The following is a 72,089-nucleotide window of genomic DNA, read 5'->3' as shown; positions in this document are numbered from 1 at the left end:
CCAATGCCAAAGCCAACGCCTTCAACACACGAACCTCCAATGCCAAATCTCACTCCAAAGAGATCTTTGCCATTTTTTATGAGCTCATCTACCCCCCTAATACACCGGACGAAATAATCAAAGACGAAGCCTGGTGCACCAGCATTCAAGCTGCCATGCTACACAAAATTGACCTTCTCCAAATGAAAATCAAAGACCACTGCAAAGCACTACCTAAACAGACAGGAACTAAACCTACCAACACCCCACCCACCTCGTCCAAGCCCACCATACCTGACTTCTCCTTCAGAGACATCACTGAATCAGAAGTTATTAACATACAAAAAATTCTCAAACCCTCCCCCTTGTAAAGGCGATATTTGCCCACCAAAACTTGTCAAAGACTGCGCAGACTGCTTTGTGCCGCTCTTCACGGCATTCATCAACGCGTCCTTTAAAACAGGCATCATCCCAGCCAACCTCAAAGAGGCTTGGGTCCGGCCTCTCCTAAAATACCTACTCTCGACCCCCTACAACCTAACAACTACAGACTAATAACCACAGTGCCATTCCTGCTGAAACTACTGGACAAAGCCGCACACTGCCAAATCCAACATTTTCTGGAAACTCACTCCATCCTCAGAACTAGGCAGTCAGGCTTCCGGAAAGGACATGGCACAGAAACAGCCCTAGTAGATCTGAAGAGTCAGATCTCCCAAATCATGGACAAAAGCAAGCCTGCTCTCCTGCTCCTTTTAGATCTCTCAGCCACCTTCGATCTGGTTGATCACAAGACTCTCACTTCACATCTCACACACTCAGCCAACTTCTCCAAAGAAGCAGCCCTCTGGATCACTTCCTTCCTAGAGGGTAGAGCCATGAAAGTCTTCTCGGACATCGCCAACACCACACCCATGACAATCCACTGCGGGGTCCCTCAAGGATCCTGCACTGCACCCACACTCTATAACTTGTTCACCAAGCCCCTCTTTGACAAACTTGACTCATACAGCATCACATACACGAACTACGCGGACGACACACAAGTACCCCTACCACTCACAGGATCATACAACGAAGATGCCAAGGAACTCCACACAATCTACTCCGTCATCAAGGCATGGATGGCAGTTAATGGCCTCTGCCTCAATGGTGACAAAACTGAAATCATGATATTAGGTTAGCAGAACACCCTAGACAAACTTGACAAACTGTACGCCAACTTCTCCATTGACAACTCCATTATCCCTGTATCCACAGCTGTAAATACACTGGGAGTATACCTTGGCTCTTCACTATCTATGACTAGACAAGTCAGCGCTATCACTTCCGCATCTGCACACACCACCAAACTCATAAACGCCATCAAACCCTACCTCTCTAAACCCAACTGCCTCTCTATAGCGAGGGCAACCATTGGAGCCAAGTTGGACTACTGCAATGCACTCCTAGCAGGCACATCAGTCAAAAACATAAACAGACTACAGGTCACGCAGAACAATGCTCTCTGGGCCGCTCTTAGCATCCCAAGAAGAGAGCATATCACCCAAGCCAGGCACTCAGCCCAATGGCTCCCGGTCAAATTACGGATCACTCTCAAAATCCTCACCCTCACTCATAAATGCCTCTCTCTCTCGGCCCCGTCCTATCTATCTGAAACCATCCTCAAACCCTCCTCCTCCCGTCCCACCAGGACACAATACTCCAACCTAATCTGCAACCCATGCATTAGAAAAGCCAAAGCCGGAGGTTTAAGTTTCCCCTACATTGCAGCCAAGACATGGAACGCTCTCCCTGCAGACATTAGAGCGGAAAACTCACTCCCTATTTTTCGCAGGAAACTGAAAACCTCGGTCCTTGCAAAATAAGTAGGAAACTCTCAGAAATCCTGTAAATATACTGCATCATTAATGTATACATGTCTATTGTAAATTCTGTATTGTATGTAATTACTGTATCCTATGTAACCAAGATACTGTCTGTAACAAGCGCCACGATGCCCCCGGGCTGGCATGCGCTCTACAAATCTGAATAAATAAATAAATACATTATATGTACATATGGTTATACCCACAGGGCTGATAAAATAAAGCTTCCGTGGAGTGGCTGGCACAGAGTAGACATTGCTCTACCAATGAACCTGCGTGGGAAAAAAACAGACAAGAGAGACAGTCTCAATTAAAATGCACTCATTTATTTCTGGTTGTGCAGTCCATTGAAAATCAGCTTGAACATGAGGTGGGAGTGGTAGAGGAATGTACACTTGATGAGCTGCTTGAACTCCTGCATTAGAGAGCTCAGTGGTCTGATGTGAATGGGTGTGAGAGATAAGGTGGAGCCTAACGTGTGCTCTCATGTGCTGGGGATGGGGTCTACTGAGAATGGCAGCCTCAAATAGAGAAGTGACTTGGTCATGAAGGCTGCTTATCATAAGGGAAGTCGAAAGGGTTGGCTTTGCAAATTGGTGAAGCTGAGCAATCTTTGGTTGTTATAAATGACTCACATATGTTGTCGGCTCAGGCTTTAACCCAAGAACATGCCCAATGCCCTGTCATGGAGCTGTCTTTTCATGAGATGGAGGCCTGTATGATAGCGACACTCCCCTCTCCTGAAAAATGCACAGAAAAACGCGAGGAACCGCTTTATGAAGTCTTTAGGACTCATAAAACACATAAAAGGAAGACTAGGCTTACTAAAATGCGAACTTCAAAAAAAATCAAAAAAACAAAATATGGCAAAAAAAGGAAAACAAATCATGCAAAGAAATTAATTGCCCAATTGACCATTACAGGCCATAATTCACACAAAAAAGACAAAAACTCTAGTAACTTGAAAAGAGAATCCTTAGAACTCTAAGCCCCCTCGACTAAACAATGTAATGGCCATAATAAGAGTGATGTGTCCATGCGTTCAGAGGTCGATGAGGAAGCGCTAATGAATATATCTACATACCCAATGCCACCAGACCATATAGACATTGAGCTTGAGAATGGTCGGACACAGGACTCCGAAGAGGTTAGAACTCATAAGACTCCCTATACATTAGATGATCTGCAAATTAACATCCCATCGGAATAGAATGAGAGACAGTCCTTACAATAGAGGAAAAATACAAAAGAATGTTTACGGTAAAAAAAAATAAACCAATTGCAAAATGCTCTGATACTGAAAAAGGCATGCGATCCGCTCAGTTAAAAATGTGAGGCCTATTGTGAGTGAATATGTTAAATTGCCATCCCAATGACCCATTTCCAAATCAAACTACATTAATGACCACCTTTCATTTCCAAACTTGCAATGTATAAGATCATGCATTATTGGAAATGTGTGATTTCAAAAATCTAGTAATCTGGACACAGTTATTCTAACTACACCCTCAATGTTCATTAAATATCTAATATGGAAAGCAAGACACACATTGAGCGAAGTAGGCTTTCATGTGGAGCTGGCTCAACAATCGTTGCCTCAGAACGAGATGTATACATATTCTTCTCCATAAAAAAAATACAAACTAGACAATATTCACATAAATTGTACAGAAGATTCTAGTAGGATAGCTAGAACTGTACATTTTAAATGAGAATATGAAGAAGAGAACCAGTCAAACTGGACGTGGCTGAAAAAGGCAAGAGATGAATTTCCCTATGAAAATATGTACTAATGCCGAAGACAAGACTCTATAACCACCATTAAGATGGTGTGTTAGAAAACTCGGAGTCACAGGCACTTGTGAAATGCTGGTAATGCCACCAAGTTGGCAAATGTTAAAATTATTGCATAAGAAGAAACTTGGCTGTTGAAAGAACCTATTTTGCCAGGTTATGAAGTCACTTGGGTACCAGCCGTCTATCATGGAAAGGGCAGGCCGTAGGCTGGATTGTTAACTGCGGTCAAATTAGACATGAATGGCAATTTATACACATGGGCCTCTCCCCATCCGTGTGTGCAACTGACAAAGATAGTATTCTGGGATCATGACAATGCTGACATATCACAAATAGAGATTCTGAACTTATTTAAGAATCTGGCAATGTTGAACGGTAAATATTTTTGGGAATTAGTTGCTGAGATGCTCCACTTAATGGCATTAGAAGGAAACACACATAACTCTTATAGCGGGTGACCTAAACCTGAAGTGTATAGGCATAGTAAAAAAATAATTGGCAAATAGAGCAAAGCTATGGCTGGCCCTTATAAAATCTAGAAACTTTAAAATACTAAATGGTTCATTGGCGAAAGATACACCACAACATTATACCTGGTCCAGAAATCAGTTAGGTGCAACTCTGGACTATGTATTTGCATTGGAAAAAGCCCTAGCCACAGTAATTGACTTCAGAGTGCTGCCAGCTCCGACCAGTGACCATGATATCCTTATGACACTGTGATTAATGTATTATCATTTTTTTTAAAAGTGGCGTATATATCCACCAATTGGAAATTTATGGCAGAACTAAAATTCGTTGGTCAATACATGCCATTAAGAAAATGAATGAACTCTTGAGCAAAGATATGCAAGATAACTCTACCCAAACTTAGACTGATTTCATGCACATACTTGACCAGGTGTGTAAGTGTAAGACCATATGTGAAATAAAGGCACAATACCATATAATAATAACACGCCAGTCGTGAGGTTCGTTTCCCAAACAGGTCTGGTTTATTTTCAGAGTATCTCAGTAGGCCGACTGGGTCTCAACGCCTCAGACACCGTGAGAGGAGAGAGACCGATCTGCGGTAAAGCAGTCATATATATATACATAATACATCATAATTCTACAGTATTATTCGGTCTGCCCTTATACGTGACATACAAGCTAGGGTTCGGTAATTCACAGTTTTGCACGTAATGTCATTTAGTCTAATCATTCAGTCTAACCCTTAGTATTTCTAGCCGAGGCTGCAGAAACAGTTTTCTGTTATGGGGAACACGGGGCATTGGCACAAGGAAAGATATCATGTTCTAGCAGGAAGACATTCCAACCAACGTTATCTGTTCGCTGCGCTCATGGGCTAAGGGTCAGACAGTTCTGAAGCAGAGAAATACCATCTTCCGTCAAGGAGCACTGTTAGTTGCATATAATTCTCATTTAACTGCCTTTTACAACAGTGCTTGCAAGACAGGCTGGCATCTGGGCTTCTGATTAGCTGCGGCTTTGTACAGCTGCAAGGCTTTACCGTATACGAAAACAATGTATTTCTGCAGGGTTTCACATTCCTGTCTATATTAGCATTCAAAGTTCAAGCTATGGCCATGCACCGTGTGTAGGTCTGAAACACAAAATATGTTTGCAAAGTGTTGCAGAAAAGAAAATGGCATTACAGAATGGACTCCCATTGGTCACATTCAGGTTTCATGGTTTGTCACATGATGCGTTTTGCTTCTGGCCAACATACTATTCATACTATTCATACTATTCGGGCTATGCAATTACATTTACAGTTTCACAAACCCTCCTTTTGGGCTTAAGCCAATATCATCATCATCCGGACCTTGTGTCCACATCAGACCAAGTGTCACTTTCCGAACTACACATGTCGCTATCATAATCATTATCAGAGATATTGATTGCCATACACTCTTTGATTATTTCATTTTCATGTTTGAGATCACCATTTATCATATGAGATGTGAGCTTCACAATCTTTGTACAAATTATCTGCAAACATTTATTTGTAATCATAGAGCAAATGGCTGGCAAACATTGTATGAAACAACAGCAGAATATGAGGATACTAAGGGGGTAATTCATAGAATTCAGGGCACAAGTGGCGCACGCGGCTGGCGCACAGTGTGCGCGTGCGAATCCCTGCGCCAGCCGCGTGCGCTGAAATCCATTTCCGCGCACAGCGTATTCATGGATTCCAGCCACCAAAACCAGCCGTGGCGCACAGTGGCGCAGCGACCCTGCAGCAGCGCCAGTTACGCCCCCAAGAACGCCTCCCGCGCAGGGAAAAGCCATCAACATACCGAATCCAGCGCAAAGGGCTGCGCTAACCCTGTACCAGCACAGCAAGCGGGCTACATGTATCACTGGGGTGCGCGGGAAGTACCTCACGCGATTCCATCAGGGTACGTGTATTTCGGGGTGCGCGTGAAGTTCCACACGCGATATCAGCAGGGTACGTGTATTTCAGGGTGCGCGTGAAGATCCACACGCAAATAGCCTGGGCGCGTGTATTTCAGGGGTGCGCGGGAAGTTCCACACGCGAATGGCCTGGGCGCGTGTATTTCAGGGGTGCGCGGGAAGTTCCACACGTGAATAGCCTGGGCGCGTGTATTTCAGGGGTGTGCGGGAAGTTCCACACGCGAATAGCCTGGGCGCGTGTATTCCAGGGGTGCGCGGGAAGTTCCACACGCGAATAGCCTGGGCGCGTGTATTTCAGGGGTGCGCGGGAAGTTCCACACGCGAATGGCCTGGGCGCGTGTATTTCAGGGGTGCGCGGGAAGTTCCACACGCGATTCCATCAGGGTATGTGTATTTCGGGGTGCGCGTGAAGTTCCACACGCGATATCAGCAGGGTACGTGTATTTCAGGGTGCGCGTGAAGATCCACACGCGAATAGCCTGGGCGCGTGTATTTCAGGGGTGCGCGGGAAGTTCCACACGCGAATAGCCTGGGCGCGTGTATTCCAGGGGTGCGCGGGAAGTTCCACACGCGAATGGCCTGGGCGCGTGTATTTCAGGGGTGCGCGGGAAGTTCCACACGCGAATAGCCTGGGCGCGTGTATTTCAGGGGTGCGCGGGAAGTTCCACACGCGAATAGCCTGGGCGCGTGTATTCCAGGGGTGCGCGGGAAGTTCCACACGCGAATGGCCTGGGTGCGTGTATTTCAGGGGTGCGCGGGAAGTTCCACACGCGAATGGCCTGGGCGCGTGTATTTCAGGGGTGCGTGGGAAGTTCCACACGCGAATAGCCTGGGCGCGTGTATTTCAGGGGTGCGCGGGAAGTTCCACACGCGAATAGCCTGGGCGCGTGTATTCCAGGGGTGCGCGTGAAGTCCCACACGCGAATGGCCTGGGCGCGTGTATTCCAGTGGTGCGCGGGAAGTTCCACACGCGAATGGCCTGGGCGCGTGTATTTCAGGGGTGCGCGGGAAGTTCCACACGCGAATAGCCTGGGCGCGTGTATTTCAGGGGTGCGCGGGAAGTTCCACACGCGAATAGCCTGGGCGCATGTATTCCAGGGGTGCGCGGGAAGTTCCACACGCGAATGGCCTGGGCGCGTGTATTTCAGGGGTGCGCGGGAAGTTCCACACGCGATTGGCCTGGGCGCGTGTATTTCAGGGGTGCGCGGGAAGTTCAACACGCGATTGGCCTGGGCGCGTGTATTTCAGGGGTGCGCAGGAAGTTCCACACGCAATATCAGCAGGGTACTTGTATTTCGGGGTGCGCGTGAAGTTCCACACGCGATTGGCCTGGGCGCGTGTATTCCAGGGGTGCGCGGGAAGTTCCGCACGTGAATGGCCTGGGGGAGCGTGTGCGTGTATACCAGGGGTGCGCGGAAAGTTTTACACGCGTTTTCAGCAGGGTACGTGTATTTCAGGGGTGCCGGGGAGTCCTACATGTGATTTGACAGTGTGGGTCCTCCCAGGTGTTCCCTGTACACCCTCCACGGACCCTGCAGGCAGCCCACACCACAGGGGACTACCCTGCATCCCTGGTCATGTCCCGCAGGCAGCCCACCCAACATGGGCATGCCCCCCAGCAAAGGCACATGTCTCCTTGAACTAATGAACACCAACTCATGTCCCCTTGCACCCCCACCCCCCAGCACTGTGGGGCACCTGCCAGCAGGCCCCCACCCATGTCCAACTCATGTCCCCCACCACCCCCACCCCCCAGCACTGTGGGGCACCTGCCAGCAGACCCCGACCCATGTCCAACTCATTTCCCCTTGCACCCCCACCCCCCAGCACTGTGGGGCACCTGCCAGCAGGCCCCCACCCATGTCCAACTCATGTCCCCCACCACCCCCACCCCCCAGCACTGTGGGGCACCTGCCAGCAGGCCCCCACCCATGTCCAACTCATGTCCCCCACCACCCCCACCCCCCAGCATTGCGGGGCACCCTCCACCAGGCCCTCGCCCATGTCCCATCCATGCCCCCCTGCACCTGGGTCCCAACAATCCCCAATCATGTCCGTAATGGCCATCCTGCCCTGCCAAAAGGCCCAACCAACTATCACATCCACCCACATATCAAAGGCAATTACATGTTACACACCCAATGTAAATAATGCAAATGAACACGTCTGTCACACACAATGGCTGCAAGTGAATGTTAAAACACCCAACATGACATGCATGAAAGTAATGAGATGATACGACACATTGAAGGATGAAAATAAAAATGTATTGTAGATCAACTAGAATGGAAATGAAATGAGAAAAACCACAAAGCAAAACAACAAAAAGAAGATGAATGTCCATGAAAAAAATCCAAAAAATCAAAAAATCCATAGAAGAACTATTTACAAGACAATCCCGGGTCCATGAGCCCAACCAAATGAAACCTAACTATGTCAACTAACTAAAAACTAAACTATATACAAAAAAGTGGCGCAATGTCCAATCGCAACCAAATAAAAAAATAACAATTTAAAGGAAACCTACCACTAACTATATAACTATATACAAAGGCAGCGGGCTAGTCCGACGGCTCACTGGTTGTTGTCATGGGCCAGGGCATCATCGAACTCCCGTTCAATGGCTTGGAGGCGGGCATGTTCCCTGGCCCCGAGGTCCCACAGGGATAATGCAGTGTCCAGCTCCAACTCCCTGCGAAGACCCTCGAGGCACTCAGCCCGCCTCAGCGCCCTCCGCATGGAGTCCTCCGCCCTGACCATTGTGAGCCATTCCTCCTCTGCCCGCTGCCGCTCCGCACCTATCTGCTGGCACAAACGCTCCCACACGGAAGCCACTCCCATTCCAGGGTTCTCCTGCCCTCCGGCCGATGCCTGCACCCCTGATGTTGATGGCCCCGAGCCATGATGCCTCCCACGTTGAGCATGCTGCTGCCTCCGACACAACTGCCTGTGCCAGCACGACGGCATCCAGGCTGATGGAAACCACCGACGCCGTCGTGCACGTGCCCTGCCCGATGATGCCGTCACATCCTCCATCTGCTGGGGTCCAGTTGTCGGTGTGTCCACCCCTGCTGGACCTCTGACTCCCGACTGTGGCAGGGATGGGATCCCCACCGAGCTGGCTGCATTGGTCAGGGCAGGTCCACAGGGGGCCCTGGTGGCATCTGGGCCGGCAGACGGCAAGGAGAACGACTGGCGTATAGTCTCCACAGAGGAGGAGAGGGCCGCCAGATTGGCCGACACATGCAGGAAACCCCCGAACATGGACGATCCCAATTGGGCCACGTTGGCACGGTGCTCTTCGTGATGACGTGCGTGCACCTCCTGGGAAGCACACACGGCATCACGAATCACAGCCATGCGCATCACAACCCCAATCAGGACCTTCTCCATACGGAAAGGGGTCCCCTCGTCCGCAGGTGGAGGGGAGTCAGATGACATGGACATCCCCTCTACCTGCGGACGGGCCTGGGACGGGGCATCCCTGCTGGTGCATGGTGGTGCACCCACAGGGTCAGGGACAGCGACATGCACAGGCCCCTCCACGGTGACCTGTGCTGCCTCCTGCCCCTGCCCCTGGACTGCATCACTTGCACCAGCAGGGATGCCCCCACCAGGCCCCATGTGCGCCTCAGTGGCGGCCTCCTCCTCCTCTGTGGAAACCACCAACCTGGATGGCTCCTCACCGTCTTCCGCCGTAGCAGGCCCCTGTGGGGGCTCACCCACTCCTTCCGCTGCAGCCGTGGGGGCATCCCCGCCGCCTTGCTCCACAGCGCTGTCTCCGCCCTCTTCTTCACTAGCCGCTGCGTAGAGGGAGACATAGAACACAAGCATCAGGGTACTGTACAATGGTCCCCTAGACAGGAAGCAATAGCAGATGAGTGCCACTGTCAAAGTACACTTCCATCATGTCCCCCCACATGTGTCAGTCCAGGCAAAACACACACTTCCATACATGTCCAATTGACTCTCGAAACATACAATGTAATGCTACTCATATGCATCATGGGTCATGCCTATCACATGCACACACTTCACCTCAGTCACATCCATCTGGCCCCGTACACCCCAATCACAGTGGATACAAGGATGACTAGGCTGCATCAGTGAATCTGTACATTGTCACAGACATGTGTCATGCATCCATGGCATTCACAAGTCACAGAAACGCAGGTCAGGCACACAGACATGGATACCATATATGTACCTGGCATCAGCACCCATCCCTCACCCCCACCCATGTCCAGGAACAGAGACTGCCATGCTCTCATGTGTACAATCTGCATAGGGCTCCCCATGTCGCATTTAAACACATGCAACAACCGTGCGGTTCACACATTGCTGATCGCACATGCATTACCATGATGTCCCTGCACACATACATGCGTACATGGCCTATGTCACACATTCAGGCAGGTATCAGACAACCAGCACACTGCAACATGCCCTGTCTCACACAGCAATGCTTGGCCACTTACCGCTCAACTCCAGACGGGTCTCCCTCTCAAGGACTTGGGCGTGGAGCGCTGGGTGTACGCGTTCCAGGACCCTCATCTGGATGGAACTCATGCAGCCTCGGCCCCCCTCCACGAGGCGCCGGGCCTTTATGAGGGTCCTGGACCTCAAGTCTTCCCAGCGCTTCTTGACCTTCTGGATGGTGCGGGTTGCCACCCCCTCCGCGTTGATGGCAACCACACAGTCGGCCCAGATCCTCTCCCGTCCTTCCTTGTTGGCGCGGGACGATCCGAAGAGGGCATCATACTGCCCCAGGACTTGCTCCACCAGGACACCAACTTCGGTGGCAGTGAAGCTGGTGCCCCTCTGCCCCTCTGGCCGGGGGTTGCCACTGGTGCCAGATGTTGATGTGCCCGACATGGCAACCCCAGGGGCAGGAGTGGGTGGGCAACTGGGTCCTGGGGCTGGGCTGTGGAGCGATGTTATCCGAGTCGGGAGTCTTCTGTTCCAGCAGGGGTGGACACAGCAACTGGACACCTGCAGATGGCTGATGTGCAGGCACCAAATGGCAGGGCACGGTGGCAGCAGGCAGGCAGGCAGCAGCAGATGGCACGTGGGAGGCTGCTCGGGGCACTGGGGGGCAGTAATTCGGCCTTCTGGGCAGGAGCGCGGTCTTCCGTGTGTTTTCGCGTGGCCAGCTTGATATGGAGTGATTTGGCACGTGAAAATCCTGCACGTCAGCATGAAAATCGAGGAAAGGCCCTTAGCGCGTAAGCGCGTCAGCACGCGTACGCGATTTCATTGGACCAAAGGCCCTTACAGCGTAAGCGCGTCTGTGACGTTTTACGCACGGGCGTTGCCCTGGCAGGGCTTGGTGATCCCGCGTGCCTTTATGTTCTGTACGTGCTTTTCGTGCGGTGCGTGTGTTTTCCATCCGTTGGGGTTCACGCTATTACTTCACAGCGGGTGTTGGCTACGCGTTCTTCTACACGCAAGGCAGACGGTGAGTGGTACCCCGCTCCCCCAGGCCCGATCGCATGAGAAACTTCACGCGAACCCCTGAAATACACGTAGCCCGCTCCCCCAGGCCAGATCGCGTGAGAAAGTTCACGCAAACCCCTGAAATACACGTAGCCCGCTCCCCCAGGCCCGATCGCGTGAGAAACTTCACGCGAACCCCTGAAATACACGTAGCCCGCTCCCCCAGGCCAGATCGCGTGAGAAACTTCACGCGAACCCCTGAAATACACGTAGCCCACTCCCCCAGGCCCGATCGCGTGAGAAACTTCACGCGAACCCCTGAAATACACGTAGCCCGCTCCCCCAGGCCAGATCGCGTGAGAAACTTCACGCGAACCCCTGAAATACACGTAGCACTCCCCCAGGCCCGATCGCGTGAGAAACTTCACGCGAACCCCTGAAATACACGTAGCCCGCTCCCCCAGGCCAGATCGCGTGAGAAAGTTCACGCGAACCCCTGAAATACACGTAGCCCGCTCCCCCAGGCCAGATCGCGTGAGAAACTTCACGCGAACCCCTGAAATACACGTAGCCTGCTCCCCCAGGCCCGATCGCGTGAGAAACTTCACGCGAACCCCTGAAATACACGTAGCCCGCTCCCCCAGGCCAGATTGCGTGAGAAAGTTCACGCGAACCCCTGAAATACACGTAGCCCGCTCCCCCAGGCCCGATCGCGTGAAAAACTTCACGCGAACCCCTGTAATACACGTAGCCCGCTCCCCCAGGCCCGATCGCGTGGAAAACTTCACGCGAACCCCTGTAATACACGTAGCCCGCTCCCCCAGGCCAGATCGCGTGTTTAACTTCCCGCGAACCCCCGGAATACACGTACCCCGCTCAATCGCGTGTGTAACTTCCCGCGCAACCCCGAAATACATGTGCCCGGCTCGCACAATTGCTGTATGTTGCCACTTTTGTAATGCGCAGGGACGCTACCGCCTGCCTTCGTGTGGCGGACGTGTATCGGCTTGTGCGTGTCTTTCGCTGTGCGTGGCTTTGCCCTATTCGATTCCATGAATACGTGTGGTTCGGGTGCGTATGGGCGTTCCGTCTGCTTCCCTGCAGTACATCCCCAGTTACGCCCTTGTTTTCGCGAGTTGTTCCCCATTCCGCGCATTACGCCCCGTGTTCCGCCCACTTTCTGGTTTATGCGCCGAGGTTGTGCGCTTTCACTGTGCGCGTCGCGCACGTCTTTTGGGATGTTGCAGTGACGTGTGCGCCATGCACGGGTTTGGCGCACATCCCGAGGTAAACACGCGCAGGGACTTCCATGAATCGCACGCGTGCGCGTGCGCCTGTTTTTTTCCGCTTGCGCCTGCTTGCGCCTGCTTGCGCGAAGATTTTCGGCGCACGTTTGTTCCATGAATCGGCCCCTAAATGTCATAACCCAAATTGCAATTAGTTTCCATCCCCAGGATCATAACAGTTCCCAGAACCATGTACTCAAATTTAGATTCCTGCCACCTGTGGGAACATGGATTTCAGAACTTAGAATGTGTAATGTCTTAATTGCTTAACATATTGTAGGGGAGGAGTCACTTAATTAAACACAACACCCTGTTCCCACTAATTTGCATACACCTCCATGATCAACCAAAATAACATCAAGAACCATTCTATTCTGAAGTGCAACTAGCCTGATTGCTTTTTGTTCCAGTGTCATGTTGTACAGTATGTCAGTGGTTCCATTAATTGTTTTTTCTAACACCCTGGACAGTTTTCTAATATTCCATGAGTTTATTGCCTGTCCCCAAAAAGGTATAAAGGATTTAGCTAAGTCCCCAAAAATGTTCCCAGCAGTATCATCTCGTTGTGGCCGGGATCTGGATATTTTTGCTATTTCAGAGATTGCGGCGTGAAATACACCAGGTAAAAGTATCCCTAAATAACAGGTACCTTCCCAGTTTCTAGGTAACCATGGATAAGCTTGGTCCCCGCACACGAAATAGACAGAAGCACATATATATAATGGTTTCTCTTTGTGCTCAAGTACTGCAGTATTCATACATTTTTTCCACAAACAGAATGTGGACTATGGTTAATAGTATAGGAGGGAGGTATGGTATCTTTGTTTCCAAACGGAGCCATTTTGAAAGTAATTAGGGACTGGTAAGGCCTAGAGAGTTTATCAATGGGACTGGTCGATACAGTGTTCATTTTGCTTCTATTTGTAAACAGAGAACAACCCAAAGGTGTCAATACCAATCTTCCGAATGTATTTATGTTTGTTTCATCAAAGTTTCCAGTGACACTATGATTCCGTCTCTCAAAGAATAGAGCTCTTAATGATGCATAACAGGCAGTACTGAGCGGTAGAGGATGTATATACCAACCTATTCCTCTTTTCCCATGATTTAGGATAGCATGTGTCATATTCATAATCAGTAATGGAGTATTGATATCATAACTTTTTCTGTTTTTAATAGCTCATGGAGGAAGAGTGTAAGAAAGCACATGAGCTGGGGTCTTCATAGTGGGAGCATTGACAGTGGGCAATAGGGTGTTCATGGGTTGTATACATTCTAACTACCAAAACATTGGGATTAGTGTAGATACTTTACAGATAGATATGATAACCAGGAGCAGTTTAGTCTTCGTGGACCAAGTCTTTCTCGAAGCAGATTCAATGTCAATGTCTATAGTTCTATTAATGTCTTCATCAGCACAGGCGGCAGCAAGAGCGAATACAGGCATGATCTATAAGGGCTTATTTCAAAAGTTTCTCAGTTTCCGGCAAAAAAAGTCTCCCACAGCAACACACGTTTTAATGAACAGAGTTCAAGCAAGTTCAGTTCAGCCTGCTTAAGATGGCAGCAAGCTGGGGTTTACCTCAAAGGCTCCTAAAGGCAGGAGCAAGTATCAATATCAATTTCTCATAGTGTCAGTACCTTTGCCCCTGCTTGTTCATGCTAGGTTGCAAAGCACTTCACTTTCAATGATAGTACCGGGAAATCGCATGTCATAGCTCTCATCCGATACAGCTCATGTGTTCCCTTTCCGTAGGCCTCTGTTCGTGAGCCAGAAACAAAGGCTGTTTACAATTACTTCCAAATTCGTGGATGCAGATTGTACCTTAAAGCTCCAGGTACAGTGTGATCAATGAATAATGCACTATCCTTGTATGCAGCAGGTGCACACACAGTACCAATCGGCAATGCAATTGGTGATGATGAGGCAGCAGCAGAACAATGTTGAGGTAACATTGATGTTTCAAATTTCATTGTAATCTACCCAGGTCCCTTCTCGGGCTCAGGAAGTAGTTCCGGCTGAATTTCTGCGATGTCTATGTGATCAATCAAGGCTGGTTTACTCTGGAAGTCAGGATCATCGGTCTCTTTCTCATGTAGTAAAGGAAACAGAATTCTTTTCATGTGCGTTGCATGAATCCAGTGCTTTCGACTGTTTACTCGAACTGCAGTCTGTGTGGCCAGTAGTATCTGGTACGGTCCCTTCCACCGCAGTGCAAGTGAAGATTTTCTCTCAAAGTTCTTCACTAGGACCCATTCCCCCTGTTGCAGACAATAAACTGGGCCTGTGTATATGACAGGAATAGCCTCCTGCACCTACTGATGAATCAAACGCAAGATTTGAGTCAACTGTTTACAATATTCAGTAACTAGCGGATATTCTATATCCTTCAATCTTTTTGGACGTGACACATACCATACATTGGCTGGTCTTCCCATGATTATCTCATAGGGGGAGAGACCAGTCCTTGCTTGCACAGACGTGCACATGGACAATAAGGCTAGGGGTAATGCATTGGGCCATTTAAAATTACTTTCGGCACATATCTTTGCCAGCTTATTTTTCAAGATACCGTTTTGCCGTTCCACAAGAACGGCACTCATAGGGTGTCTGGCTGAATGGAATAATTTATCAATTTGGAGGCCTGCACAAATCTGTAATATCACGGCCACTATAAAATGTGGGCCATTGACTGACCATATGACACGAGGTAGCCCAAACCTCAGAAAATATTCCTTTAACATGGATTTCGCTGTTGACATAGCTGAACAATCTTTCAGGGGATAGGCCTCTACCCATTTGCTAAATGCACAGACCACTACAAGGACATATTTGAAGTTGTGGCATCCCTCCATTTCTATGAGGTCAACATGAATGACCTCAAAAGGCATTGAGGGAGGACCAAAACTTCCTACTGGTGTCACTGTTCCTTTTCCAATGTTATGTTGTAAACAAGTCATGCAATTTTTAACCAATCTCTCTGCATTTTTCATAATGTTGTCATTGTGGCATACAGAATCAAGGTGCTGATAAATCTTATTCGCACATATATGTGTTAGACCATGGGACATAGTAACCATTGCCATAACATATGCATTCGGCAACATCCATCTACTGATTTCTTTGTCAACCCAACAACCCTCGGGATCTAATTCTGCTGGACCCTCGGACCATTGTTTTATTTCCTCAGGAGTGTCTTCTGCTTGTATTTCTTGAACAGTCTCAATTCCATCCTCTATCATGCAGGACACCCTCTCTGTTGTTTCAGCATACATTTTTGTGTGCAAATCAGTGGCAGTTTGTTTTGCGATTCTGTTCGCAAATGCGTTTCCCTTTCCTACGTTGCACGTTATCTTTTTACGTGCATTGCTGTTCATTATTGCCAATCGCTTGGGAAGCGCAAGTGCTGACAACAATCTCACTATTAAAGTGCCATGTTCAATCTTAGTTCCATGTGAAGTCAGCCCATAATCAGCCAAAGTTGTGGACACCCCAAAGGCGTATTGACTTTCAGTGTATATGTTCACACTAAGGTTTTCAGAAATTTCACATGCTCTGGCTAAAGCTATTATTACCGCAGCTTGTGCTGAGTTATGTGGGATTATTTTGCTCTCTACAATAGTTTTCAGTGTAGTAATGGCATAAGCAGCAGTTGATAAGCCATTCGGTAATTTAAAACAGGAGCCATCACAAAACAGTTCTCCATCTGGCTCTTTCAGGGGTATATCAGTTAAATCAATTCTTCCTTTTGTCTCTTGCTCAGTAATAATTAAGCAATTATGTGATAATTGTTTCTCACTACCTTTATTACTTGGAGGGGGCAATAACTCAGCTGGCTTCAAAGAGCAACATATCTTAATTTGAATATGCGGTGCAAATAGAATGAATTCATACGTTGTTAGTTGGGCAGATGTGAAATGTTGCATCTGCGTTCTATTTAAAAGAACGTTTACTGAATGGGGTACCATCACGGTTAAAGAGCGACCTAAAACCATCCCCTTGGTTTGTTTCACTAATGTGGCAGCAGCAGCAACAGCTCGCAAGCAACGTGGCAAAGCACATACAACAGGATCCAACGTGGAAGAGAAATAACGGCATGGTCTATTTCTGCCCCTGTGTTCCTGAGTCAAAACAGCCAAAGAACATCCATCGCTTTCATGTACAAACAACATAAAAAACTTCTCATAATTTGGTCTGCCCAAAACCGGAGCTGAGCATAACGCAGCTCTGAGCAGGTCAAAATCTTTTTGACACTCCATGTTCCATGGCAAAAGTAAGGTAACATTCTTCCTTGTCAATGCCACTATGGGTTTCACAATCATAGAGAATTTGGGAATCCACTGTCTACAATATGAAGCCATGCCAATTAAAGCCCTAGCTTCCTCTTGCGTATTTGGAGTAGGCATATCAGAGATGTATTCTATACGTTCTGGTGTCAATCTTCTTCCCGCCTTCGATTGGAGGTAGCCCAAATAGGCCACCTCCTCTCAACAATACTGGAATTTCTTCAAAGATGCCTTTTGACCGTGTGCCGCTAAATGTGTCAATAGTAAGACCATACTTTCTTTGCAAATGTCTTCTGAATTTGCTGCTACAAGCAGATTGTCAATATACTGCAATAATATGCTGCCTGTCGGTAACTCAAGCATATCTAGCTGTTACTTTAATGCTCTACTGTAAATACTTGGACTTTCAGTGTAACCCTGTGTAATACGTGTGAATGTGAATGAACGCCCTCCTAATGTAAATTTAAAGAAATATCTAGTTTCTGGATGAACGGGAATACTAAAAATCGCATTTTTCAAATCAATGACACTCAAGTGTGATTCAGAAGCTGGGATCATAGTTGAAAATGTAGTGACATCGGGGACCAGCGGAAATTGTGGAGCAACAATTTTGTTGACCGCGCGTAAATCAATTATAAAACGGTAAGGGATTGCATTACCTCCTTTCTTGTAAACTGGAAGAATCGGATTACTGCAAATACTACCAGAAATATCCTCAATTACATTTCTGGAAATTAAGTCAGACACAATGCATTTCAAAGCTTTTTCACCTTCAATTCAGAATTTGTATTGCGGAATATGTGGTAACGTAATTCCTTCTTTCAAATCATTTTTACTGGTTCTACTTTTAAACATCCTGCATCATTATCATTTACTGCCCATATACGAGTTGGTATTTCACTCAATTCAGTCGGTAATGGCAGAGACACAAATTGCGATACAGGAATTTGTTGTGGCAAAATCGTCAAGTACACGCCATCAGGAGAACAATAAATTACTGCTTTCAATGTATCCAATAGATTCAATCCCAACACATTTTCGACACAGTTTGTCGTCAAAAGATATGGACAAGATTCAGTGAATGTACCTAGTGTGATTGGTACTGGTTGTGAAACTGGACTAATTACTGGTGTACCTGAGAACCCTACTGAAACATTTCTGTGCCCTGACAGTGGTATATTTGGAACCCGCTGGCTGGTCGATCGAACATTTATGTGCACCTGTGTCCACTAGAAAAATAGGCTCCCTATTCCCAACCTTCATTTCTACATAGGGATCTTTCTGATCAACGGGAATAGGCACTGGTTCCAAATCCTGCTTCGGGCTGTCCTAGTGGAACAGTACATCATCAGATTAATATGCATTGGAGGGATTATCAAAAAATGTGCACCATTCATGTTTGTTTGTTTTATTGTTTTTTTATTTATCTGGTAATGCGCGCCAAACCCTTAGGTAGCCGGGCGCAACAGTATACATAAGAAATCTTAAGCTTATTACAGTATTTAGAAATAGTATATAAAACACATAGGCAAAATATATAAAAGTACATGGCATATCTTGAGGTATCCAGGGCACTCTAGCATGTTTAACTATAAAGACAGATATATCATCAAGTTTATACTTCAATCTCGTAAATCTATGTAACATATATGGCCTAGTAGGTGATGATGCATGCTCAGTTGCCTGGAGTACAGAGAAGTGCATGGATGAAGAAGGTTCAGTATAGGCCAAGTGTAGTGGGCTGGGTGTAGGTCGATGCTATGTGCTTTAATCATAGCATCATTAAAAGTATTTACTAAGGAGTCGGGATTGTTACTTTCCGATCCAGAAATAGCTCGAAGGAGAAGAGAGATAAGGTTTTCAGCAGTTATATCCTTCTTACTTCTGGTCAGGAGAGGGGGTACCATGTTGTTAGTCTTAGGGCTAAGGAGATCTAGTGTGGCGGAGAAGGTTTATAAGTAATGATCAGTCCATGTTTGAGGAGTAATATCGGTAATGCTGATGTTACAGTTCAGCTCAGATACCCAGTCGAGGGTTGTTCCTTTGATATGGGTAGGGGAGAGGACTTTCTGATCAAGACTGTGGTCATTTAGGAAGGCTGCAACTGACTCTGCATGTTTGTTGTCAGTATCATTGAAGCCGAGATTAAAATCTCCCAACACCAGGGTTTGGGAGTGGTCTTTGGTATTGTTAGCTATGAGGCTAGTTAGATCGTCTTCAAAAGTGCCTAAAGGCCCAGGGGGTCTGTATATCAAGTGGATTGATAGCGTGCAGTTATTGGAAAGGGACATTTTAGCTGTAAGTATTTCACAGGATGAGTAGGAGGCTAATGGGGTGGCTTGATTTGAAGATGATGGCTAGTCCAATACCTCTGGCATTAGGCCGGTCAGCTCTGAGGATTGGGTAGTATCGGGCACTGCTAGCATTAGAGTTGGTCCTGCAGCCTCGTGACGCCAAGTCTCAGATATGGCGAATAGGTCCAGGTTATCATTATTTAGGATGTCTGCAATTTCTGAAGCATGGGATACCACTGATCTAGCGTTGATGAGGGATCCTATTAGCGTTAAAGAACTGTTAGGTTTGGTTGTTTGAAGAGTTTCTAGTGATAAGGTATCTTGAGTTATGTGAGTCTTAGTAGGGGTTTGAGCGCAGGTATGGGTGAGCTGCTTGACTATTCGAGGATAGTTCTTTGGCTCGGTATTGGTGCGTCTGTTCACATTGTTAGGATGGTTTCTTATAGGTTCGTAGATGCTAGGCAGTCTAGACCTGAGTCTCAATTTTCTGTCCTTAGGAGGGCTAGTTTTGATAGTAAGGGACATCATGCTAAGTATAACGGTAGTAAGTATAAGGATCTGAGCGACTTTAGTGAGGCAGGCAGGGGACATTTTCTGTCTAAGCCAGGAACATGCTATGCGCTAGCGTCTAGGTGTTTTAGAATGGAGAGCAGGTAAGTATCTGTGCTATATCTTGGAGGTGCTATTTGCTGGAATCTAGGTTCAATTCTGACGCAGGGGCCTGGAGCACTAGTGACTGGAGAATACAGTGTGCTATCATTCAGTACATTGTGTATTATAAAAATGCAGAAAGAAAATTGTAACATGCTGGACCTGGGTATGCTATCGTCTAGATTCGATTTTGGCTCAGATGGCTTAAAACACAGGTGACTGGAGAATACAGTGTGCTGGCATTCAGTACATTTGTACTATAAAAATGCAGAAAGAAAATTCTAGCATGTTGGACCTGGGTATGCTATCATCTAGATTCGATTTGGGCTCAGATGGCCTAAAACACAGGTGACTGGAGAATACAGTGTGCTAGCATTTAGTACATTTTGTATTAGGAAAATGCAGAAAGAAAATTCTATCATGCTGGACCTGGGTATGCTATCATCTAGATTCGATTTTGGCTCAGATGGCCTAAAACACAGGTGACTGGAGCGCTTGGTTGTCGCTACGTGTCCAGACATTGCGGCCATCTTGGAGTGAGTCTCTCAGATAGTGTGTGACTCTTACACATGTTTGGCTTGCTTAACTGTCGACCAGGCTTCAGTGAGTGTGGGCTTTGTTAGGACCTCACTGATTCCCCTCTGCGATGGACTAGTGATGCCATTTACTGTGCATCCACCTTGGCTGCCAGAGCTGCCTGGTATGAAGCCGTACCCTGGATAAGTCACAGCGTGTATTCCTAACACTTAGATGACCCTCTTTGAAAGCTGTTGCCTGAAGATATAATATGATATGAAATGATATGATATGATATGATTGGATATGATTTGATATGATAGTTTATTTATATAGCGCTTATACACAATGTGTTTCAAAGCACTTCAAGGCAAAGGAGGGAACAAGGGAAAATACAACCACATTCTTACAGGCCATGAACAGTAAGGATGTGAAATTAACTATCGTACTCGGCCTGACAGCATTTCAGATAATGCAAGAGCTAACACATTGATAAGGAAGGGACGGGGAGAGTGGGAAGGAAATGGAAACAGACAGGCGACTACCGTACTAGGACTGACGACATTTCTAGTAGAGCCGGAGAAAAACAAAAGGTGAGGAAGAGGGGTGCAGAAAGGGAGGGGAGGAACAAAATAACGGACTATCATACTAGGCCTGATGACATTCCAGATAGTGCTGGAGTGGTGGTGGGGAGGAAAAAAAACAGTAATGGGAGGGTGGAGGAAACAGACAAGGTTGCTATCATATTAGGTCCAAGGACAATTCTGATAGAGTAAGTGCATAGAAGAAAGTAAGGGGAGGGGATAGGAAAAGGGAGAAGGGAAAGGAGGAGAGAACAGACAGTACGCAGTCAAAAAGAGTGGAGAAGCAAGAGTGGAGAGCGAATACAATTGCAGAAGTCTGTAGTAACACATAATGTTGCAAGCCGGGATACATGATGAAGATGGGAACAGCATGATTCAGGGCCACCATAAGTACAAGATGCAAAGGATGAAAGAAACTAGGGAAACTCTGAGCTCTGTTTTGCACCAGAACAAATAATAGGCATTAGGCATTGGCAAGCTTCTCCCCTTTTGAGTTGTTTTGCAAAAGTAAAGTCTGTGCTGTCCTAGAAAACTTGAAAGTAGGTTGGGAAAGAGGCAAAGACCAGGGTGGTGCATCCAGAAGTTCCTTCAAGGTAACGCAGGAGAGACTGAGGACCATCTGATGCCTGACCCAACCTGAGTTGTTGGTCAGTCAAGATAAGAAGAAACACTTTCATGACTTGGGAGCACAGCTGAGGTGGTTCAAGGTTGGTGACCTGTTGCTTCTAGTACTACACAGCTTAGAGAACAAAGCTACTGCCAAGGGGCTATGTGTGTAATTAATCACCCATGTACACAGTGGTCACAATAGAGTACATCAAGGAGACTTACATAAGACCAGTCGAGTGTATCAAGTGACGTTTCTAAAAGCCTGGCAGAAGCCAAATTAAGCCTCATTGATTGCCTCCCTACTCCCACATACCAACTTATCAAAGCACAATGCTGACGGAACTAATTCCCAAAGACCTCAAAGCAGAGCAGGAAGAAGCCTGCTGGCAAATCAACTTTTATGACATGACTTTGTCTATTGCATCTTTCCACCCCACTTAATTCCGTGAGGCTATATACCTATCCTTTTGCCAGAGTCAATCAGGAAAGCTATAAAGGAGGAGGTCCAAAATATGCTCCAACTCGGTGTCATCAGGCACTCCACTTGCTCATTCTTCTTTTGTCCAAGCCCTGATAGCAATGGGGGTGAGAGACTAAACAAGAAGGCAAATGATTACAAGTAAAATGCATATTCAAGAAACATGAAAAAGACAGGTGACTGTCAGAGGAATCCATGGTGGAAAGATTAATACACAAATCAATCTAAAAACAAATGAGGACCAAACACAATGTATGTAACAGTTAAGTATTCCCCTTACACTTGTTTGTTGCTAAACAATGAACTCTAGATATTAAATGCACATACGAATCATGTAGGATGATATTCTAAACAGCATATGTCCACTTTGAGCGCCCATAGTTAATGCTGGTTTACGACTTCCTTAATTTTGTCAATGTGTATTCATCTGATAACATCAGAATCATGCTTCCCAACCGCCCGTAAACGTTTCAGTCGTGCTAAAAATCATATTCACCATTCAATCCCATTGTGTCAAACTATTTAGTAACCACTGGTTTAAGTCAACAATGAACATTCATTTCATACAATTTAAAACATCCATGTGATCTTGGACAAATGTGTACCACATCAGTGAGACCCAGCAAATGGATTACGAGTCAAGATATGTGCAGTGTATGCTGGGATACTTGTTTCTCACCTCTTTCACCCATACTTCTCAATAAATGATATCAACTTGGATTCGGTGCTGTTCAATCATGTCTCATCACTTCATATTACTTTGCAAGCAAGGTATGGTGTTTTTTCAGAAACACACAATTACACATGTAGGTTATCCGTTTAATTATAAACATTTCTTCAACCTACTTTCTATTAAAATATATTAAACGTTAATGATCACTCATCAGTACTCAACGACCAATCATTAGCATTAATACTATTCTATTGGTGTTAATAGACACCATGCAAAAACACCTCTTTTAGGTCTAGGATATAACACAATCTACACCTAATTCTTTCACTTGCCCCTATAATTAAATCTGCAGGAGGTGTATTCATTGGACGTCTTGCAGTCCTAATTGCTAACTACTCAAACAGACTTCTGATTACACGTATGCAGTAAAATACTTATGCCAGGAACCTTTTGGCACTTCCAAACCTGACCATCCGGAAGAGAGCCAGATCAGTAACATTCTAGATAAATAATATTCACTTGCAAAAGGAACAAAGGGGAACATGAGGGGGAATTGCCGGTCAAGTGGCACAGTGAGTAGAGCGCTGGTTTTGGCATCAGTGCATAGCTTGCTAACTGCAGGTTCGAATCCCGGCAGGGCCAAACTCAGCCTTTCATCCTTCCGAGGTGATAAATGAGCACCACACACCGTGGGTAATAATAAGTAGCGCTCAGATACCTGAGGGTTTGGAGCGCTATATAAATGCCAAATTATCATTATTAATACCCCGACAGTTATCATGGACGCCAGGCACCACCTCACCAAGCTTAGAGAAACTGCCATTTTAGGGCAGACTGTGAAATTAAAGCTTCATCAGGCAGCACTAAGGATGCAAGTATCTGTCCACTGGGAGAGAGGTTGAATTAAGGTGCTGAGAAAATTCATGCAGTGCCATCTGAGATACCGCCAATTTCCTACAAGCTCCATAGCATAATGATAAAAGAGGTGACCTCATGAAAAAGACAAAGCTGGTTAGATGGGCATTGTTTCAGTTGGCACCAACAAAATATGTCTGACATCACCATTCTATTCTATTCTATTATATCTAATTATATTCAGGGCGCTCACAAGACAGAACAAAAAGAAACAGATAGAAAAAAGTCAGCAACAAAATCAAGAAAGTCAGTCTATGCCTTTATCAAAAAGGAGTGTTTTTAAGCACTTTTTGAACTGTGCTATTGATGGAAATGTCCTACGTGCAAAGGGGAGAGCATTCCAAAGAGCAGCAGCCCGTGCATCAAAACAGGAGCCTCCGAGTTTCTTCAAGACCCTGCATGATTGAGACAAAAAGGCATCTTTGCTTGAGTGCAGAGAGCATCTACTGGGAATTTTATTAATTTGTGAACAAAGATATGCGGGGGCAACCCGACCAAGCCTTTATAGACCAAGGTAGATGCCTTGAATTGTATACTTTGATTTACTGGAAGCCAATGCATCTTCGGACGAGCCTCAGACACATGGGATTGACGTCCCACTCCACAAACTGCACAGATTGCCCCATTCTGAATGACATGCAGCCTTTTAATATTGGCCTGGGTGGTACCCCTAAGGTGGCTATTACAATAATCCAGCTTCGTGTTTATGATAGCTGCTGCAATCAGAGCCCTATTAGATTCATAATGATAAGGGAGAATGTGCCACAACAAGTGGATCATGTAGGGCCACGAGGAATTTAAATAAGATTCATGTTTCTTAAAAGTTAATGGGGAGTCTAAATGTGCACCCAGTGTTTTTACAGATTCATAAACTTGAATAATGTTACCTGAGATCAAAAAGTTACTATACTGGGAATCAATTTTTTTCAGCTTAGTACCAGTGGCAAGAATAAGATGGTTGTTTTTTTTTTCCTGCAGAGCAAGTGAGTTCATTGCCATCCATCATTGTGTAGCGATGAAAACTTAATTTACCCCCTCCAGATGTTTAGAATAGGAACCAAATAACTTGAGTATGATCTGGGTATCGTCGGCATCATTAGCAAATTGCACCCCTAGGTCATACAAGAGATTGCATATTGGTCTGGAATATACGTTAAACAATAGTGGTGAATGGCTCAAGCCCTGCGGCATTCTCCAAGTAAGAGGCGTTGTTTGAGATAGTGCATCGTATTTGACCACTTTCGCCATCCTTGGACCAGATGTGGCTAGAATAAAATTTAAGCTTCTGACAACTTGTCATAAATGCGTCTTTGGTGACGCACCTATATATCTTAAGAACAGGCTGAAACTATACACGCCGAGTAGATCTCTTCGCTCAGCTAAGACCTGCTCCCTACAAGTAGATAGAGTTAAAATAGCTTGTGGAAATGGCTGTGCTATTCATGTGCAGGCCGCACAGGCCTGGAATGCATTTCCAACTCTTCTATGCAATACAACCAATCTTCTGATCTTCCAGAAACAGTTGAAGACCTTTTTATTATCATAAGGTTCTGATACAGCTACCTGGTTGTTTTAGATAGGGCCTTACCTTCCTTCTTCGTGGCGCCTGGATGGGCTTTGGTGCCTTATAAATAAAATAACATAACATAACAAGGAAAGATTTAAACCAGCTAGCAGCACTGCTGGAGCATTTACCAATCCCGGCCAATCTGTCCACCAAAAGATTGTAATCTACAAAATCAAAGGTGGCCGATTAACAGAAGTAGTACTATGCCACCTCTCTCGATGATTTTTACTATATTCAATTTCAAGTACAAGAGGGCTGTCTTAGTGCCATGTTTTTACGAAATCCAGATTGTCCAGAAGCAGCAATCCAGGCCTCTTTGAGACATTCAGGGACATTAGCCTCAGAGAAGAACCAATGTATGAACCTAGTGACCCATTGGACAAACAATACCAGGTACTCTTTAAAGTAGGATGCCAGAGAAATTTTCCTTTTACAAGGGTTCGGTTTCATCTCGTGGACAATATCTACAATTTCACTCTGTGATACGTTCTTAAATGTGAAGGGTGTAACAGTAGCCTGCATATCTACGGTAACAGTTGAAAAAAGGGAGATGTCATAGTTCCTGGGTTCTCCCTAGATTTGACTTGTTCAATAATGAGAGCTTGATGTTGCAATATCTTCTGTGTAATTCTGTCATGGATTTGTTGCCACCACTTGTTGTCAATGGTGTCCCTTTTAATTTGTGCAGAATCAAAAACAATGCCTTTGCGTTTGATTTTGCTGCTTTTTCCCTGTTATTTAATTTAATCTCCTTTAATTTAAAAATTATATTTTTTAAATGTTTTACCACATCCTTATAAGCACAAAGAGTGGAGTTAGAATGGTTTCACCCAACTACGTCCAACCCTACGTTTGACCTTCCTAGCAGAAAGAACTTCAGATGTCAAACAGTGATTATGATGTATTATTTTCTACTGAACAGGGTGACTAAGGGGGACTAAAAAATCAAAGTCACTGTAAGTAATGGCTCCAATCTGACTGGTATAATTTCCCTCTATAGTGGATAACTGAGGAATAGCTAGTAAGTCAAATGCCTCATGTGTGACTTTCCAGATGTTCCTTTACAAGGCAGGTTTTATTGCCACACAACTCTCTATTTTAAGAGGTAGAGGAAGATAGTGGTTGAACAGGAGGAAAGAATGATCTGACTAGATACAGCTTTGTTCAACTACAGGCTACATAGCCTGGTTTTTGGTCATGACCCAATCCTGGGTATTCCCCCCTGCAATGTATATCAGTTTTAACATGCTGTAAGAACAGATATAAATATTTAGAGGCAGCCCCAAGAGACGAAGATACCAACTGCTCCTTGAATTGCGGTGTGTGAATAGGTGGTCTATATAATAATAACAAACTAAGCATCATTGTAGGCTTCAAATTTAACTTAATTAACATAGACTCACAATGATCTAAGTCCAGAAGGTCAGACTTACAAATGTTCAGATGTTCTCTGAAAATCAGTCCTACCCCCCTCCTCTTGATCCAGATCAATCAGTATGCAGGGTATTATAAACCTTAGGAGACAGAATTTGAGTAATATGTATTGCTGATTTCTGATGCCAGGTTTATGTGATGGCAATGACTTCATGTTTTGACTCAAGAATGAAATCAGCTAATTCAATAGCATGACATACCATAGAGTGAGTATTTAACAGAACAAATGTCAGTGTTAATAGCGCAGTCAACAAAGAGGACTGACTGTGGGAGACAAATGTTACAGGGAATTCAATCATAACAAGAGATTGTATATGACTTATAGCATCCTGGCCTCTAAAATGTGAACTAAAGGATGGCCAGTATGCTGTTCTGAGCTAGTAATAGGGCAGTCATGCTCACAATCAGCAGGCACATTTGTTTTTGTATCCGGGGTGTGTCGCAGGATGTAGCAGCTAATCTAACATGGTGATTCTTCTGAATGACCGCAAGAAGGGGGCAATGCGATGTCATGGTTTTAAATAGTTAATTATACAATCTATGTTTTAATAGAAATCATGTACCAAAAGCAACAGGAGTAAACAGCAGCTATGTTTCAACAGTAACACTTCCCGGACACTAACCGACGCAAACCTGGATCTGACAAGCCAGCACTGATGCCCCTGACAGCGGATGAACAGACTACAGAAAGTATGGGATCTGCAGTTCATTCATGTAGTGCCCAAAAGAAAGCAGATTTCAGAGTTATAATATGTGATATCAGTACAAAAGGTATTAACACACACTAACTGTGAGCCGGTCAATTAAATCTAGTAAATCCTGCATTTTAGAAACCACAAACTTAGCCATTCTAAAATCAGTTTCTAAATTGATTTGAAATATCAGCAGCAAAGTAACTAGCAGTGTAAACTTAAAACATGTTACTGACTGAATCTTTGGAACCATCTAACAAGTTAGACAAGGAACTTAAAAGATGCAAGCTGATCCACCCCATCAACGCATTAAAACCATGTTCATGCATGTATCTTTCATCTGTTGCCTTATCAGTCCTCCCATCCTATTCATATTGCTAATTGTTTCTCAGGAATCCAGCTTGGCTCCTGGCCCAAAGCAATGTACGGTGTACATTTGAGGTAATGGGGTCTCATTTCTCTCCTACATGAGAGCACCTTCCCACAAATGGCCGAGGGTAACTCTATGATAGTTGATTCTTGGGTGACCCATTAGAGAAAAAGAACACATGATATGCCAAAATAAATCTAAGAGAAGAGGGTAGATGCAAAGAAAATGAAAATACAACATTTTATAAATCACGTACAATAGGTTAAAAAGCAATTTACACCACCGGGGTGCGTATATTAGGGTATATTGTATTTGTTTTTTGTTAGATCAAAATCGAAGTTAATTTCAAAGCACAAGGTGTGTTCAATAGATACACGTGAGGAAATTTCAAAAATGGAGACCATTACTGATATGAAAATCAAAATTTAAGAATCAAATGGAGGGGGGCCAAATGGGAAAGGAACCAGAAGGACAGGAGGATCCGAACACGGGACCAGGGAAGGACCACCGCACACAACAGGGCTTGTATATAAGCAACAAAATCAGAAAACTGAAGTGAGAGACCGGATGATACAAACAAAGCAAACGCAGAACCCAATAACACACCAGTGAAATTGCCTGGTACTTGAGACCCACTGAAGTTTCTCTCTCGCAAAGAATGGAAAAAAGAAAAAATGAAATAATCTGATGTATATGTCTAAAAGTCTATGTAGCATTGACGTGTGTCACTAATTTGAAATGTATGCATTGAAATGTAAAGTGTAAATACGAAACTGACACACAACACTAAGTAAAGAATGTTTCTCGACAAATCCCAAGAAAGGGCAAAGCAGCAGCACGTGCAAAGAAATGTTGGCACAAATGTTTTTTGTAAATAAACAACCTATTTAGCAATAGCACAAATGTTTTATATAAGAAATAATGCACTAATCACCAGAAAAGTCACAATTAATCTCACAGAGAAATACACTAAGTGAAACAACTTGTGTTATACTGTTATTTGTGGAACAAAATAGAACAAACACTAAGTAAGTTAACTTATGTGGATGATATGAATGAAAAATATATGAAATAAAGTGTTCAAACTGTATTTAAAAAAACACTAACAAGTGTGTACCTCACAAGTTATTATATAATTCAGAAATCTGTGGGGATACTTGAAAACCAAGAGCAAAGGCTCTATTAAGAAAAATGCCTCATCTTTCGTAACAAACATGAAAGGAAGCAAAGAGCTCAGGAAATAATAAGAGAATGTTCAAACCAGCAAAGATATCAGCTTAATTTCATAGGATGTTAATAGTGTATGGAAGCATTAGAAAATATCTCTAGAAATATGTTTCATTTGGGAAGACAGGATTAACAATTGTTTGTTACAAGAAACTAATCTCCCATGCCTGGAAACAGAGAAATATCCAACATTAGGCTGATTATGCTCAGTATATTTCTCAAGCCAGAAGACAGGGATAAAAGGAATGGCTATCCTAATAGCCAAAACGACAGTCCTGCAAGTTGAAAAATGCATTGTATGTTACAGTGTAGCTTGGCAATAGCAACAGTACACATCTGCTAGCGATGCATAAATGAATTCTGTTTTTAGGGGCTGAATTGTGATGAAGGCTTTTCAGTCAGCAGCTAATGGTTGGAGATTGCATATCAGCCAGCCCCATGCAGCATTTTAATTCACCCTTGATCATCACTTTAGACAAAACTTCCAAAACAAATATGCAGAGCACCTAAAGTTTACCATCAGTTTAGTTGTCAGTGGAGATACTCATATTTTGCAACATGTATAGATGATACAAAAAAACATAAAGGAGGTTTGGTGATTCAAAATATGCAATCCTCCTGAATAGATTATGTCTGATAGACAATGGGTCTAAAATGATAGCATTGAAACAATTCTCAATGAATTGTGAGAAATAGTAAACACATGAACTGATTACTTGTTTCTTCCAGGTAAAGTTAAATAGCTGGAGAAATAAACCGAGTGGTTATATTGTGGTACTTTGAGGTAACCTGATGGAAACAACTTCAGAGCAAGACAAATGATCAGGCACCTATAATTGTACAGGGTCTTAATGCATGAGGAGACTTAATTTTCATAGAAAAGCTATATATTTCAACCTCAATGAACAAGCGTATGTATAGTGGTTACAGAATAACCTGCACAATTAGCAACTCTGTTTTTATAACTTTTCGGTTGAGAATTCTCTTTAAAGGATTGTCGCTAATAAAAGAGAAAGTTTTGTTTTGTATGGAACAAATAAAGTTACACAATTTGGGTGATTGCATGAAAAAATTGATATACTGCCTATCTCCTACATCATCCATACATGTAATAATCAAAAACAGTAAAAGAATAATATGAGAAACAGAATTTAAGATATGAATAATGCAGCAACTCTTCAGCATCACTCTAGAAGGCATCATGTATTGGACCTGTTTTTTACTTGATATTCCCAAAAATATAGGACATTGCACATAATAAATTTGTTTTGGAAGGATGGTGACCTAATTGAGAGGATTCCTGAAATGAATAATTTTCCTAAAATAATTCTGGATAATGCAACTCTGATTGTAGGTATTAGCAGTCATCTTGATAGTCCAAGTGTTAAGAAATGCTCCTTCAATTGAAAATGACTTTTGGAGGTTGGCCTGTTAAAAGGATTGTGTTTTTTTTTTAACAAGGGAAAGCCAGTTAAGACAAACAGGGGTTAAGTGAGGGAAGAGCAAGCTGGTTTAAAAACTGAATTGTAATTGGATTTATTAAGCAATAGAGATGGAAATACAATTAATAAAATGAAGATAGATTAAAAATAAGAAACTACCAGGATCTAACATTGGAAAGCTAAAAATATTTTTTAGATTGGGTAAAAATGAAGGATGACCCTAATGGAGTGTACAGGGATACAAGATTACTTTTTCCAATTCTTTACAAATAACATTAAGAGGTGGGAAATGTATTAAGAGCAAGCCATCTGCACACTTGGTCCTTTGGTCTTCCACAGTGTGCCACCAAAGGAAGGGTGTCTGTTTTTAATTTGGTATTCAATAAAAGGTGACCATCATATTCTTACAGTTTCCTGGGCCATTTCATGTCCTGATAAAATAAAAATACCTCTCCCTTGCCTGGAAATAAATAACCGCATGAATAGATTGCGTATTAACCAGGCTGAACTTGAAAGTTTAATAGAGACATTTTCGAATACGCATCTGAAAGGTATCCCGAAAATGAACTATGAATGGATGTTACTTCCTTTTAAGCAAGTCAAACACCTCCCACACAAAACTAGAAAGAACCGTCTTCATTGGTATAATCCTCAAATTGTCGAAAAAAAGGACCTTTGCAAGAAGTTGAAAAACTAACAAAATAGAAAGGCAAAGATCATCATCAAGTTATGCAATTGGTAAAACAACGTTATAGAAATTGTATGAATTTTGAATCAAAATGATGCATAGAATTTGCTAAAAGCACTTAGCAGCAGCAGTTCAAAAGAACGATGGAACTTATTAAATCCTCAAATTGACAGACAGGATCAACTGATCCCAGATGTTTGTATCTACAGTAATTAGTGATGCTTCTACACGATTGTGCCCGATTTGCCTAGCTTCATACTTGACTGCACCTTATGTTAGCTCAGCTGCTATTGTCAAATGCTATTCTTAAATGTGACATACTTTTGTGTAACCTATTGCATCCCTGGCAAATGTTATTCCTAGTTCTAATCATCACAGCTTGGCCATCGGGCCTCACAGCCCAACCACAGTTCACCAGCCCACGCTCATCTAACACTCCCTATGCCATGATGTCAGACCCAACACTCAGTGCAACATTTTACCAACTACCTCATCTGATATCACACTCATATAGACACTCCATGGGACAACCCTTGTTATGTGACAAAATCGTATCTACCAACCTGTACCTCAACGCTCCTGCCTCATGGTTGGAACACTTTGCTAAAAAACTGACATCCAACCATCCATGTGCACTACACCTGAGAAACAAGAGATTAGGATCTAGATTCTCTCGCACTAGTGGTCATATTGAGAATCCTCACACCATCTCCAAAATTCCATCGCCCAGTCCCAGCCACCAGGTGCCTCCTACATCAACCGCAAGTCTAATCTTAACATCTGAGCACCCTCTTCTAAAGATACTCAGATTAAGGGTGACCTTGTCAACGCCAGATCCCTCACAGCTCATGCATTAGACATTGCCGACCAAGACACAAGAGCTTGACTTCATCGCAATATCTGAAACATGGCTACATGCAGCTTCGGGACCGTTACTTTCTCTCGCCATTCCTTCAGATTATGCTATCACTAGATGTGACCGCAACACCTCACAATCTAGAGGGGGTGGAGTTGCCTTCATCCAGAAAAACTCTCTTGGTCTGAGAGTCATACCCAATCTAAACATCAAGTCAGCTGAGCTACTCTTGGTAAAGTTACCTTTATTGCTCAATGAAATGGCTACATTGCACCTCATTTACAGACCACCTGGCCCTGTGACATCTTTCGTGGATGAGATTACATCTTCAGTATTAGACAAATCTAAAACTAGTTTGCACATGATCCTCCTTGGAGACCTAAACCTGGGCCACCAAGATCCTAACGACCCCAGTGCGTTAGACCTCGCAAATACCTTAACTGACTTAGGTTTTACCCTTCACACCAAAGATCCTACCCACATCAAAGGGAGGACACTTGACTGGCTAGCTGATTCCAACTGCGACATTAGTCTACTAACTAATTCACCCTGTGCATGGTCAGATCACCACATTATTGCGTTCAATATTGATGCGGTCCACCAACACACACCTTTGTTCGCGCCTGCTATGCCCACTAGAAACAAAAGGGACAAATTACTCCCTCTTATATTTCCCACCCTTAATAAAGTTACAGATTCTTGCTCTGATCCATCTATTTTAGCAGATACCTATAATCACGCCATGCTCAAAGCTCTAAATTCAATAGCTCCTATTAAACTTAGGAAACCTAAACCACACGCACATCTCAACTCGTGGTTCACACCACAGCTAAAAGTGCTCTGTAAAGCTAAACGCAGTGCCGAATCCCGGTGGAAAAGCCACCCCTCTGATGCCCACAAGGACGGTCTCATCTTAGCCTCCCTCAACTACAAAGAAGCTATCTTCCAGGCTAAAAAAGTGATTGTTAACAATCGCATCACACAAGCAGACTCCAACACTAAAGAATTATTTAAGATTCTAAAGGAACTTGAATCACCTGCCCCGCCCCCTGATACCTATATCAAAGATACTAAATGGTGAGCAAACATTCAGACTGCACTTTTGGACAAAATTGCGTCCCTCCAAATAAAAATCAAAAATAAGCAAAATTGCCTACAGACAGTTAAACCCAGCACCACTCCCCCGAGTACTTCCCTTTCGGCCATCCCTTTACATTTAACCTTTACCTTCTCTCCCCTCTCTATTACCGAAGTTGAAGGTATCATTAACAAAATCAAACTATCCAACTGTCAAGGTGACACCTGCCCTGCTCCTATTATCAAGGAAGCCTCGTCCAGTTAATTTATCACTGGACTGTGTTTTCTCCTACCCTTATCCTTCAATACTGCTGTCAACTTGCTACCTTACCTGCTTATTACTTTCTTTTACTCTATCAGCCCACAGACCTCTGTGCTGCCTACTACTATTTCCCTTATACTTTGATAATGGCCGAAGGCCAAACCTTCGGTTATACTTTAGAAGAGACGGCAGACATAATCCAGGGCCCATCCATTTTCGATCCTGTAGGATCCAATCCAAGCCCTGCACCAACTTCAGGAAGCGAAGACCTTTTGAAAATTAAAAAAAAGCACTTTCGAACAGAGCTACACGGGCATTTCCTCTGGGAATATTTAAGATCTAGTATCATTCCCGCAGACCTAATTGTATGTAATGAGCCCTGCCTTTTTCTTAGTGATAAGGAGTACACGTCCACCTTCAGTCACATTGCAATAAAATGTAGTTGCAACCTTACGGTCCTCACTATCTCTATGGCACAGCGCATCAGTAAAGAAATCCAAAACGATTTAGATAAGGAGGAACAGAGTTTTATCAATAATTTGGCACTTACTGATGCTCAAGAACAACTTTTAGCAACAAATAAACTTTTTGCAGACTTTAAGACCGCGACTATCACCAAAAAAACTAAAACATTTAGCAAAGACACCAAGGAATTTAACCTAGATCTAATCTTCCCCTATACCACCGATCAAGCTAGAGAGACAGCAAAAACTCAACAACCCTCACAAAATCAAGGCAGATATAGGAAGAAATGGGTTTCTTTTTCTAACTCCAGCAGCAGTGGGTCAGATAATCAGAGTCGTCAAAATCAACCACGCCTCTTTGGCAATTACCCACAACCGCCACCACATGCTTTTTTAGGCGGAGGCGGTATGATGGGGCTACCCAGTTGGGGACCCCCGTGGCACAATCAATTTCCACCAATGATGCTCAATCCTCGAGGCCACAGGAGACGCACCAGGTAGAAGAACAACCTATACCCATTTAATCTGGCCAAATTTGCCCTTTCAAAAATACAAATATCACCGATTTCAAAAGGACTTTCTTATGTTCCCACACATCAAACCGATTGGTTTAACACCGAAATGGAGGTGCGAAAATGTTTCCACACTGTGTGATTAAAAGCCTTCTTTGAGGACCAAGATCACGAGGAAATGGACCCTGATTCAGGGCTACATGTGCCCTCCACTTTCTGTCCTCAGGACCATCAGGCATCCCCTGAAATTATCACCTTCGAGAAATGTGTCCTCAAAGATCTACATTCCCTTAAAAGAGAAAAATCTAACTACCACCACAACCTATCAAGAGAAGAAAACCGAGCCATTATTGAACTATCCAAAAATCGCTCATTGGTTATTAAACCAGCGGACAAAGGTGGTGGCATTGTCTTGATGACATCTAGTCAATATCTACTCATGGTTAACGACCTCCTAGCCGACGGCATAAGTTACATGAAAATCAGACAAGACCCATATAAAAACATCCTTAATGAGATTACTGAGATTGCCAACTACGCCAGAGAGCGAGATTGGATAACTAAAAAAGAATTTGTATTCTTGACCAATAATCAAGGTAGGGTACCTACCATCTATGCCCTACCTAAGATCCACAAGAATAACTTTAACCCACCAGGCCGGCCGATCGTGTCTGGGTGTGGTTCTGTAAATTTATAGATTTCTTCCAGAAACCCATCAGTTTCCTGACCCCCACTTATTTATGTGACACTACCGATACTATCCAAACTTTTAAAGACTTTCCCTTTGACCCGACATTACATTTGCTAGTAACTATGGACATTAAATCCTTGTATACTAGCATACCACAGGGTGAGGCAATTGAGTGTATGAGGAGACAACTGATTAAATATGACCTCCAGAGCAGAGTCCCCGTTCCTTTTATTATTGAGTTACTATCGCTGGCCCTCAGCAAAAATTACTTCGATTTTGACGGTCAGTTTTATCTCCAGACAAAAGGGACAGCAATGGGTGCGAGCTTTGCGCTAAGTTTAGCTGTCCTCTCCTTTTATGTCGGAGTTTGAGGAAACCAATATCTTTGCTGAAATCAACCCATTCAAAAGTCGGATACACCAATGGAAGAGATATATTGACGACATTCTCTTCATATGGGAGGGTACTAAGGATACTCTCGACAATTTACTAGTTTGGCTTAATAATGTAAACACCGACATTCAATTCACAATGGAATCCAGTGAGATCATGGTTAACTTCCTGGACTTGGAAATTAAGCATAAAGAAGGGAGGATAAAATGCAACCTTTTCCGCAAATCAAGCGATAGGAACACGCTTCTCCACTTTTCCAGCGACCACCTGAGACACTTTAGAGAGAACCTTCCTTTTGGTCAGTTTCTAAGAATTAGACGCAATTGTACTGACATTGAAGATTTTTACCATCACAGGACCTAGACAGCAGATTGACCCAGAGAGGGTATCCACGTCATATAATCTCCAAATCAAAAAAACATGCCAGATTTTACAACAGGAAGGCCCTACTGGCACCTGAAATAAAAACTCTGGACTCCCCCTCTAGGACTACCTGTGTTATCACACACGGGACCCACTCCCAAAAAATACGTAAATTAATTTCCAAATACTGGCCTGGCCCCTGACTCGACTTTGTCTTGAGGATAAGCCAGTTCCCAGATTTGCTTACAAACGTGGCAAGAACATAAGGGATCACCTTGTTCACTCCAGATTTGTTAAACCGGCACCCCAAGTGGGTTTATGGAATCTGAGGAGTGCGGTGGGCCATTTTGCATGTGGTAACTGCACAGCCTGTAAATTTACAAGAAAGACAAAAGAATTTGTGGTAAATGGAAGACCATGGACCCTACGCAATCTTACGAATTGCAAAAGCAAATGAGTGGTGTACATTATAGAGTGCCCTTGTGGCCTCAGATACGTGGGCCAGACGATGCGTGCAGCCCACATTAGAATCTGTGAACACTGTTCCAGAATTCGGTGTAAGATCATGAGTGCACCTCTTGTGAGCCACTACATAGAATTTCACCATTCAGTGGACGACATTTCTTGGTGGATTGTAGATATAGTGGTCCATTCCTCAAATGCCCTCACGAGTCTTCTATCAAAAGAAGCTTGATGGATTCATCGGTTTGACTCTTTCTGCAATGGCCTGAATGAGGAATTCATACCTCCTATATGACTCCTTTAGGCCCCTGCACAGGTGCCATAAACATAGATCGAATCTTGCCCTTTGTCCATTTGGTCTGTCTTTACCTTTCACTTGACTTTATTGGTACGGGTTTGTTTTGCCCCTTAACCTTTTTAGTCTTACTCTGGCACACTGACCTGCTGTGAGCCACAGCAGCAGTTTGGCACGGCTTGATTTTTATTTTTCTGCCTTACGACCTGCTCTCTCAGCAATTCTTGTTATGTGCGCTTGACATCTCCTTGCTCCCTTTGTCTGGAGCATTGGTTGCCATGACTACCTTTTTCCGTGACTCTGCCAGCCGGTTCTAACCATCTCTAGCTGCCTGTCCCGCTAGGTGTCACTGTTCTTTGCTGTATGACGTGGCAGTTTTCAATCCTACTGCCTCCCACTCCTTTGGGATTTGTGATTATCTACTATTGAGGGCCTTTCACCCCTCTTATAACATTTTTTTCCAAAACCCTTCACCCACACACTGATTTGCTGTCCATTACAGCATCAACATGGATGTTTTATTCACAATAGGGCTGTGCTTACTCTCGAGGCTAGTGCTCCGCCTCCCGCGCTATAGGCTCCTTCCTCCCACGACACGCTCATCTTCTCTGAGCGTTTCATGGTTTGGCGCCAGACACACCCAACCGCTATCACTGCCTGGTGGCAGGTTGCCATGATAACCTTCCCGTGACTTGCTAGCCGGCTTCTTTTAGCCTCAGCTGCTCGTCGCGCGTAGGCTTCACTGCGGCGCTTGCGACAACATGACGCGGCAACTTTCTATTTGTTGCCCGCTCCGCTCTGGTAACCTCTCTTGCTGAGTGTTCGCCGTTCTGTAAACGCACAGGTAAGCTGACCAGATGTGCTCTTCTCCACCTATGATTTAGGGCTTCGGCTTTTGTGGCACGTCCAGGTGCTACTTGTATTAGGTGCTTTTTACTTATACAAATGAGAACATAACATCCGCATTTGTAATTCTTTATTCCCTCTACTCCGGTTGACCATGTTTTTTCTTCACAGCACTATCTGTGCCGCCAGATTCGGTGTGCGCTTTTCAGACCACCCCTGAAAGCCCTTTCTTCAGTCCAGTCCATTCCCATCTGGAACTGGCCAAACTGCTAACCCCCCTGTAATTGCCATTTTCTGCTCAAATTTCCAGTGCTACGCTGACGACACTCAACTCATGTTCAGGCTGCCCTCTGCCACCTCCTCTCCCTCTCTCATCTCTGATTGCCTAACTGCCATTCAAGATTGGTGTGCCGCCAATGATCTTTGTCTGAATGCCAGCAAGACGGAGATCCTCCTCATCGGCACACCTTCACCATCCTTTCCCCTCACTCTCTGGCCGGCCTCCCTTGGCCCTCTTACTACCCCCACCTGCGAGACTAAGAACCTCAGGGTCATCTTTGACTCCACACTTCTCTGCCCACATCTCTGAGGTCTCTAAAAAGTCATATTTCCGAATGCACCTCCTCAGAGGTACTCTCCCTTTCCTCTCCTGGTTCTCTCTAGCTTGGACTATTGTAACAGCCTCTTTCTAAATATACCTGTCTCTCCTTTCCACCCTCTGCAACTAATCCAGAACAGGACTGCAAGACTTGTCCTTGGCCTCAAGCCCTTGGATCGTGTCTCTCCAGCTCTGAAATCTCTCCACTGGCTCCCAGTGGATGCAAGAATTAAATTCAAAACCCTCTGCATTGTCCACAAGGCTTTCTGGGGCCTGGGTCCAAAATACCTTCAGCTATCCTTCCGCAAATACCTCCCCTCTCGATCTCTTCGCTCCTCTACTTACAACTCCCTCAGGGTCAGTCGTTTTTCTAAGAAACAGACTGGGGGTAGATCTCTGTGTTTGGCTGGGGCATCCCTCTGGAACAGCCTCCCTGCCACTCTATAACTTGAGGAGAACCATCTCCAGTTCCGGAAGCACCTCAAGACCTTCCTCTTTTCTTCTACTTCACTCCCCCTCCCCCTGCTGATCTGTTCTCTCTTGGCACCGTGCACCTGGCCACCCTCTGTCCTTTGGGCCCAGGTACCTACTCATCCTGCCACCCACACTGCCTCCGGGCCACCCCTTGCACTGGGGTCTGTATCTGTACCCATACAGCCCCCCTTTTTCTTCCTGCACTTATCAGACCTACCCTATCTGCTGCCTTAAACCTAGCACTTGCAAATTGCTGGCTGCATTACCACTGTTTGTTGCCTTTATTATTTATTTATTGTTATTTATCTGTTTCTCCTCTGCTTCGCACTTTCCACCTCTCCCCCTTCCATGCACTTTCCCCCTCCCCCCTCTCTCATGCACTTGCGCGTTCTCAATGTCACAGGGCCTAGTAAGATCGCTGTTTTAGTCTCCCCTGTTCCCCTCCCTTGCCTTGTCGTGCTCTGAAACACATGTGCACAAGCACGATAGAAATAAAATATCGATCAATCAATCAATCTATCACATGCACCTCTTCCAATTTTACTTATTTGGGGTGATTTACACGTGACATGTTTTTATCCTCACGAACATCTGCTCCTTTTCTGTTCTTGGTTGTGGTACTGGATCCACTTTGGAATTGTGTCTGCCGACTCACCGATTTATCTCATCTTTCTCATTAATCCATTCTTCCTGACATTAACTACATTAATTTGTGCTTATACTTACCAGGAATTTTTAAGTCTGGTTTGTGCTCAGCTACAGACTAACACACTACCTGCTGATGCTTGTCTGCTTTCCTCTGTATCAGCTTACCCCGTGATTTCATTCTTTAGACATGAGGCCTGTTTTTCCCTGTTCTTGCACCCACAGTTGCTGGACCCTTTATACAGCAGGCTGGAGTATCGGCCCAGGTCCTTTTCAATTGGCTGAACCCAGAAGTATTGTAAGAATCCTAATACACCGGCAAAGTAGTACCACGGATCACCCCAGCCCCCTATATACATACAGGGTGAGTGATCAGTGCTTGTGTGACAGCAGTGAACAGACTTTGATACCCCTCATAATTTGTCTAATAGAGTATTGTTTGTATAAACCATGTCCCATTCTTCTCTGCCCCCTTTAGGGAGAAACTATTATACTACATAATTCCTGCCCTGAGGAAGGCCCCTACTAATGATGCCCGTTTGGCATGCTGAAACCTGTTATCCATGTGCTTTGTTCCCTTCTCGTTTGGAAGTACTTCAGGAACAATTTTAGGAGCTCTCCTACACGTTGGCAGATAATCATATGGCAGATAACCATATAAACCTAGTTGATTGAACAATTTCGCTCTTTTCTACCAGGGTAATTTTTTATACACCCTGGTAACACCTAGTTTGTAGGAACAATTTGCTTCCTGCTAGGATATTTTCATCAATTAAAAACTATCCAAATTGTTTCTTGATGAATACACCATTCCTTGTGAATTTATGTATATATGATGAATGTTATGTTTTATGTCTTTTTCTTTTTTTCATATTCTTCGTTAACATGTGTAAAAAGTCATTTAAAAAACAAAATGTGTTCTGACTAATAAATTTACTGTTTGTACTCTTATGACCTTTTCTTTGGTTTTCGTTCTTGCAACTTTCTTTGAAAGCACACACCTTGTACTAGTATGGAGATTCAACCAAAATAACTGACAGAAATTAAGACTGTCACCAGCGTGGGTACCTCTTTTGGTCTTTTGTTTATAACAAAATATTAGATCAAGCAGCCTACCTTCAAATCCAGGACCACCTTGAAGTTAACAATCTTCTTGGTCTGAGACAATCTGGCTTCCACCCTACTCATGGGGCTGAAACAGCTGTGATTGACCTCAAAACACAAATTAAGGCTTTAAACAATGGGACAATGACAATGGGAAATTAGCCTTGCTCTTATTACTTGATTTTTCTCCGACTTTTGATCTGGTTAATCACTAAATACTGTGCCAGCACCTCACATCAGCCGCCCGCTTCTCTAATTCGCCACTGCCTGGATCAGTTCCTTCTTAAACTATAGATCCATGCGGGTATTCTCCCCTTCAGCTTCTGCTGACCCTGCTCCCATTCACTGTGGCATCATTCAGGGCTCCTGTGTGTCCCCTACACTTTATAATGTTTTTACCAAACCACATTTTGATGTTCTTGACTATCTGGGTGTCTCATACACTAATTATACTCATGACACCCAGATAGTCATCCCCATCATGGGTGATTATACAGTGGACACTAAATCCTTGAACAACGTCTACATGGTCACTCAGGCTTGGTGTAACGCTCACCTGGCTCCCACGGAGGCGCGGGCGTGGCTGGGACTGCTGTGACCTCTTCTGTAGAGATGCGTAAGACCCGGAAGATGGACTGGACTGGATTCCCCAACCTGGCTTTTTTGGCTCGGAGGAATATCCCAATGTGTGTGAAAAGGAAGGGTTAATAGTCTGCGGGTGATGTTCCGACCTCCCACTTCCCTTCTCTCCCTCCGTGAAACCCTTTTAGGATTCCCTGCGAAGACTCACCTTAGGGACCAAAATGACGATCTCTCCATCCTGCTTCTGATGCAGGGGCGTGTTGTGATTCCAGTTACTTCACTGGATTGATGAGTTTAAACTAGTTTGTCCATTCCCGTCGTACCACAAATGTTTATGGCAAGTTTGGGTTTATATTCACTCATCTATTCTTTTCTTTCGCAGGTGCTGGAGAAGATTCCGGGCTGCAGGCGATTTGGATGAAGCCAAATTCTGGTAAGAATTCCGATGAGAGATTCCTTTGCAGTTTTAAGTATCTCCTTTAATGTCCAATGTCTTTTTCCCCATAGGGGCTGGGGTACGGCAATGCCGGAGGTAAGGCGCCGACCCGAAAAGAGCTGCTGTGTCTCTCTTGCAAATGGGTAAGTCTTGAGTGAGCGTATTGCTAATGTTCTCACATGCTCTCACTAATACAATGTCTGTTTCTTTTCCCCTTAGGGGCCGGGGTGCTGAGATGCCGAAGGTATGGCACAAACCCGAAGGTGGAGAGGGAAGTGAACCACAGGTAAGTTCTACTTAGATTCGTGTTTCCCTTCTCACCTCTCTTTCTCCTTCCTTCCAATAGGTGCTGGATGGCAGTGGAAGCTCCGGATGGACGTCGCAGGACTCGAAAACGCCACGTGCAGGTGAGTGAAATGCAGCATGCTGCGCGCGACGCGATGCGTGTTTAAAATGTTTGCCTTCTTTGCAGGATCGTCGGCGTGCAGAATCCGGAGTGCAGATGTATCAGGTAAGGTTCTTGTTTTCACCTGTTCTCTTCCCTTTTCTTCTTTAGGTGTTTCCAGGATGCTGGCAGGCGTGATGGAGGACCAAGGCAGGAGCAGGCACGGTGAGCGTCCAGCTGCTAAGTGCAGAACAACGCGAAGCGTGGTCTGCTGCTTGGGTGTGGCTTAAATAGCCTTTCAAGTAGTTCCAGGTATGTATTCTTCCCCCAGAAATATGTATTCCTCCACCGGTCACACCCTAGAGATCAAGTAGTCCCTAGAAAAATAGTTCCTTCCAGTCTTGGAAGTTGCAGCATGGTCTGCACAGGTAAGTTTACACCAAGCACTACTCCCAACCTACTTCTGTATGAGCCTGGCGCTGATGGCGCCAGGACTGATGTCCCCTATGAGCCTGACGCCAACGGTGCCAGGACTGAGTCCAAACGGCCCCCATCTGGGGCTGCTGGGACTTCCCTTGAATGCATGGTGTCTGTCTCTGAGGGTGCCAGGCCTAGTTTGGCTCCTTGGAGGCAGGCATCATGACACTTGGATTGCCCAACATGAACTCTGCCTCAATGTTGACAAGACGGAACTCCTCATTCTGGGTTTCATTCAACGTCTTAACAAACTTGACCACTCCTTCAAGTCTTTCATCATTGACGGCAACGTCATCAAGGTCTCGAAGGACAGAAAAACATTAGGAATTTATCTTGATTCCACACTTCATTGGCCAGGCAAACTAATGCCGTCAGGTCAGCTTCGGCCTACACATGTAAATTGATCACGGCCTGCAGACCATTTCAGTCCACCCCTAACTGCATCATACTGGCCAGAACACTTATCATGTCCAAGATAGACTATTGCCCACTATCTAGGGACTAGCCTGTCCAACATTAACAAACTTCAAATTCCCCAGAACAATGCCTTTAGAGCGGCATTAAACATTCCAAGAAACCAACATATCTCCAACCACAGAAGCAATCTTCATTGGTTGCCTGTCACGCACAGAATCTCTCTGAAAACTCTTTCCCTGATGCACAAGTGTCTGGCCAATAAGGCCCCCTCCTACCTTTCCAATCGTCTTACACTCCACACCTCTTCACAACCCTTGTGAGTGGCCCAAGCCCACAGGCTCTCCCTTCCCAGATTCAAATTACAAAAAACAGGGGGTGCGAGCTTCCCCGTCCTGGCCACCAAGCTATGGAACTCCCTCCCTAATGACATCAGAATTGAGCCTTCATTTCACTCTTTCAAGAAAAAAACAAATCATGGCTCTTCGCACAAAACTGATATACTTGCTATGCTACTTCTGACACGGCCTGCGGTCCTGAGCTTTGAGCCTCTGACCTTACTGCCTCTCTTGTTTATTGTATATATTGCCGTGCTCCTAACTTATGTTGCCAGCTGGTTCGTACCTTTTGTGTCTGTAACTTGGTAAGTTCGTAGCTCTGAGCTTGAGACCCTACGCCCTCCTTGTGTTATTGTACATATCACCCTGTTTTTAATATTTACCGTACTGCTAACAGGTTTATACCAATATGTGTCTGTAAATTGGTTGAGCCTTGCTCCTTTCGCTACTGTATGTAACTGTAACTGTGTTCTACAAGATTATGCGCCCAGTTGCCCTTGGGCCCGGTGCGCTTTATAAATAAATAAAATACAAATACAAAATACAAATTAAGCAGTTACCAGGGATGGTTGGTGGAGGATGGCAAAATCTACAGACATGTGTTGTAAGGTTTTCCTTATCTCGGCCTTGCAGCACACATAAGAGATGAGACGAATCACTGGGGAAAGCTATGTCCAACCGCTCTCATATGAGAAGAACGGATGATCCACATTCCTCGCTGGTGGATCACAGTTCAAGGGTGTTTATTAAACTGTATAGGTAGGTTGGAAAAATGCCTAATCTAAATCTAAATATAAAATGGGCACAAGCTACGACCATCAAATAATAATAAGACAGTCCTAGTAATGTCTTGTCAAATAAAAGGGCATATACAAAAAAAAAGAAATATGGCCAATCCCTACAACTAAATGCACAAAGAGTGTGGGATAGGGTCCACAAAAAAGAAAGAAGTGTTCACAAATGATAAATCAGGATGTGGTAGCCGAGGGTCCCCATGTTTTGAGCACGGGACAAGGCGGCACTCTGAGCACAGCACACTCTCGGGCTTTCGTAGCACTAGATGACAGTTCCGTTCTCAGCTATAATGACCTTCGGTGGTTAAGTCTCTTTTCTACAAAAAGTCTCTTGCCTCAGAGGACCTGATGTATTCAAAATAACAAACATAAAGTTCCTTTCCGTATTTATGCTGGGTGATGACTTCTCACCCCTGGATCCCTCTCTTCCAGGCTCAGATCCACAAATGTTCCAGGACGGTTAGATCGCTTGCTTCCGAGGGCCTGCTATGTTCAAAACCCTATACAAAATTTCATTTCTGATTACACTTGGATGATGATTCTTGACCCCTGGGTGCCCCTCTTCCGAGGTCAAAATGCTCTCAAATATCATCTTATATTCAAATGATTTTCTCTGTTGCATTCACGTGTGGGTGGGTGGTGGATTTCCAACCCTGGATCCCCCTCTTCCGGGCTCATACCCATTTAGAATGTTTTCCTCTCTCCGTCAGGTTCACTACGCCATTCACGTGCCATTGGGTCATGGCATTTCACCCATGGATCCCCCCTTCCAGGCTCAGACCCTTCTAGAATGTTTGCCTTCCTCTGTCGGGTTTACTAAGGTTGGGTGTCCGAAACATTTTCACCTTTCGAGTTCACAAGTCTTAATGTCCTTTTAAACCGTTCACTGTAGACATCCCTCTGTCTGATTCATTCTTGTCAACACGCTTCTTGATAGGGGCTTCAGGCTTCACCCCCTTTCCATCGCATCCCTCCATCGAGCTTACTCTTGCCAACATGTGCTAATCACACAGTTCTTTCTCTTTTCACAACTGCCTGATTCTGCCTGACCCTTATGTCGGGACATGTCACATAAACGGCCCTAGTGTTGGTCTGTTGTTTTTCACAGTGTGAGAAAGTGTTCATGTCGGAAAAGGGGGGGGGGGCAGTTTCTAAATATCCTGCTGGGTAGGATGGGGAAAAAGTGTCATGAGGAATTATATTCTTTGTCCTAGTGGGGTAGGTGAATCCGGAAGGGTGAGTTTTGTAGGGTTTGTGAAGTGAATAGGCGGGACAGTGGTGTTTTGTCAAAGTAGACTGGGAAATCGGGACGTAATAATCAGAGGGATGTGAGGAAAATTGGCTGATAGTATTCGGATACATGACAGGAAAACAGGGATTCTGGAAGATGATGTTTCCTAGTGCTGCCGGGTTAGAGTTCCTATTGTTAAACCAGATGCAGAGGGTTTTCTGGATTCAGGTAAGAGACATTCTTTGGGTGGAAAGGAGGTGGAACAGCTTACAAAGGCCTCAAGGACTTCATCCTCTTTGTCTGTCTCCCCCATGGAATACTGCATCTCACCTGGGGTTTTCCCCCAAGCACAACCCTGGGCTCCCCTATCCAGGTCATCCTGCCTCGCTCATCTGCCTCAGGGTTGGGATCTTAGAGCGCCAGCCCTTTCCTGGCCACCTAAATAAGAGATTCTCTGGTCTACTTTGGAGAATCCCCTCAGTTTCTCACAATGGACACCCCATTAATCTGTTCTCATTTACAAGGTACCGGAAGTTCAGCAAGGGTTGATGGGCATTTATATCCCAAACACAAGAGATCGAGCTCCTTGACATCCCGAAAGCTAAGAGGTAGGTAGGACATTACAGGGTGTGGGGAATAAGCATTGCAAAAAATGTGATGGTGAATGTTTTGTTTATTTGGTGTGTTTTAATCATCCCTATTATTATTATTATTATTATTATTATTATTATTATTATTATTATTATTATTATTATTATTAGGGTATTTATTGAGCTCAGACCTAGCGCCGTGAAGCAATGGAGCACTTCAAAATCTTAGGGAGAAGGTCACATTGAGGGAATCAGGGAAAAAAAAGAACCAGAAAGCTAACAGGAGAGGGCGAGAGTAGGCAATTGGCAGCAATCAATCTACAAGCAACAAGTTAGGTAGACAGTGGAGAGAAGATCCTGTGCTGCTTTTAATGTGAACATTTTTATTAGTACAGTTCGTTTTTCTGTTCTATCTATCATTTCACTTCTGAATTTCTACATTACCATTAGAGGACTACGTTAAAAACACCATACATGTTCTATTACATTACAGAAAGAGCAATGAAAAGAAGAAACAGGGTCGTGGAACAGGATAGTGTGGGATACAAGGAGAGGAGGAATTAAAACATGCATGACCATCATTTCAATAGACCAATAGCAAAACTAATGCACATATGAACACCAAACCATATCTGTGGTCTTACTAAAGTACTACATAATGTTAGTAAAAGGAAGAGAACAAGAACTTCAAAAGAAAAAGACAAACTTGGCATCACTTCCTGCGGCCATCTTGGACCAACTCCTCTACAGCCGAAAGCCACAAGAGGCTCCTCTGGTAAAACAACTCAGGAAGAAATCGCCTCATCCCAACAACGGCATGGACAATATCATAGAGACGAACCACTGATGGACTAGGTGATCAGGTGGCAAGAGCGTGTGTCATCCCTTCTGAACTTCATATGGCTATCCAGCCAGGCGCGTCCCAGTTAAGGGCAGACCAATGAAGGGTGAAGATGAGCCCTTGACCAGCCTCTTTGCCTATTTACCAATGAGCCTTTGCTTTTGCCTTTCTCCCTGTTGCACCTGTGAGTTTGCGAAGCTTCCTAATTACTGTACTATATCTCCACACTGTGCTACTAACCTATAATGCATTTACTCGCACTTCTCCTGCTGCTCCAACCTACTCATCTCTCCCTACGCTTTCTCCAATCATGCTACAACTTCATCCTTTCCTATCCCTTTGAAGGCACGGTTTCGCTGCCTTAGCAGGTCTGGTGGGGTGCTCCTGTACGGGCATGAGAAGGTGGGCAAGATCGTCATGGCATGTGTCATGCTACACAATATGTGCATCAGACGGAATGTGCCTCTGCCCCCTGACGTAGAACTGCAACCACCTGACAATGAGGATGAGGAGGGTGGAGATGGGGCTGCACTTCTGGGAGGCAGCGATGCACAGGAGGGACGTGCCGTGCGTCAGAATTTGATTAACCAATGTTTCTAGCACACATATATGCAGAGTGTGACATGGAGGTGGGACTCAGCGCACTGGGTGTGTCAGGGACATGGACACTGTAGACTGTTCACCAATAAAGCACACGTACACAATAAGCAATGTCCGCTCATGTGAATTCTGATTTCACAACAGTTGTATTGAAGAAATATAACATATTAAGTGCACAAGCCCTCCACCCCACACACCCTCTCCTCCATCCCCCTCCCCCCTCAACTTCCCCACACACCCTTTTCCCCCACCCCCTCCCCCCTCAACTTCCCCAAACACCCTCTCCCCCCTCCACCTCCCCTCTCAGCTTCCCCACACATGGTGTGCACTTGCATGCACCATTAGTCTTCAGGAGTTCGGAATGGCAGGCTGCACCTACACCCCTTTACCACTGGCACCATCGGGTGGACCCCTGTCTGACCTGCGCACATTCTGTCCAGACCTACGCCGGGGGCTGGTCTGTCTGGAGCTGGCATTTGATGAGGTGCCTGGTTGTTCAACCACCTGTGTGGTACGCAGGGCCTCCAATGCTGCCACCATTTGGGTGAGGACCTGCCTCACAGCCGCCAATTCGCTACATATGTCTTTGGAAGTGGACTCAATGGCAGATTTGAGGGATGCTGCGCATTTCCTGATTTCCTCCCTTGCCTGGTCACATTCGGTGATGTGCTGGGTCACCAGCCCTGTCAGCTCCTCCTAGCGCTGTTGTATTGCCCTGATCCCCTCCTGCCTGTCCCGGACACTGGCAGATGTTGATGGTGCATGCGGAATGGTTGGGGCCTCATGCATGCTCCCCATGGGGCTGAAGCTCCCTGGCCATGAGTCCACCGCAGACAGCTCATGGCTGCTGGCATACTGATTGCTGGGTGGGGAGAGTTGGGGTGACTGCTTGGGGCATGTAGCATTAGGTGTACCGGGTGTCGGAGTGTGTTGTTCATCATTTGACACAGCTGCCGTGGCAGCTGTCTCCCCGACAGTACTGCTTGCAGTGAATACCGTGCCTTCAGCCACTGGCTCCTGTGTGGATGTGGCTGGTGTGGGTGCTGTGGTGGTGTCCCTAATGCACATTTGTGCTGTAGGTTCCTGGGTTGTGTTGGGCTTGCACAGTAGTCCAGGTTGCCCTCTTCCCCTGTATGTTGAGGGACAGTTTGCTCCCTCCATGCCCCTGGACTTCTTGGCTGGTGTCGCAGCATCCTCCCTGGGGTCCTGATCTTCACTCTCAGATTGTGTGCCTGTGGGGGACCAAGAGAGGGAGAGCATTAGTGATGGGTCTACATGCATCAGGAATGCATTGGGGTAGCTAATTGGCATTGAGGTAGTGACATACGGGTTGCTTGCCTTTTGGGTGGGTCATGCAGGGATGCGTCTGGGATGAAACATAAATGGGGTGCATCATGCATGTGGACAAGATGGTTCTGTGCACTGCATGTAGACAGTCTTGCGATCATGTGTCTGGTGGACCCTGCTTTGCATCATTGCAGGAGTTCAGGGGGACATCATCATGTTATTCTTTACAGTGGTTCATTTGGGACACCTACCTGCATCAGCCGATGATGGGGCTCCACGCTTTATATCCCCCACTCCCTCGATTGCCTCCATCCCGATGGTGCTCGCACAGGTCTCCTCCCAGCGAGTCATCTTTATGGGGGAGGCAGCATCACCACCTGTTGCCATCCCCTGGCTACGGTTAGCAGAGATGATGTTACGGAGGCGTAAGCGCAGGTCGTCCCAGCGCTTACGGACATCTTTCACTGTGCGCTGGGTGGTGCCAACGGCACTCACTTTCCGCGCCACCTCCCCCCATATCTCTTTTTTCTGCATCAGTGCAGGTCACCGCATGTCATTGGAGAAGACAACATCCCCATTTTCTGCCAAGGTATCTGCCAGCATGTTCAGCTCTTCTTCTGAGAAGCGCTCCTGGCGCAAGCGCGCAGCACCTTTTTTTTAGTGCCTTGGGCATTGTAATATGCTGCAAGTATATGTTGGAACAGGTGTGGTGGTGATATGGGTTACAGAGGATGGCAATGGATTGTGTTTTTAAAGATGGCCGCCATGCTCTTACCCGTTTCTGTGCGGTGACGCTACTTCCAGTTCCGCTTATTTACGGTGACCGCTACTAGCGGTGACCGCTGATAGCGGTAACCGCTAATGCTGGGGGCATTGATGGCGGTGGAGCTATCTGCGCTTCGCACGATGCCGGTAAGGGCGATTTTTTGGCCTTTAACGGCAGGGTGGTAAGGTCGTTACCGGCAAGGCGCAAAGCTCGTGTCTGCGTACTCGTAATCGCCCTCTAATAGGGGGCTTGGACCAACACAGACACGGTATTTGCTTCTTGCCGGTAAGGGCAGTTACTTACCTCCAAACTCGTAATGACCCCCAATGTCATCAGTGAAATAAACAAGCATGTTTTAATTATTAAAAGTAACAGAATATAACATTGAACTGTACCTGTAGTATACATATATTGGTTGTATTGTCAGTTCCAGGCGATTGAAGGTTTTATAGGTCCAGTGAGCTTTCCTCCCATTAACAACAGAGGCTAACAGCACCAGAGACCCAGAACACGTGGAGACAAAAGAGGGAAGCAATGCACACCCGAGAGACAAGTTGACATTTTTAGTAAATTAGGCCATTGATAAAATTCAAATCTATCGAGAATGTAACACACACGTGAAACACGACAAGAGAACACCATCATTATACTAAAACATGTTTTGAAACAATAGACTATTGGTTTAATTCAGAACCACTGGCAAAATACAGGCACCCAAAGGCCCGCAGCCATGGAATCGAAGCGAAACACAAGGATGAACAGAGCAGAAACAACATTATGAGAACGAAAGAAAATGAACTAAGTGCTTCCCTAAATGCAATAATTTGAATAAAACATGAAAATACTGTGTCATTTTGATCATTACATGTATTCGTTTACAGCTCTTTAAAATGTGTACTAGGAAATCTCAGTTGGAGTCATGAAATTCTGTAAACTATAACGAACAACAACTACAACAATACTTGCCTATATATTGACATCTGTTTACAGAGGTAGCTTCACATCTGTGCCACAACTAAACGTCTACTGAACTAAACCAAAACTATTGCTAGGCAGAAACCACCGAGAGAGGACCAAGACCCACCAAAGTGCAATGCAAGAGATACATACATCTTGCATAAATACCATTAAAAAAAACTATTATGTGGCAAGGAAGCCACCCAGTGATGAACAACCACCAGCTGAAAGTACTGCCTAGGAAAAGCTGCACAGAGAAGATCAAAAGAAAACAGCAACAATAAGGAACAGAGCAGTTACATGCAGCTTAAAAAATGAAGGAACAAAAAAACTGCATAACTTATAAAATGGTAAAAGAATAGATCATAGTTTAGGGAACGTACCGCTTTAGTAATACTAAGATAGTTCTAATTTAAGTTGGGTTAATGCGAAATGATCCAGTTATTAGAACGTACAACAATGCAAATGAACAATGAACATTTACATTGTGCCGATAGCATCTGGAAGCCTCATTCCACATCAAACGTTATATGCACGTAAAGGGAATGGCAGCAGCAAACACCACCAAAGCCAGAAGATTTTTAGGAAACCGCCCAGAGAGGACATCCCACCACAAAGTATTGTTACTGTTTATGAGTCATTCATAATGTACTCCCTGTCATGGCATGGCCTTGTGGTACTGGTGGCTGGATGGGTGCACATTCTTGCTCTCAGCTGGGAATTTTGAGGACTTCAGCATGGCATTGCCCAACAAAAGTCATTTCATGTATAAATAGCATTCTGAAATTAATACAGTTCAACAATTGTCTGGCATGAACATTTAGTTTGACTTGTAAACGCTGTAACTTGCATAGCATACCTTTCACCTCACCCTTCTGACCTTTCCTGGCCCCCTTTTTCCTATATCTTCTTTTCCCCGGTCACTGTTTTATGTGTACCTGAAATTAGTTCTTTCCCATGTCTGGCATGCTATAAATTACCAACAAAAAAAACAAAATTAAAACTTTTGTCTACACGACATTGCAGGATTGCTTGCATGCCAAGGCATCGTTGCAGAGGACGATACATTGACTGTGGTTTGCCAGCACAGTCAATCTGCCCAATTCAAAGCGTATGATTGCAGGGTGAAGCTTATGTTGGCATTGCCAGTTGCATGTTCTGGAATTGTATGTCTGATTTATTTGCATAACCCACAGTGGGCTTCCTGGCACCATGGTTTAAGCCAGTATGTGAGCTGTGGGTTACATTTGGGAGGATCACGGAATGCACGTTCAGATCCCAGCCCCTCCTAAATGATTTAGATGGTGGAATGTATACTAACACCGGCCAAACGTGTAGAGAGCGGTACAGGGGCAAGGGAGAACCCTGTTGTTAGAGGTGGCTAGTTGGAGACACATGCATTGTGAGAGTTCGTACATATCCTTAAGGGGGCCTAACATTTGTTTTGTGACAGTGCTATGTAGAATCTACTGCATGCTCGTGATATTCATAACCTGAACTAACGTGGTAGTTGAGAGTAGGACTGAATTCTCGCAGTCCGTGTTGAAAACACAAACATTGAGGCCTTTTAGGGCGTGCTGTTGAGCAGCCAACGAAAATGGCTGCCTAGCCTGAGGGCTTCATACTACGGCTGCAGATAGAAGAAGCTGGGGGCAGTATTGTCTACTGAAATACGAGGGGAATCTCTGGTACGTCTGGCTTCCCGCTCCCAGGAGCTGGGGTGCCCCGAGAGCCGAGTAATCAGACTAGTTGGTGGCGGTGTTCAGCGGCTGGATGTGGCCCATGGGAAAGACACGGGCCACTGGGTACTGGACGTGAGAGGCTGGGATGGAAACCCTGCATCCTAGACTGTCCCAGACTTCATTGTATGAGGACGTGGAGTGTGCCGCTACCACTAACATGGCAAACAGCCACGGGCAACTGCTGGGATCAGTTACACCACTGAGAGCTGTTGGAGGTCCCCCCGCCGTGCAGGCTAGCGGGCAGACATCCTACCATCTGCCTTGCCGTTCCCTCACTGTAGCAAGCGGCGGGGAGAGGAAGCAGATCCAACTGATGCTCAAGCCATTGGAGGGACACACGGACGGGAACCGGACCGTGTGCCGCAGAGCCTGTGAGGCCGATTTAACATCCTTGGTGTGCGGCCTTTGCCAGCAGACACCGGGGTCTAGCACCACACTATGTGCTGGGCCTGGATGCCACCTCTTTGTTGTGAGACTCAAACCCGCCCGCGGCTGCCCAGCTGCCACACCATCGCGGACGACATCTGAGGCCCTGCAATCAGGAGGTGAGCCTACAAGCTAACACAGCTTGTTACCTACTCCCTCCACTGTAATAATTGGCCCTGCGACACACCTGCTACTGCCCGATACCGAACGCCGGCCCTGGCCCGAGCCCGCAGAGCCCGCAGATACCCCTTGCATACCAGGTATGGAGCCACATTTTATCCTCTCCCCTAACATGAAAAGGGTCCACAGTTTGGATTGAGCATGGTCTGATTCAACACTGCTCCCGCTTGGTGAACTGTGAGACTGTTAGCGAAATTTCTCACACAAGTGCTTCATTCCCTCTACCTTAGAGGCCTCCAACTCTTTTGCTATATTTTGGGGCTTTGAACTTTTCATTTCCAATGTGTTTTACTTTTGTGTTCTTTGGTCATGGAGTTTTAAAACAACTCCAGTGGCATCATCTTTCTCTGTGTGTAACACAGCACCTTCAGTGCAGTGGCACATGGGTGTCTTTTCAGACTCCCCAAGGGTTTAAAAACCTTCCCTGAGAATGACTACTGTCTCTCAGGACATGTAAAGTTAAATTTACTTTACTAGTCTCTTTAAATTTACTGACCCAGCACACCACATCTTACTATAGAGTGCTGGAGGGGTTGCTTAGTTTCCCCTGAGTCAAAAAACTCATGTAACCGTAAAATGTTACCTTTTCCTATTTTAAATGGCTGGTGGCAGTGGTTTAGATCAACTACCGTGATTTTTCGCGACCGCTAACAACGGTAGCTCAAAATCAAGGGTAGCTATGTTTTTCAATATGGCGCCTCAGACCTATATGTAAAAACAGACTCTGGTCATCTTTTTTCACCATTTCTTTTAGGAAAAGTCCTTCTTGTGTGTAACCAGGTTTGGTCCCTTTGTTTCTGCCCTTTGCGGGCTTCTGTGCTGAAGCCCTCCTCTGGTGCCAGAGTGTCTGGGGTGGACAGGATTTGAGGGAGGTGCCTGAAACTCCCTGTGCTTAGTCTCCTAGGGGACCTGAATTGAGTCTGGTGTGATTGGCTGGCTGACTGTCCGGCAAGGACACCCACCCTGCTGGGTGAGTCACAGCCAGGCTGAATGAATGGGGGAAAACTGTTTAAAAGCGGGTTTCTGGGACTTGGAAAGCAGAGTCGACCACTGGAATGAAAGAACCGAAGGGAGAGGAAGGAAGAGGACTGCTGCCACTCCTGGATGACCGGTGAAGCCCTGCTGCAGGTCAGAATTGCCTGAAACTCAGATGACAGAGAAGCCCTTCAAGGTTAACTTCTTCCCTTGAGTTTGGTGGGAACAACCGACTCGCAAGCCACCTGGACACAGTCCGATTCTGGTTGAATTTTCAGCAGAGTGCTGTTGAAAACCACATAGCCAGAGGGAAGGAAACCAGGGGGACTTTAACACACTCCAACCTTAAACCGACATCTTGCTACAGCTTTTGGCCACTTCCCTGGGCAGTGCAGGAACCTCCCAATATCCTCCTTCTGTCCCCACAACTAAAGCACAGGAACAGCAAGGTCTGCTCGAACTGCCAGGATCAACTGTCTCAGCTACAGCTTTCTTCATTTAAAAAGGTACTGTGCAAACGCAGCCCTGAAATCTTTTCGGCCATTGAGAAAGTGCATGAAACTTTCCTCAACTACGAAGGCTTGTCCTTCCCTAAACATTCGTCAAACTTTTCTCCTAGCCAAATTCTTTAAAAATCTGTGGCAAAGACTTAACTTTTATATACCAGAACTGTTATATCTTATAAAAAACAATTTGAACCATTGACTTTAGTCCAGGCCTGTTGAGAAGAATTGCTGGTTGTATTTAACTGAAACCCTTTGCCCTGCCTATGAATGTATTTGGGCTGTCTATTCTTATAACCTTGTCTTTTCCTCCCTTTTCTAAGCATCTGAAGTGCCATTTTGCTCCTACTGCATTTTTGAGCTAAACCTGTTCAGTTACATACTGGTTGCATGTTTCTGGTGTATCTCTGTGTGATATTGAGCTGCCTATGCTAGTGCAATGTTTTATACCTGATTGAGTAAATAAATATATATTCTTTTAACAAGAAATCTTGAGTAAGTGTTTACTTGAATCACTGTATTGGTTGGTCCTTTGTGTAACTTGTTGTACTGCTCACTTAACCTCTTGAGATAAGTCTGGCTGCTCAGCCATCACTACCACTTTACTGTGTAGTACAGGCTTGTACCAAAGGTGAAATTGTGCTTACACTTGTAGTCCTAATTGCCTGTAGTGTTCCTAAAGGGTACTGCATGTGATTCTGCCTAACAGAGACCACACTACAAAGTCTTCTACCGGGCTTCCCGCCTCTCTCCCTGTCCTACCATTGGCCTACTGAGTTCCTTCCATGGGCATAAGGTACTGGTTTCCCTGGAACCAGGTGCTGGCTGATTCCCCCACTTGCAGTCCACAAAGACCACCCACTGGCACCCCAGACATCAGGCTCCTACGGGTGCGAGGATAACACTCCAATGCAATGTGACCCCTAGTGATGGAACTCCATGGGCACAGTTTACTATACAGGGCTGGGCTTGACGGGTGACTTTGGGCTGCCGAAGATACAGAGTGCCGGGAGGCTGTGAACATTGACAACGACCTGAAACATAGTGCCCCTCTAGCCGGTGGTACTCTCTCTCCGCTGGTACTTGACAGGGGTTCTCCTCCCTCCCATACAGGCAATCAGGGAGTACACAAGGCCACTATAGAGCACCGGCTCAACCAGAAACCTGCCACTTCCTCGCTCCTACCCACATATGAGACAATATCTGCGCTCTATGTCTGACAGGAGAGACTAGCCTCAGCAACTTATAAGGGATCCTCCAGGAGTGGCGTGCAACCATCGACTTACGTTGTGAGCCAAGTACTGCATGTAATCCTAGAGGTGCCACCGCCGGGTGGCTCGGCTGGGCACAACCGATCAAGCTGAACATTACACCCTGCCCCAGACAGTGCAGACTCTCCTCCGTTGCATGCGGCAAACTCATTGAGCAGTCACTTGCCAGTGGCTTCTCCTTGTACGGGGCTTACACTGCTCTATCCGCCTGGGTACGCACCTCTGGAAGCTACTATGACAAAGGCGTCTGGCAGTGGAAAAAGAACTGGTGCAATGGACACATTTGAAAAATCAACCTCACACAATGAAGCAAATCTGCAAGATCAATCACTTCCAGGACGGTCCCCTGCCATCACTGAAGCCCCCCCCCCTGACCAACCTGTTGGGCATTATGGGGGCTATGGAAAAAGGAGGTGCTGCTGTCCCTGAGAAAATGGACGACATCAATGCTACTGTAGCCTCGATAAATCCCCGGGAAGCCCATGAAGGTGCCCGCATAAACGTAAGCTGAAAATAGAATACGTACCAATGAAGACACTATCCATTCATTGCTAGACACAGTGGCCATGCTTTCCAGTGAGATGAAGCTAGCAAAGAACAAATGCGATAATTTAGAATCGCTCTCCCGCAGGAACAATATACATATTGTGGGGGTCCCTGAAAATGCACTTAAAGTACCAACCAAATCTGTCTTCATTCTTTACCATTTACAGTGCACACAGGGTGCTGTTGCCCAAACCAAAGACGGGAGACTTTCCCAGACTCACAATCCCCAAAATCCTAAATTACCGGGAGAGAGACGCGATTCTTCACCTTGCCAGAGAGAAGAAAGAGCTAAGACTGGGCTCTCAGATAATCCATATCTTCCCAGACTTCTTGGTCCTGGTACAACTAGAGCGCCGCCAATTCACTGGGGTGAAGAAACTACATTGAGAAAGGAATATAAAATATGCTGTGCTGTTCCCAGCAAGACTGAAGCTACAATTCCATAGCAAACTTTATTTCTTTACTATTCTGAGTGAAGCCATCAAATTCATCGAGGCGCTGCTCCCTGAAGCTAATTTACCGGAATTCTTAGCCGATGACAACGACTGTAACTCCACGCTATTTGCTACTTGAACTTCGTGCTAGTCCAGTGATAGTAAATGAAACATGTGAAGATAGTAGTTTAAGACTCCCGTTCACCTTGATACTGGTTTCAGAAAGGGGGCATGATCCCCAAACACCGGCATTGTCCGTACGGTAACAGCGCTCCCACTACCAACTGCTTAATGAATGTGTTTAAGTTTTGGTTCCCTATGGCCGGTTTGCCCAATGGGGAGGTTAAGGGAAGGCAATGGGTGGGGGTTTACACTGCTGGGTTGGGGGTGGCAGTGAGGGTAGTGGGTGGGCTAACAGTTATAAGTTCCCCCTCGGAGTGGGATAGTAACTGAAGCGCCAGTTGTGCTACACAGGGGAGAAGTTGCGCACTTAACATTAAAACACTGATAGGGAGAGACGGGTACGGAATGCACGCACATATGAAATTGGTACACATTAAGGGATAATGCCCCACTACGCAGAAATGCCACAACAGGTCACAATCCTGAGCTGGAATATCAGAGGATTAGGGAACTTCACTAAATCCCGGAAAGTGGTTGTCCATGCACATAGACAGAAAGCCAATATCCTATTTCTTCAAGAGATTCATGCAACCGAGGCCACATGCTGAAGTTTAACCCCCCACTTGGGGAGCGAATAGATACTCCACATCATACTCCACTTAATCCAGAGGGGTCACTATACATAACCCCCTAAAATTAACAGTGAAATGCTCCCACAACGTCCCTGTTATATAATTATACACTGTGTACTTTAAGGGCTAGAGACCATACTAATAAACGCATACTGTCCGAATACACATACCCCTGAATTTTTCGTGACCATACAAAACATATTGATGGGATACCTTGGGATACCCCAAATCTGGGGGGGGGGCATGGACCTGATACTAGACCGTACTCTGGATAGGTCCAACAAAGCGCCCAGGCCCCAAACTCTGGCGGCCCGCAAAGTACTCTCAGTTATGCCAACGTATGATCTACGAGATGCATGGAGAACTATTTACCCCACAGCCAGATCATTCTCTATCTACTCCTCTGTTTACGACATGGCCTCTCAGATTGATCTCTTCTTAATCTCCAGTTCACTAATTGGAAGGGTGGTAAAGGTGGAAATTAGACCCTGCACATTATCCAACCATTCCCCTGTGCTCTTAACCCTAAAATACAGATATGGCCCCAAAAGGCGATCCTTGAGATTTAAATCCAAAGCCTTATGAGATGTAGTGTTTCAGGCTGACATCAAAGACAATATAGACACCTTCTTTGCATGCAATACATCTGCGGCCACATCCCAGGAAGTTAGATGGCAGGCCTTCAAGGTATTCATCCGGGGAATGGCAATATCTAGAGAGGCCAGGGTGCTTAAGAGTATCAGGAAAGAGCTTGACCAGTCGGAAAGTAAACTTAAAAACCTTCAACAGAGACACTCCTTGGATCCTGATCCCACAGTATTGTCCCAGATCCACGCCGAGCTTGAGAGATTCGAGGCCCACGCCAGCAGTGAAACCTAATATTTTGCCTTTCCCATTACAGCTAGGAGATATGGCGAGGGAGATATGCCAGGAAGACCCTTATCTCGAGTGGTCCGCTGTGAGAGGGGAGGAGAACAGGTAGACTGTATACTTAATGCACAGGGTAACTACAGATGGTCTGACATAGAGGTGGTAAAGGTTTCTAGGGAGTTCTATCATAACCTATATAAGGCCCCTCTGTCCAAAGGAGACACAGACATACGAGCTCTACTCCGTAAATACACGTTACCATCCTTGAACTCCCAGACCAGAGAAGAGCTTGAACTCCCATTCACACTAGAGGAGATTATGGATTTCATTGCTTCACTCCCCAAAAGCAAGACACCAGGCCCAGATCAGGAATATGCTACTATACTAGCTCTGATCCTCTTGCAGGTGTGGGAGGAACCCCTGCGCCGCCACATCCTCCCGGCAGCCCTTAGAGAAGCTCTGATCATTGTGTTGCCGAAGCCAGGCAAGCTCAAGAACAAATGTGGCTCTTATAGGCCCCTCTCCCTCATAAACTGCGATACTAAAATATACACTAAGATCCTGGCCAATAGACTCCTCCCCTTGATTCCCCAGCTGGTCCACCCCGACCAGGCGGGATTTATTCCAAGGAGATCCACATCACTTAGCATTAGACGACTCTTCAACATAATGGCTAGACTTGACCCGGACGCCCAATCAGTGGCGGTCATGATAGATGCCCAAAGGCCTTTGATGTGGTCGCCTGGGACTATATGTTCCTAGCAATGGAGGTGATAGGTATCGGCTCCAATTAACAAACAATACATCAAATTATTATACACACAACCATTAGCCAGGGTCCAGGTCAACTCGCACACATCATCCCAATTCCAGTTAGAGAGAGGCACCCGACAGGGGTGTCTCTTCTCCCCTATCCTCTTGGCCCTGCCGTAGAGCCTATGGCTGAGTACATCAGGGAACACCATGGTCATCGTGGTATCCACTTGACAGGGCTCCCAGAAATCATCTCTTTACACACCAATGACATTATGCTCTTTGTTAGAGACCCTCTGACAAACCTTTCCCCCAATCTCATTGGAAACTGACAGGTTTAACAATCAATGCCTCAAAATCGAAGATATGTCCCCTCACTAATAGCACATCTAACTTTCAGGGGCGACTTTCCCTCCGCTGGGCTCCCGTCTGTTTCAAGTACTTAGGAGTAATAGTCTCGATGGCTCATGAAACATTACAGAGGGACAACTACGACACACTGAGAACGTATTCAGAAACCAAAATGAACAAATGGAAAACACTCCCATTATCCCTTGCCGCCAAATTATTGCTAACTAAAATGACACTGCTCCCCAAAATGTTATATGTGTTTGCCAATGTCCTGATCTGGCCCGGGAAGGATTTATTTTCCCAATTGCATGGACAGTTAGCCCAATTCCTCTGGCATGCTGGAGCGGTCCGCAAAAAGCGGTTGGACATGACATTCGCATATGATAATGGAGGAATCACAGCGCCAAATCTAGAACTGTATTGGATAGCATCTCAAGCCAATACGCAACCTATTGGTACCCCAGGTGCCCCCGCCCCCACACACCAAACTCGAGGCAGTAGCTGATATTGATCTATGATATTGAACCTACATCATAGAGACAAATGCCCATTCGACCCAGCCATATCCATGTTACGGGCATGGAGGATGGTATTTTCCCTAAGGCTCCCACTATGGAAATTCCCAGAGCTCAAACCGACATCGGACAAATCTAAACAGATAAAATGGGAACAGCTATGTTATAGGAACTTCGTGGATCTCTTCCCAGAGGGCAAATTCATCACCCTCGACAGTCGGAGAAATGGACATGGGGACACGAGTGGGGAACGGCTGCAATTCTACAGATTATGGGCTGCCTTATCTACTAGATAGGCAACCTATCCAAACAAGCCTCCGGAAACCCCATGCAGTGCTTGCCTCGCCAACTCTGTAGACTGTAGACACATCATGTCTGCACTTTACAAGATGGTACAGAACTCAGCCCCGTACCCGATATCTAATGCAAGAACAGGCTAGTCCACAGAACTTGGCTTGGATCTCTCAGATGGGCAGTGGACCCAAATGTGTACCCACACCAAGAAAGCTTCCATTAACTTCAGATTTAAGTTTATACAATTAAATCTTAAACAGACTCTACTGAACACGAGCTGGACTAGTTAAAACGGAGCAGACCACTTACACATGTTCTGGAACTGCCCCGCATTGGAGAACTACTGGACCCATGTCATTGATAAGATATTCGGGATAAAGACATCCATCTAGAACATGAACCCATGGGCCCACTTTTTGGCATGTGGCCAAAGATTTGCAGCCGTAACCCTCATACATTTGCCAATATAGTCACTGTATGATTGCCAAAAGAACCATACTCCTACACTGGAAAGACAAACTCCCCCCTAATGGGAAGGAGTGGCAGAATGCATTGATTTGGTCTCAGGAATGTGAAAGCATGTATGTATCTACTCTCCCTATTAGAGCTAGACCACGCGACTCGTGGGCTAGCTTCCGAACTTACCTTTATGACAAGAAGACGGATTGAATATTGAAATATACTTTCTTTGTGTATCCCTTACACGCCTGAGCCGACTGTAGTAATAAGTGTTATGCACCGTGACCCATACTGTTGTTATTTATCTCTGTTCTTTTTTTTAATGATACTATATGTACCAATGAACTGTAATATGGGGCATGTCCTACACTGTATGCTGCTCTGTTTTGTCAGAATTAAATTAAGGTTTAAAATAAAAGAACAATTAGGCCTTTTCTTTGGCTTGTTCATTACATTACAATTCTCAGGCACGGTAAGGACCACGCATGCACGTGCACATATAAATGTATCCATTTAGCCCTTTGTAAAATTGGGTAGGTATGCAAGCAGCCAAATGGAAGTAGGGCTGTGTCCCAGAGCGAAGGTCATACCCATAGGAGCCAGGACAAAGGTTCTGAGCTTCCAAAATGCAAACTGAGATTTAGGACACTAGTACCCCCCAGGATAGTAGATATTTCAATTGAACTACCAGATGCTCAAGGAAAATACTCTTAAATCCTTCATTAACTGGATGGATTAGTGGGACATTTGAGGATCCCTGGCCTACCGCTTGGGAGGGTTAGATGATAAAGTGGAGAACAAAGAACAGCAAGGTCTGTGATTGATACCAGGGGAGTCAAAGGTGATGCTAAAGTTCATAAAACTGCAGCAGTGAGGCATGATGGGGCGCCTCTGGTCTGGGATGAGAAGAGAGTTGCTTTATTTGCAAGGACCAGGCTGTCCTCGATATTATCTTCTGAGCTCATGTTGATGGCCAGGTGCACGTCACATGGTTAGGACTGAGAATAGGGTGGTGCACTAACCAATTATTTTTCAGTAACCAGAGGTGAAGAGGCTGTTGCTGACTTGTGAAGAAGAGGTGAAGAGAATATGACATGGCCAATGGGAGAACGGTCTATACGTGACTATTAGCATGTAAATATGTGCTGCCAATGAGGGTGGGGGATGAACACAGTATACCGAATGCGTCATGGATGACATTGTTTGCACTCATAAAGAGATGTTCACTTTAATGAACACAGAGAGCTCCATGGCAGTGGACCTAGAATACCCTGCTGCCATTTCCTTTTCATAAACAAAAATAAAACTCTTGTTCTTCTCAGAAAAGGGTTCACTAAGCCGATTTTCCCTAGTAGGTTGTTTTTTTCTATGTCTGGTGTTGTGAGGTTCCCCTACAAGGCCCACATCCAGCCAAATATACTGCAGGCTAAGCGGTCACCAGTTAAATATAGTCTTTACTGAACTGAGATTGCTTTCAAAGTCATAGATTTCAGGAAGAATAGCAATAATAGGAAGAGGTGACCCTACTCCAGTGTACCTAATGGGATTGTGTCTGTTGACTATTCTGCTAAATTATGCCAAATATCTCCAAAATGCCATTGAATGTATCTCTTTTATTGTGTCAAGCAAATGAATTCGGGTGAGTTGTAAAAAGCTATGACTATGAAAAAGTGATTTGTGTTCCCTCAAGATTGCAGGCTCCATCATTAGTTGAAATGAGGACTCTGCAACCTTTGGTTATACAGATGTTTAGGACTATAACTCCCAACAGCTATAGTCCATGTTGACACATAGGCGTGTCAAAATCCCAAAAATCGAATGAGCCTCAGGGTTCAGACCCAGGGTTACACACTTGAAGGAAATCAAATGCATTTTGTCATCTTCCATTTCACAGTCAGAAGAAGGTCCGAGGCAGGGTTATATCAGAGAAAAAAGAAACAAAAACATGAGTGCAGACTTTGTTAACTGATATACCCCAAATCAAAACATTATTTTGTGGTATGTGAAATGTTTGAGATCGGTTGTTCTAAAGTGTGTGGAAGCAGGGTTAATCCTGCTTCCCTTGCTCTTAAACTGACTTTGTCTGGATCAGCCTCAAGTAAGAAGATGTCCAACAAGGTAATGATACATTCACAAAGGTGGTTTATGTAACGGAACATTTTTCTTACTTTGAGAAAATGAAAAAAGTTTTGTAAATCTTTGTTATTCGTTAACCTGGAGTCTGTGTGCACCAGTGCACCACGTTCTGGTTCTGCTGACAATAACACATACCGTTTCATTACTTATTAATCACACATAGATAGATGTAAATCTGTACATTATTGGAATACAAATATGCCTGTATCACAACTACAAGCAAATTTTCACACAGGGGCACATGACGCAAAGTCCACTTCTCAAATCGTAAGACCAAAAAATTCTTTATGAATCGGCCCCTTGTATGCAAATCACATTTATTTCAAAGTGTGAAGTGAAAAATGCATGCACTAAAGCGTTGCATAAAACAACCTTATGTATTATGGATGACCTAGTAAGATATCTAAAAAAAGATATTATCGAAATTAAAGAATTGGTTGTACAACAAATAGGGCCAGTCATGACGGGGAATGTTGTGGAAACTCAGGCACCCCACCTTCCAAACCCCTCTACTAAACTACATAGGGGCGGGACAGTGGCTCATAACCCTACAATCTCTGCCACACCAACCGTGGCCCCAATACGTCATAATGCCACACTTCAGGAATGCACCACTTGGAAGGGGTCTAAGAGCTGTCAGGGGGTCCCAGCTGTGGGCACACATAAGATTCTAAAGGATAAATGCCCACTAGTGAGCAAGTAGTACTCAATCTTCCCCCAGAGGCTGCTCCTTTGGTGGGAGTTATCACGGTACTCCCTGCCCTGGCCACTGGACAGGTGGAAACTACCTCGTCCCTTCTAAATAAGACGGCACAATGGATTAACTCACGTTTGCCTGGTATGAAGGTGAACCCTAGAGGTATCTTTATAGCCAGGAGGGTTTTATGGGTGGGGAAGGAACCAAAATGGTCTGTGGGGGATTGTGTGGTGGTGTCCATGATTGCCCCAGCTATGCTTAACTATGTGGTTACCTCCATCAGCCCTGAGTGGAGGGCCTGCAATATTTTCCTGCAAAATAGTGCTTTCTTTCCCTTAGGAGCGTTTTACCCTGTAAACCTTCCTCTGTCAGCACCGTGGACTACTACTAAAACCTCATATCCACATGTGGCTCTGGAGGGCTCTGGGGACGACAACCAGATGGCATTAACAATGCCAGTGGCCATGGTAGACCTTACGAATAGCTATAATGTCCTGGGCAAAATTGAAGAACTAGATTGACCCATTGCCGTGGGGGAGGTAGGTCAGCCTAAGGATATACCTCGAATAGGTGGCACAATGGAGCAAAATCACCTTGTAAACGAACGGGCGTTCCCTCAGACATCTATGTCCTTTCTATCTTGGAACATTGCAGGTGCTATGTCCAAGCTCACGCAGAGGGATATAGCTGTCGCCTTGAGGGAATACAATATCTTGTTCATTCAGGAGATGTGGGCACTCTCTCCATTATGCTTTGATGACTATGTTTCAGTATGTGTTCCAGCTGAGAAAGGCAGGCGTGGGCGATGCTTTGGTGCTCTGGCAATTTTGGTAAAGGCGACCCTAGCCTTAATGTTGACAGTGAAAGAAACCAAAAATGTGAACGTGCAATGTATCCATGCACGTCCTGCTGGTGGCCGTCTTTTATATATTTATTCTTGGTCAACTTTTATAACAGTTCACATACTGCCAACCGAGGGTGCACAGGAGCGCAGAGAGATTTAATTGAAGCATACGGTAGTGATAATGGGAGCCGGGGTTCTTTGCTAATTTTGGCTGGTGATTTTAATGTGAAAATAGGGCTAGGGGTGCTGTCAGTAAATTTACATCCTGGTGAAGAGCTTGTTCATGGGGTAGCCCCTGTACACATGGTGGATGAAAGAATGTGTGCAAGGGGATTGCAGTTCTGTGAGTGGTGTTTAGAGTGGGGGGTCCGTTCTTTGAATGGCCGTGTAGGTATGGACCAGCCCGGGAAGCCAACTTTTGTTGGTACACAGGGATCCTCTACAATTGATTATGTTTGCCTTCTAAGAGATTGGCACTTAATTAAGGAGTCTGAGCTCCTTAAGAACTTATGTAGTGACCATCACGCTTTGCGGTTGTTCCTGGGAATCGATTCACTGATGGTTCCAACTGTCAATTTCCCACAATTGGACCACTGTGGTTTTAACCCCTTGTGCAAACAGAGAATAAAATGAGCTAAATTGGATCCTGCGGACACACAGTTTTCCATTTGCAACACGAACAGAGAGGAATTTAGTATTATCCTCTCAAATGGATACCACCCCGGCCATACAATTTCAGCATCACAAAAAATGTAGGCCACTATATCTAATATTTTTTTTAAGGATTTCAAATTGGGGAAAAAAAATCTGGAAACCTAGTTTGATGCACCATGTCGGTCAGCACAGAAAAATCTTAAAGACATTCTGGCTGCAAAAGATAGCACCCAACGGGATATAATTGCTGCCCGGGCACACTATAAGAGCAACCTTGCTAAAAGAGCAAGACTGGGGGGAACTCCTTCAGGCTGTACAGTTACAAGATTCCAAAATATTTTGGGAATTCGTGGCCAATGGGCTTCCTCACAAAAGACTAAAAATCTGTGAGTGCCCTGGCATGGTCCAATCATTTTAGAACTCTATATAAAGCTCCTCCCTCCCCTGGTTATAATGGACCACATGGTTCTCCCTTGCGCCTAACCATCAAAGAGGTAGAGCTGGCTATAAGTAAGCAACTCCCTATTCGTGCCCCCGAACCAGATGCCATTCCCGCTGATATTTTTTGTAATGAGATGGATCTGTGGGTCCCATTACTAACTAAGTGCTTTAATGTATATCTAGAACTGGGCACCTATCCGGCAACATGTGGACAGGCTATAATCTTCCCTATTTTTAAGAAGGGTGACACTGGTAGCCCTCTTTCCTATCGTCCGATTTCCCTTCTGGACACCTCATTCAAAATCTTTGGTAGGGCAGTTTTGGCATGACTTGAACAATGGATTTCTGACTTGGGTGTACTCACAGAGACCCAATATGGCTTTTGTCCGGGTTTGGGTACTAGGGGCTCTGAACTTGTATTTGGTGGGTGCCTCATCAATTTATGTTAGGGGTGAGCCATTATATTTGGCTTTCATGGACCTGAGCACCGCATTTGATAAAGTACACAGGGCGAAGCTCTGGGCTGTGCTCAGTTCCATGGGCTGTCCGGAAGATCTGGTTAAGGTGCTCCAAATAGTCCATGAAAACACATCAGCTTGCATGAGATTTGGTGAACAGGGACAGTGCACAACTTTTTTTTAGACCTTTTTGGGTGTTCGCCAGGGTTGTGTTGTGGCACCTGTACTATTTGTCCTGTTTATAAATGGCATTTATCAGGCTCTTGTTAATTCTAATGCTGATTTTATTAGGATAGGAGGTGTGCCCCTTCCTGTCCTAGGATATGCTGATGATATGGTAATCATAGGTCGTATCCCCATAGCCTTACAATGACTGGTGGATGTTTACACTGAATTCATGGCCACTCACAAACTCTCGGTGAACTCCAAAGAATCAGCTTTTATGGCTTGCAGGAGCTCTGGCGTCAGACACCTTAAGATGCAGAAGATACTGAGTGGTGAAGAACCTATTCCAAGGGTTTCTAGTTTTGTATATTTGGGAATCTCTTTCACTGAGAACTGGAGAGGGTTTGGCCATGTGGATAAACAATGTGTGAGGATGAGATAGTCATTGGGGGGCCTGTCAGGTTTTCGAAACGATTGTTTAGGGCATCCACTCAAGCTAATCCTTGAAGTCTACAGGGCACAAATCAAAACCGCCACTAATTATGGGGCCCCAATGTGGGGCATGGAAAATATCCAAGTATTGAAAACTAGTTGGGCTTCCGCAGTGTGCCCCACACTACGGCACCCATTTGGAACTCGGGTGCCCCCATATTGCTGACGAGTGGTTACTGGGCACAGTCGCACACTGGCTAGAAATATGGTCGAATCAGAAAACCGTTCTTTCACATAAAATAATAACAGCATTGGTGCGAAGTATGGCTGCAAAAAAAAATACTGTGGCTCATTCACATTCAGAAATGTGTCAATCAGCTAAATTGTGCTATCCTTATCTGTCCTCCAGCTTTTTTGACCCCATGTATTGTAAGGGCCCATAAGCAACTGTTTAAATCCATCCTTGTGGCAAATAGCGAGTCCTCTGCCATAGGCACTGCTTCAAATAGAAGGCACATTGTTTTAACCATGGCATATACTATTCAGCCGTATTTGTTACATAGTGATAGACCCTATGACCGTTGGGCACTTACAAGAGCGCCGTTTGATTGTTTATGGTTTGGGGCCCGAACCAAAAATTGGTCTCACAATGTACAATCTCTGGCTTGTCCATGCTGTCGGTGCCCTGTGGAGGACCTTTTGCATTATGTGCTGTTTTGCCCAACATACGTGGACTTAAGGAGGAAAACACTCTTGCCCTTATTGAGGTCTTTTGGAATATCACAAGCTAGTCCGGCCCTGTGTTATCTACTTTCAGTTGCCATGTTGTCCGTAGCCTGGGGCTCGGTGGACTATTTGAGAAAGGCTTGACACTGGAGAACTAAAATAATTTTTGTGTGTGTGTGTGTGTGTGTGCGACACCCTGGTGGGGATACAGTAGACAGGAAGGGAGCACATTTGCAGCTATGCTCGTTGACAGCCAATTGAGTAGAAATAGATTTCAGTTTAGCTGAAACTGCTTTTGTAAAGTGGAGAAATGTGCTTTAGCTTCACAATGTACAAGACCCCTGAACCTACAAATTACTGTTTGAGGTTGTTTTTCTGATGACATGTTTGAGATATAGCTAGATAGAGACACATGTATTACTAGGCTGCTTTAAGCAAATTGTCTGTACAGGGTAATTCCCTAGAAGTTAACCTTTGCCTCCTGTCTGCATCTATTCTTTATATGCTTTTTTCCTCTTATTGTATGTACAATTGTGATTGTTCATTTGAATTATATATATGGTGCAGAACTGGCAGAGTGACAGCCAAATGAGGAACAGCTGGGGCACATGAGAAGTGTGGGTCAAGGGTGGCAGAAATTGGGCGGTGAGGGTTACATGAGGCAACATACCTGGCTCTGTAGTGGTTCCTGTGCCCTGCCTGAAGTTATTACCACTCCAAGATACTGGCGACAAGGTATCTTTGAAGAACCCAGAGGAAGGGGAGAAAGGAGGTGTAAAGGAGAGTGAGGTGAAATGAAGACTGATGCCTGGTACCCATCCCATTGAAGTTTGCAGGCTGAATGATGGGTGGGAGACCAACTCCTGAAGTAGTGCTCCCGTGAAGGAAGAGGCATCAGAGCAGCTTGAAGCAGCTTATAGCAGATGTTTCTGGCAGAAGTCCTGCAGGGGCAGAAGTTGCTACGACATGAAAGGAACACATTGAGTTCAACTGTTCGTTATTGGAGTCATTTATTTTAGAGTAGGATAAGCAGTTAGAGTGACACACATCTGATAACATGCATAGTTTTATGTAATATGGAGTAGTGCCTATGATGCAGAATTGCATGTGATTTGTGGAAGCTCACATGTACTATTATTGAAAGATTAGATGTTTTACAAAGTATTTATGGGAAATGTTATCAGACACATGTGAGATTTTCTTTAGTGATGAAGTAAATGTTTCAAGAGTGATATTCATGAGTACCTAAAATGTAAATTAATGTGTGGTGCTGTTTAGAAGAAAAACATGCTTAGTTTTTAAATGACGTTCACACAGAAAATGTTCTTAAATGATGATTCTCCAATAATGAAATTAGCTACAAACGTCCATGGAGTTGTTTTGACAACTAATGTTTTGTACATGATATTTGTAAATGATGTTTTTTCTTAAATGATGGATTAGTTAGAAACGTCCATAGAATTGCTTTGACAATGAGTATTTTGCACAGAATATTCGTAAATCAGGGTTTTCTTAAATGTGAAATCATTGGTCGAAGTGGGGGAAAAATAGCAGTGGAGCTATGGATTGTATTGAAAAATTGGTGTTGTTTCCAGTGACGGCTGGTGAATTTTATAAATGGGCAGGACTGGGAATAAACATTTACCATAAATACGTGGTAGCAACCAAGCGTAGCGAGTAAGCCTTAAATCAATGAGAAGGGTTCAGAGGGTTTTGCCCGTGAGAATCTTTTTTAAATAATAGGTTAAAGAGTGCTTTTTTGCAGCACATGAGATCCTATGTATGGTATTCTTCATATGCTTGGTACTCAGACCATTTCCTAGAAATTACTTTACATAGATACTCTTATCATTTGCTGGTCTTATCATGAACATCCGTTGCTTAAAAATGTGTTAAGAACTAGGTGGGGTATAGGATACAGGGGTGAACATTCAAGTTGCAAACTACTATCCAGCCTTAAAAAATCACTTACCACCTCAATTGCACATATACAGCACACTATTTTCCAAATGGATATGTATCTATATAATAACACTTCTGTATATCCAGTGAGAAGAAAAAACACAGTGAGCACTGCAAAGCGCACATTTCAAGCCCCAGGACGAAAATAGAGAAATCAATGTATTGCAGTGTTACAAAACTGATGACTTGCAACACTGGGACTGTTGCTGGGGGTGGGGGGGCACTTGACATGAAAAGTTTTAAATGCCCTGACGCTGTCCCTGTCACAGCTCAAGGCATTTTATTTAGGAACTCCACTGTCCTACCAGAAATATTTCCTTCCATTGAACTTTTCTTTTCTGCTTTTCTGGGGTTGGGTAAGAAGCTGATGAAATGCCCACACATCAATGCTTCCAATGCTCATCAACTTGAAAAGAAAGACGTTTTAGGTAACAAAAATAATACTGCTTTAGCAATACAAAGCATGTAGTGTATTACAAAAAAACCCAAATAAATACATGAATTAAGCATCAGCTGAAATCCCATATCTAAATTTTACACGTAAATTACTGTCGGCTGCGCATGTCCCCAATACAGTAACAAGAAGTTTGAGATAAAAGAGGGTGCCCAATAGCTTCCAGTTGGTGGTAGCTCGTAGGTAATTGGCTGCCCTGCAGCAATGGGGATCATGCAGTGTATTCCGCATGCACGTTTATCAGAATCACATCAGCACATCTCGACATGCATCAATTTTCAATTATGCGTTCTTTCATTATTTAGGCAAGTACTCCGTTTTGTAAGCTGCTGTCCTTATAGAACGGGTTGCGTGAGAATGCTATATGGGTGCACCTAGACTAAAATTTCAGAGCCGGCAAACCCTTCAAACATTGGAGGAGGCGCTAACTTCAGAGACAGTGGGGGAGTGGCAAACTTACTTGTGTAGGGGCATCTAACTTCATGACTCATTGTAATGAGACTATTCTACTGCAGCTTCAATGTTCAAACAGTTAGCTCTCTCCGTTATGTCTGAAAACACCCACTTCTTGCAGATCCTGAAGATCCTAGAAAGTGTGAGATTGGCAGATGGTGGTGTGCAATGAAAGACTCAATATCATATCATGCATAGCAGGTCATAGCAGAGTGTGGGGCAGTACTCTAGGCGAACCAAGCAACTTCAGTGGCTGGGAGCAACAGGGGAGAAAATGTAATGTTGGTTCAACCACAGTTAGTCCGCAATTCTAGAATCTCTGGTGCGCTGATTGCTTGGTGAGACTATGTCTGCCTGTCAAATCAAGTCCTATTCTAAGGGTGTAAATGTAATCACTTATACGCACTCAAATTTTTGCAGCTGAAGCCAGGGTGAGATTACATTATATACCCAGGATCATACACTTAAGCTAAACAGTGAACAGGGATTTTAACCCACTGTGCTATTTGGGCATGGCCATCTTCTTCCACGTTTTACTTGGACCAAATACTTACGTTTTGGGTGTCAAACAAGACCTACAATAATACTGTCCTATAGAGTTTACTTGCAAAATACACACATTGCATAGTAAAGCATCATGACAACATGTAAATTCGTATAGCAGCATGTTGGGCCAAAATAATATCAGTGTATCTTTTATTTTCCACATCTTAAATGGAAAACAATAAGATGCAAAACGCAAACTATCTATTTACCCACTGTATTTTCAGTGATTTAAGACACACTCATAAAATAAGTTGTGTCATAAACTCAATTAGGTTTGGAGATTTGTCACAAACCTCCAGCATGACTTGTTGTTATGTATGATTTTAAGAATATTCAACTAAGCAAACTTTACCTTTTAGCATCAAACTATGGCTGGCTCCTGACCTCCTGCCCACAAACTGCCAGGACGAGGCTGTTCATCCCAGGAGACAGCGTTGGTGCTCTGACTTGTGCGGGCCTTGGATCAGTGTCCTCGGCGGCAACACAAGCAAACTATCTCAGCAACCCCCCCAACCCCCCTAAATATGATTCTCATTCTACCACCTGCTGAGACAGGATTAAGTTAAGAATCACTTTCCATTTACAGAGGACTTTGAACATGTTTAATAAACATTTAATTAGAGCTGTACTGCATTTCCCATAATATTGTAAAAAAAGGTGGTGTGGGGGTTGCTTGTGTTACCCAGTGCCATGCAGTTTAATTATTCACCTGTGTGTTTGTTCTATTTTGGAAGCATTTTATAGTGCCAGGTTGCTGGATTGCTTCTAGGCGCCTGGCTATGCTCGCATAGGCAAGAAAAGCAATTAATGCCCTCAATCTGCAAATGCTCTGGGTTCATGTGGTCTCCAGCTTTACCCATCCGCTATCAATTGTATTTATTTTCCCCCACGGTTGGACTGGGCCATAAAATTGTCTTGGGCAGCAATGAAAAAGTGGTTCACAGTTGCAAATGGCAATTCATTCCTTTTGTGACACTGTTTATTTATATTTTGTTTGTATTTGTTTATTATTTGTATCGTGCACCTAACCCTAAGGTAACTGGTTGTTGGGTAACCCAAGGGGGAGGTATTTACTTTAAATGGGGCAAAAATGCTGGATTTTAATGAATATTTATTCAGCAACACTGGTTAAAACTGCTATCCGCATAGTTAAGAAGCTCATAAACTGGCCCATATTGGCCCAAAAAGTGACTCACTGCAGCAGACGTGGAAACACGCAGCTTCTGGGTGCTATCCTCTGAACTCAAACTACTGCAGTGCAGTGCAGTACAATATGCTCGGGTCGGGAGAGAGGGACAGCACTGAACCATCCTTCTCTCCTGACCCGCACCTGGCCTGGCCCTGTGACCTCTGGGCCGCACCAAAACCAAATAAAAAAGGCTCAGGTTGGGAGAGGGGGTCGGCACTGAACCGTCCCTCTCTCCCGACCCACTAGTCATCTGGTGTGGCTGGTCCCTGAGCTCCTGCCCACACACTGCACTGCAGACATATTGTACTGCACTGCAGACTACTGCAGTGCAGTAAAATATGCTCGGGTTGGGGCGAGTGGGACAGCACTGAACCGTCCCTCTCTCCTGACCCACTAGTCATCTGCCCTGGCTGGCCCCTGACCTCCCACCTGCACCATGCACTGCACTACTGCAGTGCAGTACAATATGCTGCTCGGGTCAGGAGAGAGGGACAGCACTGAACCGTCCTTCTCTCCCCACCCAGCACCTGGCCTGGCCCTGTGACCTCCCTCCCGCCCGCACCAAAATGAAATAAAAAATGCTCAGGTCGGGAGAGAGGGACGGCACTGAACATTCCCTCTCTCCCGACCAGCCACTACAATCGCCTCCATCTTTGTCCCCCCTTTACCTACCTGTGTCCCCCCGTTTCCTATATGTTTACTTTAAAAAGGAGCGCTCTGGAGTGGTTTCGTTTTAAAATAAAAGTATAGGAATGGTAATCAAGAAAAAAAAGGAAAAGGAGCACCGCTCCCATCCGCTCCTCCTCACTTCGAGCACTGTGTGAAATAATTAAGAGTTGGTGGGAAGTTTTTATATGATATTGGTGCACACTTTCAGAATGGTACTTGATCACCACCATTT

The sequence above is a fragment of the Ambystoma mexicanum genome, chromosome 2q (assembly GCF_040938575.1).
Source record: "Ambystoma mexicanum isolate Mex_15411 chromosome 2q, UKY_AmexF1_1, whole genome shotgun sequence".
Lineage (NCBI taxonomy): Eukaryota > Metazoa > Chordata > Amphibia > Caudata > Ambystomatidae > Ambystoma > Ambystoma mexicanum.
Note: the sequence above shows the minus strand (reverse complement) of the source record.